Raw genomic sequence first — 72,089 nt, 5'->3', positions numbered from 1 at the left:
TTAAAAAAAGCAATGAAAGTAGTACACCATGCGAGTATGTCAAAAGCTGGGAATGATAAAGCCCTAGAGATGATGGACGAATTATTAGGGTTATTGATGCGTGTGGAGCCTGATATAGGTACTGGTGAGAGTTGTGGCACAAGTGTTTGCGATGACATCCAGGTACGCACCTCGTGATGTTATGAATTTTGCATAATTACTTGTCGAATATGATCCATGATTGTAATGATGATATAGGTCGAACCGTATGAAACAGAAGAAATGGCTATAGACAACTTACGCAAATTAGATGATGGGAACGAGGTATGGAACAAATCTTTATAATGTATTACATATACTGCACTATAAAATTTGTGTCTTCAATGGAGTTTGTTTTATTTCACATGAAATTTTAATGGGCTCTAATACAACTGAATGCAATACTAAGGATGGTCAATGTAATATGCAGATATTAACATTGGAACATAACACTGACATTCGACTGGTTGAGAGTAGTTCTATGGATGTGGAAGCTAGAAAGGTGAAAACATTGCTACAATATATGATGACATACGAGAATGTAAAATCTGACTTGATATCTTTGTTTTGTAGAAACTGGAATTTCATATGGAAGGTGTAAACTTAACAAGACCAGATAAGGCCAAGCCTAAGGGAAGAACAATCAAAAGTAGTGAGCAACAAGTTTTAAAATTGGGTGCGAAAGGAGCTAAGAAGATGAGCAGGAAATGCCAGAAATGTGGCATAGCTGATGGTCACAACAGCCGTACGTGTTTAACTGTCAAGGATAATAGGGTTCGATTGGCTAACCTATCTGGACGTAAGCGAGGACGGCCTCCTGGTTCAAGGAACAAACTCATAGCTGCAGCCCCGCAATGGAATGAGACATCAACGTCGAAAAAACGAACGGTGGTTGTCGGAGATGATGATTCATCTGGTAGAGAGTAGAAGACCATAAGATACAAATATTTCCTTGTGTAAATGTGATTCCTGTGTTCATTTGACAACTTCCAGAAAGAATCATAAATATACTTGCAAACTGGCATAAATGGATGTGTAATTTGTCATAAGCTTGAACAGTTATGCAGCAGTCTGACTGTACATATACTTAGCATACATGTATGTGAAAACCTGCGTAACTCTGCGTTGTGTAATGCATAAGAGCCTGTGAACCATGACTGTACAATAAATGACTCTGCGTTGTGTAATGCAAACTGGCATAAATGTCTGTGTAATTTGTCATAAGCTTTAACAGTTTTGCAGCAAACTGATTGTACATATACTCCGGTCAATAATTATATCGTAAACATGCATACTTCCAGATAGGTTATGCAGTTATGCAGCAATTTGACTGTACAGTTATGCAGCAATCTGACTGTACATATGCAGCAATCTGACTGTACAAACATGCATAATACTGGCAATAATTATATCGTAAACTCCAGTCAAGAAACATGCATACTTCGAGGTTATTGACATAACAATATTGTACAGGAACCTGGAAGAATCAAATGCAAGAAACACACATTACATTTCAAACACAGTTTGGAACAACATTCCAGTTTAGAAAAAAGCTGATCCCATAGTTGTCAATGACATAACTAAGAAACGTCTACGGACTTTGGCCATAATATACACACATGACTGATCTGAAGTTTAAGGAACCATTGTATACAAAATATATTACATGACCAAACTAAACTACATCCTTTAGACCTTGAATCTTTGGATGTCTTGGAGCAGCGATAATGCTTTGTTCTTCGGGTGGAATGTGATGTAATGCAGCGCAAGAGACCGTATCTCACTGGTGTTGCCCTGCAATACAAAAAACACTGAGTTAGTTATACCTCTGTTCCATGTGTTGTCATGGGCCAACTATAGAATTAAATGGTAAATTTGTACGTACTGCTTCTATGTCTGACCGCAAAGATCCTTCGTCGCATTGATAAAATAGAATGTAACCCATGACATAAAACCCACAGTCATTTGATCCAGCTGCCATGTTAGGACAATTTTGGCACAAGTCAATTGTGAAGTTACCAAACTTGGGAAAGCATGTACTGGGCCGCACATGTTGTATTGCTTTGTTTAATCTGCTCATAATAACCTTAGCCCATGGTAACTTTCTGCCACTTGAGCCCAAATGTGCAAAATGATAGTCCTTCCATGTAGTTCCACCAAGTGTTGGTCCATATGGGTTGGAATCTAAAATATGAATGCACTTCTTGACCTTGTTGACAACATACAATGTCCAATGCCCCCTGCTTACCATGGGGACCATGATCTGACCGTGTAAAAAAAGAATAAAATTAACAGGGTAACTTACAAAAGCATAACAATGTGATATGTTCCATTTAAAAGGAATTGTGTTTGGATTATGAAATACGATTGTTACCGCTTTGCATTGGTCCAACTCATCTGTCTCAGGCAATGAATTGTCTAGAAGTGTGTGGAGTACAGATTCATCAAAAGGTTGAGGGTTGCGACTGTGTCGTTCTTGTTCCTCAAAGTTGAGTATTGACTGCAATAAACGATATAAATGGAGTGAGTGTACTTGGGTTGATCTAATTTGTATATGAAAATGGTGTATGTAAGTTACAATAGTTTACCCCAACATTAACATCAAGAACCAAACTGTTCGAACTCATGGAAGTGTGCTGATTTTTTGCATCATCAATAACACATTGGATGAAACACTGCATGAATCCATTGTCGAGACACTTCCCATCGGCAAAAGATTCATATATGTCAGAACATGTCGCTGAATATTCACCATAATCTATTATGGTCCTGGTGAATTTTTTATATCAATTAGAGAGGTGGCGTAAATGTACAAGCATATAAACAAATTTAGATTAAGTATGAACTTCGTACCTGCCGGTGTCAGATTGCAGACCACACAAATATTCGCGTAGAGCTAACACAGTTTGCATCTCCGAATCAAGAGAAGCCTGGCCAACCTGTGGAGTGTTTGTAGCTGGATCGGTTTCAACATAAACCTAAAAATATATATGAAAATATACATAAGACTCTGTGAACAATTTTGACAACTATAAAGAAAATGAAAATTACTGAGCTGACATAAAGTGGAATATACGTATGTGGAATCAGTGTAATTTATCATAGGCAGCTAGCAGTTATGTAAACTGGCATAAACTAGCATAAAATTAATGAGCTGCCATTACTGATACATATCAAGAGAAAGAAATATTCTTGCAAACTGCATAAATGAATGTGTAATTTATCATAGGCAGCTAGCAGTTATGTAAAAACTGCATGCACATCTACTCAGCATATATGTATATGTAAATGGGCATAACACTGATTTGTAAGATGCATAACCTATTTAGACTGTGAAGCATGGCTGTACAAAATATGTGAACAGTTGAACACTACAAAAAAAATGTAAATTACTGAGCTGACATGTTCAGATGGAGTCTGATCAAAGCATGGACCACTGTCAGGCAAGTCTGTTTCTGCCACTTGTTGTACGCCGTCAGTAGACTAACAATGATGGTATAAATGGATTACAAATTTAGTAAACTGCTAATGAGAATATAGAAAAACCACGAGGGGGTTTAGACATACCTTGATTTGCGGAGTCGCATCAAATATCGGCGCGTCAGGATCCATGTGTGGTGTTGCTTTAGGAGTGACGTTTGTATTGGTCGGCATGTTCTTGCCACCGTCACCATTTTACCCTGAAAGAATTGTAATGGTTATATGCTATTTACATAAAACGATTAATACAACCCTAGAATGAAAAAATACAAATAATAATAAAAACATTACCACTGAGGTTGTAGGTGTTTTGTTCTGTTTCGTTATATTTGTATGAACCAGTGGATCAATATCAGCTTCATCGGGACAACTTTCTAATAGTACACGAATATGCTGTTGCCTTAACAGTAATTCATGTACCTGTGTGTCTGTAAACTGCGTATCCAGCTGAGAAACTGGAGTAGACATATCGGGTATAGTTGGGGGGGCCGGACACGTACATCCTTCTGTACGTGTCATGAAAACAAATAAAACATTGTTAAAAATAATGGCATCAAAACCATATCGATAAATGATTGCATAACTTTTTTATATTGACGTAAATACATTAAACAGACTAACCAGCTGTCTGGGGAAGAATATCATCTGATTTTGATGTGGTTTTCTGCACATCATAAGCATCTTCGTTGTCACCCGCCTCGGCACGGAGGACCTCATCAATTAACTCGCCAAAAACATCAGATAGATTGAATTGTTTCTCAACAATCTGCTGAAGAGTCTGTTTAATAACTGAACACGCCTTACCAACCTCCGCATCAAAATGTGACAGCTTCTCTATGAAACCCATGCGGTGGCGGGATGGAAGCTAATTCAGCTTGCTTGATATCAAATCCCTGATGAGCGGGAGTTCGATGTGAATTGAGTGCTGTCCAGATGGGTCAGGACGAGGAACATCAAAAGTGTTGGTCCTGGTCTTATGTTGTTGTAAATTGAAAATTATTAAGTAAATATATAGCATATCACTGAATATTATGTTGAAATTCTATGACAAACAAATATATAAATAGAATCATGCCTTGAATTGTGCATGAACGGGTGGTACATCTGTGTAGCAGGTCTCTGAGGAGCTTCGGAACTAAAAAAATGTGTGAAAGATGGAGTAAAACTTATACCAACATAATAAATTGATAAATGAGATTCATATGTTTAATGGAAAATGCAAAACATCATCACAAATATGCTTACATACGGGCATAAATGTATGTGAACGTTATCATATGCATGTAAATAAATGATTGACACATAAAAAAAATACCGAGCAATGTCCAAATGCTTCTTCTCCTTTGCGTATCTTGCCCTTGTCAGCTCTTGTCAGGGCTTGAATAATATTCCTATCAAAGTATTTGATTCGTGGTATTCCACATTTGTTCTGGGGTGCCGCTGAGTCATGCAAATGATCCAAATAATACAGGTGCAAAAGGCATAACATGAGTCATTATAAGACATAACAAAAGCATAAACTACGTGTATATGGATTTTGCATACAAGATTATGGGTACATGTAACAGACAAAAAAAGGATATGCTTACAAGAATAACGATGGAACATCCATAGATGGTTGTAGAAACGTTCGTAACGCTCCTATTATGCCACTTCTTGGCAGCTTGGCATAAATCATTGAAAATGAGCTGGCACCAGTCAATCTGGTGGAAACGATCCATCTGCTCGGTTAAAAGAACCTCATGGTTCGTTATTCCCCAGCTGGCAGTAGGGAACAACAACCTATTGAACAATATCAAGAAAAAGCATCTGATGCTTAAATCATCGTCAGAACCTTTCCTCAAACGATCTTGTAGAGCTGTAACCCCAAAATCTTCTTTCGATAGACCAAGTTCAGCTCTCAAATTGTTGGCAACAACAGCTTCATCGATGCCCAATGCAGTTCCTCCCCCAGCATTCGGTAAACCCAAAATTAGGTGCACCGTATCCTTTGTAATTTTCAGCTCCTTTCCAGGGCCAGCTCGAATTGTCATGTCATTGTGGTCGAGCTTTTCCATCAGCCAAGCTAAGTGTGATCTGCTGCCGAGTGCGTCCAGTCTCATATCAAGAATACTAGAAAATCCCCTACGTGCAATTGCTTGTTGCTGTCTGTCATTTAATATCTGTATGCTTACTAACACATCTTGGGGGTTGCATCTGACGTTCAGCCTCTGCTGGGAAAAATATATAAAATGAATATTGTAAACATTTACATGTGCATAATCGCAACACAATGTTTAACTCAGACATCAAGACAACATGATTTCACGCATAAAAATGATATATTGCCATAGACATAAATATCTAACCTGTCGGGGTGGGGGCACTGCTTTCCTCCTATTAGTGACTACCTTCTTCAAAACTTTCCCAGGGCTGTCGTCCAAGTTACGCTTCTTGGATAATGGCATAAAGTCATCATCCTCATCAGCAGCATGCCTTGTTTCGGGTCTAACAGTCCCCGCCGGAGCACGGGGTATGTCAACGCTGAAGCACTCCTGAGTAGACTGGATTATGATCCGTTTTGGATTGGAAGGTGGTCGGTCTACGTTCTTCATCACTGATGTTCCTACCAAATGAAACAACACATATACATAAAATACGTAAAGGATCAAAAAAAAAGATAAGAACAAAGTCAATTCAGATCAGTTCATGACCATACATTGCATAAATGTATCAACAAAGCAGCATAACACAATATTGTAAATTGCATAAACTTGTGAGACTAACTTGATAAAAAAATCTGCTCATATGGGACATCCAATTAATGTATAACCTGGTTATTTCATTTGAGCTGGCCCAATTTGAACAGCAATAGGTTTTATGGCATAATGTATTGATGTATGGATCATACTTCTGACAACAAAATCAGCATAACACAATATTGTAAATTGCATAAACTTGTGAGACTAACTTGATCAAAAAAATTCTGCTCATATGCGAAATCTAATTAAAGTATAACCTGGTTATTTCGTGTGAGCTGGACCAATTTTAACAGCAATAGGTTTTATGGCATAATGTATTGATGTATGGATCATACTTCTGTCAACAAATCAGCATAAACAAAATATTGTAAACTGCATAAAGGTGTGATAGATTGCATAGTATACATTTGTGTCTCCAATTAACTATAAATTTATAATGAATTGGTATTTGATAAATCAAGCAATTGGCAAAATAATAATGTGAACTCTATCTACGATTCAGATTGTAAGAGTTAAAGGTTGATGGCTTACCGGAATGTGGATGGGCCTGGAGGGCGGCTGAATCCGAGACACCTGTGCAGGGGACAACCCAACGCGACGCGGGGCTGTGTCAAATGCGTTGGGGACTCGACGTTGGGGACGGACCTCGCGACAGGGTAGGGGACTCGGCGTTCGGCCGCCGAGGTGGAGAAGATCGAGGTCTCGGTCTCTGACGATTAGGAGAACGCAGGGGCGGCACAACCGACTCCTCGATTCCGGGGCCCTTGCCGGAGATGAAGAACAAGGCCACGGCCTGTGTGCGGCGGAGAAGGCGAGGGCGTGCGGCGGAGAAGGCGAGGGCGGGTCTCTGCGGTGGTGAAGGAGAATGCGACGGCGGGGGAACTGCGGGGGAGAATCTTAATGCGACGGCGGCGGTTAGTCTAGGGTTCGCCGGGCGCGGAGGAGAAGCAGCATACGGCGGCGGATTTGGCTAGGGTTCGGCGGGAGCGATAGTTACGGGAGAGCTGAGCTGAGAAAACGAAAGCTTAGTTCCTTGATTCGTGGGCCCGGTATACGTAAACTGCCCAGATTGCGGGAACACGATCTTTTCGTGGGCCCGGATGCCGCGAGACGTGCGCACACCAAAAGAGTGTAAACGGTAACACAAAAGAGCATAACTCGTATTTATAATTGACGTAACAGTGTATTACATTAAACCAGTAAAGCGTGCGCGCCGGTCAGAGCACCTGGTCGGTTTCTGGTCGGGGCTTCCTGTAGTTAGAGAGAGCCCAGGGCTCTAAATACTATATCTATATATATATATTACACCTGGGTGCATTCAATATAGAGAATGCACCCAGGTCGAACCTACGCGCCAGGAGCACCTGGTCCGAGCCAACCGCCCCACCCAGACCGAACCAACGCTTCGTCTTCGTCCCTCCCGCACGCTCCCGACAGAACCTTTTCACTTCCCAGTGGTTGGTTTCTTTACTAGTCCTCTTTGTACTGACACTAAAACTAGCCAACTTTGCATAGTTAAGGTAAAAGAGGTAGGCTTCTTCCCTTGTATCAAATGTTTGCCGCACCCTAGGGACAAACACATCAAGTATGTTTGCATCCTGCAGAACAACACACAATCATGAGTTTGCAATTAGCGGATACCCATAGTTGCAATTGAGAGCACCTAGAGGGGGGGTGAATAGGTGATCCTGTGAAAACTTAAACTTATAGCCACAAAAACCTTGTTAAGTGTTAGCACAATAATTGCCAAGTGGCTAGAGAGGAGTCTCAACAAAACACAATACCACAAGAGATCAAACACAGAGATGACACAGTGGTTTATCCCGTGGTTCGGCCAAGACCAACGCTTGCCTACTCCACGTTGTGGCGTCCCAACGGACGAGGGTTGCAATCAACCCCTCTCAAGCGGTCCAAAGACCCACTTGAATACCACGGTGTTTTGCTAGCTTTTTCTCAATCCCTTTTGCGAGGAATCTCCACAACTTGGAGCCTCTCGCCCTTACAATTGAAGTTCACCAAGAAACACAGAGCAAGGGGGAATGAGCAACGCACACAAGACTTCCAAAGATCAGAGCAACAACACGCACACAAGTCGCAACAAGAGCTCGCAACACAACTCAAAGAGTTCATAATTCCACAAGAGCTCTATATGCTATCACAATGAAACGAATGCGTGAGATCGATGTCTTGGTGCTTAGGAATGTTGTAGGAATGCTTGGTGTACTCCTCCATGTGCCTAGGGGTCCCTTTTATAGCCCCAAGGCAGCTAGGAGCCGTTGAGAACAAACCAGGAAGGCTGTCCTTGCCTTCTGTCGTCGGGCGCACCGGACAGTCCGGTGCACACCGGACACTGTCCGGTGCCCGATTTCCTTCCTTAAACAGCGCAGTCGACCGTTGCAGATCTGGGAGCCGTTGGCGCACCAGACATGTCCGGTGCACACCGGACAGTCCGGTGCCCCCTTCCGACCGTTGGCTCGGCCACGTGTCCCGCGCAGATCGCGCGGCCGACCGTTGGCCCGGCCGACCGTTGGCTCACCGGACAGTCCGGTGCACACTGGACAGTCCAGTGAATTTTAGCCGTACGCCGTCGGCAAATTCTCGAGAGCGGCCACTTCGCCCGAGGCAACCTGGCGCACCGGACACTGTCCGGTGCACCACCGGACAGTCCGGTGCCTCAGACCGAAACAGCCTCTTGGCTGTACACAGCCAACTCTTCTCTTCTCTTCTTCTTTCTGTTTCTGATACTCAGACAAGTATATTAGTACACAAAACCAATGTACTAAGACTTAGAAACATACCTTTGCTCTTGATTTGCACTTTGTCCATTCATGGGCATAGATTCACATTTAAGCACTTGTGTTGGCACTCAATCACCAAAATACTTAGAAATGGCCCAAGGGCACATTTCCCTTTCAATCTCCCCCTTTTTGGTGATTTATGCCAACACAACATAAAGCAACTCGAACAAGTGCAATATCACTTCAAAATAAAAACTCAAATTTATTTTGATTCATTTTGGCATATATGGATCATCCTTTGCCACCACTTGGTTTGTTTTTGCAAATCAACCTCAAAATCCTATCTCTAAGTCAAATCCCCTTGTAGAGACATAAAGAGAGGTTTTCCAAAGAAAATTTGATTCAAGAATCCAAAAACTCCCCCTTTTTCCCATAAACAACACTTCTCCCCACAAGAGGCCAACTTTTGACAAAAGAGACAATGCAAGAGTCTTGACAAACCAAAAGCTCTATTCTACTATTTTCAAAATCTCTCAAGTGGTAGCTGATCCATTTATCGCTTTGGCCTTTATTTTCTCCCCCTTTGGCATCAAGCACCAACACGGGATCAATCTTGGCCCTTTAACCCCATTGCCTCACCAAAATCTTCAATTAAGAGCAAATAGGCAATGAGAATTTAAAGATGAACTTGGAATAAGTTACCCTCTCATCGGAGTGCAGTGGAAGTCTTTCATGGTCCAAGTCCACCTTTTTCCCTTTCAATCCTCCTTCGAGACTAACTTATCAAACTCGAACACATGGTTAGTCTCAAAGGGTCAAGTTGTAACACATCTCCCCCTAAACATGTGCATCACTTTGCAACGGACTTGTGAGGTCCAGGGAGTGTTTGTACAACTTGAGCACCACAATTAGCAACAAAATGCAGAAAGGAACATGATCAAAAGCATAAATACATGTATGCTACAATTCAATCCAAGTTCCGCGAATCTAAGACATTTAGCTCACTACGCAGCCTACAAAAGGTCTTCTCATCTAGAGGCTTGGTAAAGATATCAGCTAGCTGGTTCTCGGTGCTAACATGAAACACTTCGATATCTCCCTTTTGCTGGTGGTCTCTCAAAAAGTGATGCCAGATGTCAATGTGCTTTGTGCGGCTGTGCTCAACAGGATTCTCCGCCATGCGGATAGCACTCTCATTATCACATAGGAGTGGGACTTTGCTCAGATTGTAGCCAAAGTCCCTGAGGGTTTGCCTCATCCAAAGTAGTTGCGCGCAACACTGTCCTGCGGCAACATACTCGGCCTCAGCGGTGGATAGGGCAACGGAGGTTTGTTTCTTAGAGTTCCACGACACCAGGGACCTTCCTAAGAATTGGCACGTCCCTGATGTACTCTTCCTATCGACCTTACATCCAGCATAGTCGGAGTCTGAGTATCTAACCAAGTCAAAGGTAGACCCCTTTGGATACCAGAGCCCGAAGCAAGGCGTAGCAACTAAATATCTCAGAATTCGCTTCACCGCCACTAAGTGACACTCCTTAGGATCGGATTGAAATCTAGCACACATGCATACACTAAGCATAATATCCGGTCTACTAGCACATAAGTAAAGCAAAGAACCTATCATGGACCGGTATGCTTTTTGATCAACGGACTTACCTTCTTTGTTGAGGTCGGTGTGTCCGTCGGTCCCCATCGGAGTCTTTGCGGGCTTGGCGTCCTTCATCCCAAACCGCTTCAGCAAGTCTTGCGTGTACTTTGTTTGGGAGATGAAGGTGCCGTCCTTGAGTTGCTTCACTTGGAACCCAAGGAAGTAGTTCAACTCGCCCATCATCGACATCTCGAATTTCTGCGTCATCACCCTGCTAAACTCTTCACAAGACTTTTGGTTAGTCGAACCAAATATTATGTCATCGACATAAATTTGGCACACAAACAAATCACCATCACATGTCTTAGTGAACAGAGTTGGATCGGCTTTCCCAACCTTGAAAGCATTAGCAAGTAAAAAGTCTCTAAGGCATTCATACCATGCTCTTGGGGCTTGCTTAAGTCCATAGAGCGCCTTAGAGAGCTTACACACATGGTCGGGATACCGTTCATCCTGGAAGCCAGGGGGTTGCTCCACGTACACCTCCTCCTTGATTGGCCCGTTGAGGAAAGCGCTCTTCACATCCATTTGGAACAACCTGAAGGAATGGTGAGCGGCATATGCTAGCAAGATACGAATTGATTCTAGCCTAGCCACAGGAGCAAAAGTCTCCTCAAAGTCCAAACCTGTGACTTGGGCATAACCTTTTGCCACAAGTCGAGCCTTGTTCCTCGTCACCACCCCGTGCTCGTCCTGTTTGTTGCGGAACACCCACTTGGTTCCCACAACATTTTGCTTTGGACGAGGCACCAGTGTCCAAACTTCATTGCGCTTGAAGTTGTTGAGCTCCTCCTGCATGGCCAACACCCAGTCCGGATATAGCAAGGCCTCCTCTACCCTGAAAGGCTCAATAGAAGAGACAAAGGAGTAATGCTCACAAAAATTAACTAATCGAGATCGAGTAGTTACTCCCTTGCTAATGTCACCCAGAATTTGGTCGACGGGATGATCCCTTTGAATCATCGCTCGAACTTGGGTTGGAGGTGCCGGTTGCGCCTCTTCCTCCAACACATGATTATCTTGTGCTCCCCCTTGATCACACGCCTCCTTTTGATGAACCTGTTCATCGCCTTGAGTTGGGGGATGCACCATTGTTGAGGAAGAAGGTTGATCTTGCTCCAATTGTTCCTGTGGTCGCACTTCACCAATCGCCATGGTTCGTATAGCGGCCGTCGGAACATCTTCTTCATCTACATCATCACAATCAACAATTTGCTCTCTTGGAGAGCCATTAGTCTCATCAAATACAACGTCGCTAGAGACTTCAACCAAACCCGATGATTTGTTGAAGACTCTATACGCCTTTGTATTTGAGTCATAACCTAACAAAAACCCTTCTACAGCTTTGGGAGCAAATTTAGAGTTTCTACCCTTCTTCACTAAGATGTAGCATTTACTCCCAAAAACACGAAAGTATGATACATTGGGTTTGTTACCGGTTAGTAGCTCATATGACGTCTTCTTGAGGAGGCGGTGAAGGTAGACCCTGTTGATGGCGTGGCAAGCCGTGTTCACGGCTTCCGACCAAAATCGCTCGGGGGTCTTGAACTCTCCAAGCATAGTCCTCGCCATATCGATTAGCGTCCTGTTCTTCCTCTCTACCACACCATTTTGCTGTGGTGTGTAGGGAGCGGAGAACTCGTGCTTGATCCCTTCCTCCTCAAGGAACTCCTCTACTTGAAGGTTCTTGAACTCGGACCTGTTGTCGCTCCTTATCTTCTTCACCTTGAGCTCAAACTCATTTTGAGCTCTCCTGAGGAAGCGCTTGAGGGTCCCTTGGGTTTCAGACTTATCCTGCAAAAAGAACACCCAAGTGAAGCGGGAAAAGTCATCAACAATAACTAGACCATACTTACTCCCTCCTATGCTCAGATAGGTGACGGGTCCGAAGAGGTCCATATGCAGCAGCTCCAGGGATCTTGAAGTGGTCATCACATTCTTGCTGTGATGCGCTCCTCCCACTTGTTTACCTGCTTGACAAGCTGCACAAGGTCTATCTTTTTCGAAATGCGCGTTAGTCAAACCTATCACGTGTTCTCCCTTTAGAAGCTTGTGAAGGTTCTTCATCCCTACATGTGCTAAGCGGCGATGCCACAGCCAGCCCATGCTAGTCTTAGCTATTAAGCATGCATCTAGACCGGCCTCTTCTTTTGCAAAATCAACTAAATAAAGTTTGCCGTCTAATACACCCTTAAAAGCTAGTGAACCATCACTTCTTCTAAAGACAGACACATCTACATTTGTAAATAGACAGTTATACCCCATGTTGCATAGTTGACTAACAGATAGCAAATTATATCCAAGAGACTCTACTAAAAACACATTAGAGATAGAGTGCTCATTAGAAATTGCAATTTTACCTAACCCTTTTACCTTGCCTTGATTCCCATCACCGAATATAATTGAATCTTGGGAATCCTTATTCTTGACGTAGGAGGTGAACATCTTCTTCTCCCCCGTCATATGGTTTGTGCATCCGCTGTCGATAATCCAGCTTGAACCCCCGGATGCATAAACCTGCAAGGCAAATTTAGGCTTGGGACTTAGGTACCCAACTCTTGTTGGGTCCTACAAGGTTAGTCACAATTTCCTTAGGGATCCAAATGCAAGTTTTATCACCCTTGCATTTTGCCCCTAACTTCCTAGCAATCACCTTTTTATCCTTTCTACAAATTGCAAAGGGAGCATTCAAAGCATGATATATTGTAGAAGGTTCATTTACTTTCCTAGGAATATTAACAACATTTCTTCTAGGCATATTATGAACAACATTCCTTCTACCAACATTTCTATCATGCACATATGAAGAACTAGAAGCAAACATAGCATGAGAAAAATCATCGTAAGCATTATAACTCCTATAAGCATTTCTAGTTTGTCTTCTATCATTATACAAAAAGGCATGGTTCTTTTTAGCACTAGTAGCCATAGGGGCCTTTCCTTTCTCCTTAGCGGGAATGGGAGCCTTATGGCTTGTCAAGTTCTTGGCTTCCCTTTTGTAGCCAAGTCCATCCTTAATTGAGGGGTGTCTACCAATCGTGTAGGCATCCCTTGCAAATTTTAGCTTATCGAACTCATTCTTGCTAGTCTTAAGTTGAGCATTAAGACTAGCCAATTCATCATTAAGCTTGGAAATTGAAACTAGGTGTTCACTACAAGCATCAATGTCAATATCTTTACACCTAGTACAAATTACAACATGTTCTACACAAGAATTAGATTTATTTGCTACTTCTAATTTAGCATTTAAATCATTGTTGACACCTTCTAAAGTAGAAATGGTTTTATGACAAGTAGATAATTCACCAGAGAGTATTTCATTCCTTTTAATTTCTAGAGCAAGAGAATTTTGTGCACTAACAAATTTATCATGCTCCTCATATAAAAGATCTTCTTGTTTTTCTAGTAATCTATTCTTGTCATTCAAAGCATCAATCAACTCATTAATCTTATCTATTTTAGATCTATCTAAGCCCTTGAATAAGCATGAATAGTCTATGTCATCATCATCACTAGACTCATTATCACTAGAAGAAGCATAAGTGGAGTCTCGAGTATTCACCTTCTTCTCCCTTGCCATAAGGCATGTGTGACGCTCGTTGGGGAAGAGGGATGACTTGTTGAAGGCAGTGGCGGCGAGTCCTTCATTGTCGGAGTCGGAAGAGGAGCAGTCCGAGTCCCACTCCTTGCCTAGATGCGCCTCGCCCTTTGTCTTCTTATAGTTCTTCTTCTTCTCCCTCTTGTTCACTTGATCCTGATCACTATCATTGTCGAGACAGTTAGCAATAAAGTGACCAAGCTTACCGCATTTGAAGCATGATCGCTTTCCCTTGGTCTTAGTCTTGCTTGGCTGTCCCTTTCGACCTTTTAGCGCCGTCTTGAATCTTTTGATGATGAGGGCCATCTCTTCATCATTAAGACCGGCAGCCTCAATTTGTGCCACCTTGCTGGGTAGCGCCTCCTTGCTCCTTGTTGCCTTGAGAGCAATGGGTTGAGCTTCGTTGATCGGACCATTCAAGGCGTCGTCGACGTATCTCGCCTCCTTGATCATCATCCGCCCGCTTACGAATTTCCCGAGTACCTCCTCGGGCGTCATCATCGTGTACCTGGGATTCTCACGAATATTGTTTACGAGATGAGGATCAAGAACAGTAAAGGACCTTAGCATTAGGCGGACGACGTCGTGGTCCGTCCATCGCGTGCTTCCGTAGCTCCTTATTTTGTTGATAAGGGTCTTGAGCCGGTTGTAAGTTTGGGTTGGCTCCTCTCCTCTTATCATTGCGAATCGTCCAAGCTCGCCCTCCACCAACTCCATTTTAGTGAGCATGGTGATGTCGTTCCCCTCGTGAGAGATCTTGAGGGTGTCCCATATCTGCTTGGCGTTGTCCAAGCCGCTCACCTTATTGTACTCTTCCCTGCACAAAGATTCTAATAGAACAGTAGTAGCTTGTGCATTTCTATGGATTTGTTCATTTATGAGCATAGGGCTATCCGAGCTATCAAATTTCATTCCATTCTCTACAATCTCCCATATGCTTGGATGGAGAGAGAATAAGTGACTACGCATTTTGTGACTCCAAAATCCGTAGTCTTCCCCATCGAAGTGTGGAGGTTTGCCAAGAGGAATGGAGAGCAAATGTGAATTCGAACTATGTGGAATACGAGAATAATCAAATGAAAAGTTCGAATTGACCGTCTTCCTGTAGTCGTTGTCGTCGTCCTTTTGGGAAGAAGTAGACTCATCGCTATCGTCGTAGTAGACGATTTCCTTGATGCGCCTTGTCTTCTTTTTCTTCCCATCTTTACGCTTGTGGCCCAAGCCCGAGTCAGTAGGCTTGTCATCCTTAGGCTCGTTGACGAAGGACTCCTTCTCCTTGTCGTTGATCACGATTCCCTTCCCTTTAGGATCCATCTCTTCGGGCGATTAGTCCCTTCTTGAAGAGAACAGCTCCGATACCAATTGAGAGCACCTAGAAGGGGGGGTGAATAGGTGATCCTGTGAAAACTTAAACTTATAGCCACAAAAACCTTGTTAAGTGTTAGCACAATAATTGCCAAGTGGCTAGAGAGGAGTCTCAACAAAACACAATACCACAAGAGATCAAACACAGAGATGACACAATGGTTTATCCCGTGGTTCGGCCAAGACCAACGCTTGCCTACTCCACGTTGTGGCGTCCCAACGGACGAGGGTTGCAATCAACCCCTCTCAAGCGGTCCAAAGACCCACTTGAATACCATGGTGTTTTGCTAGCTTTTTCTCAATCCCGTTTGCGAGGAATCTCCACAACTTGGAGCCTCTCGCCCTTACAATTGAAGTTCACCAAGAAACACAGAGCAAGGGGGAATGAGCAACGCACACAAGACTTCCAAAGATCAGAGCAACAACACGCACACAAGTCGCAACAAGAGCTCGCAACACAACTCAAAGAGTTCACAATTCCACAAGAGCTCTATATGCTATCACAATGAAACGAATGCGTGAGATCGATGTCTTGGTGCTTAGGAATGTTGTAGGAATGCTTGGTGTACTCCTCCATGTGCCTAGGGGTCCCTTTTATAGCCCCAAGGCAGCTAGGAGCCGTTGAGAACAAACCAAGAAGGCTGTCCTTGCCTTCTGTCGTCGGGCGCACCGGACAGTCCGGTGCACACCGGACACTGTCCGGTGCCCGATTTCCTTCCTTAAACAGCGCAGTCGACCGTTGCAGATCTGGGAGCCGTTGGCGCACCGGACATGTCCGGTGCACACCGGACAGTCCGGTGCCCCCTTCCGACCGTTGGCTCGGCCACGTGTCCCGCGCAGATCGCGCGGCCGACCGTTGGCCCGGCCGACCGTTGGCTCACCGGACAGTCCGGTGCACACCGGACAGTCCGGTGAATTTTAGCCGTACGCCGTCGGCAAATTCTCGAGAGCGGCCACTTCGCCCGAGGCAACCTGGCGCACCGGACACTGTCCGGTGCACCACCGGACAGTCCGGTGCCTCAGACCGAAACAGCCTCTTGGCTGTACACAGCCAACTCTTCTCTTCTCTTCTTCTTTCTGTTTCTGATACTCAGACAAGTATATTAGTACACAAAACCAATGTACTAAGACTTAGAAACATACCTTTGCTCTTGATTTGCACTTTGTCCATTCATGGGCATAGATTCACATTTAAGCACTTGTGTTGGCACTCAATCACCAAAATACTTAGAAATGGCCCAAGAGCACATTTCCCTTTCAGCAATCAACAAGAAACAAACGTTGCAACTGGAGCAACGACACACCATGCAATGGTAATCAAGGAGTAAAAACAGAGACTCAAGTTTGCAATTAGAGGACACCCCTACTTGCAATCAACAAGCAACAAACGTTGCAATTGGAGCAACAATAGAGACTCAAGTTTGCAATTAGCGGATACCCCTAGTTGCAATCAACAAGCAACAAACGTTGCAACTGGAATAACAACACACCATACAATGGTAATCAAAGAGTAAAAACAGAGACTCAAGTTTGCAATTAGAGGATACCCCTAGTTGCAATCAACAAGCAACAAACGTTGCAACTGGAGCAACAACAGAGACTCAAGTTTGCAATTAGCGGATAACCCTAGTTGCAATCAACAAGCAACAAACGTTGCAACTGGAATAACAACACACCATGCAATGGTAATCAAGGAGTAAAAGCAGAGACTCAAGTTTGCAATTAGAGGATACCTCTAGTTGCAATGAACAAGCAACAAATGTCGCAACAGAAAATCAATAAACCACGCATTTGCAACCAATATTGAACAAACGCCGGACAGGGAGAGGGTGGCGCGGGGACAGGGAGGCGCGCGGCGGCGGCGGGGGGCAGGGAGGCGCGCATACAGGAGGGCCGAGGGCGTGTTCTTATGGGGAGGCGTGCTCGGGGTGTTAGGTGCTCTGGTCGGACAGGGAGTCTTGGGGTCTGTGCATCCACAAACTAAAATACACATGGGTGCATTTTAGATATATATATAAGGTATTGGGAGCCATGTGCTTCAAACATATGGTGGAAGCTCCAGCTACCCTGCACCATCCGACCAGACCAGTCCTAGCCGCCCCACCCAACCAGACCAGCCTATCCCTGCATGCACGCCTTTTGTTTCTATTTGCATGCGCAACAAAATTGAAAGGCATGCGCACAAATTTAGGAGATTGATTGACATGCATAGAAACAAAAAATCTGATTTAAATGCTTTATTCTATCTATAAATATAGAATCTCTATAACAGTCATGTTGGACACTTGTTCCCAAATGCTACAAATCAAGAACAAGGCAACACAAATGTTAATGATTAAAGACCTTCATCCTTCGAAGCATTACCTCCCTTTGGGATATAATGATCTTCGGACGAAGGTCATGAAGGGCGTACCTTCATCATCTCAGTGAACAAATATAAATAAATATACACGAAACACAAAAGAATACAACCCTATGAATTATTAGATATTTATATTCTCATTTTATAAGTATGAATAAACACCAACAATATAAACATTACATAAATACCTTCGGCTTGGCAGAAGGTGAAATGCGAGAGTGACGCAAGAGTGATTACCATTCAGCGTGAATAGTACGGGGGTACTGTTCATCTATTTATAGGCACAGAACACAGCCCAGACAAAATTACATCCATGTCCTTGTTAACTAATTATAATCATAATGCAAACTATTAAGGACTATATAACATTTTCCTCTTTAAGTCGGTATCATCCTTCGCCTTTATCACAATACCAAGGCGAAGCTCTTTCAGCCATAGCTTCGACTTTTGTTCGCATCATCTTTGGCTTATATCTTCGTGTCTCACATGCTTTTGTACTGCCTTGCCGAAGGTGTTTTTGCCTTGAGTGCCTTCGGCGGAGGAGAAGACCCCAATAAGTCATGAAGCCAATCTCGTTAGAAATATTTTATAATATATACTGATATTAATTATACTACACATTGTAGTTATTTATGCAATATTGTAGGTTGCATAAATATTAGTTTTTCCTGTTGCATGTGCACAAATTTAGGATGACAATAACATGTGTTGAGAGAAAATGGATTGACATGCATGGAAACAAAAAATCTGATTTAAATGATTTATTTCTCCCATAAATATAGAATCTTTACAAACAGCCATGCAGCTAGGCTCGTTAGAACCAGTTTATGATATACACTGATACTAATTATATTACATGGTGTAGATATTTATGCAGTGTGGTACATCGCATAAAAAATCAGTTTCCTGTTGCATGCACACAAATTTAGGATGACAAAGAATGTGTGTTGAAAGGAAATAGATTGGTATGCATGGAAACCCAAAAAATTGATTGAAATGGTTAATTTCGTCCATAAAAATATGATCTCTGCAACAGCCATGCAGCTAGGCTCGTTGTTACCAGATTATGACATATACTAGTACTAATTATGCTATTCGGTGTAGATATTTATGTAGTGTGGTACACCGCGTAAAAAAATATGTTTCCTGCTGCATGTACACAAATTTAGGATAGTATGAATGTGCGTTGAAAGGAAATGATTTAGCATGCATAGAAACAAAAAATCTGATTTAAATGACTTATTTTGTCCATAAAAATAGGATCTCTACAAGAGTCATACAGCTAGACTCGTTACAAACAGTTTATGATATATTTGATACTAATTATGCTATACGGTGAAGGTATTTATGCATTACGGTATACTACTTAAAAATTGGCATGGGAGTCACTGTTTGGACGCATCTTCATGTTCGATCGTAAAAATCTTCAATTTTGAGAGAAACCCTCTCAGTTTTGATCTTAAATACTGAGCTAACGTACATGTTAGAAACCCCATATACACACTGTGTTAGGTAACGAGAAAATGCATACAAATTTATAAACGTTTACGTAAAATATGAATAAAATATCATAAACAGACAATAGATGGAAGAGTAGCCATTAACTAAAATATATGTCGTAAACACCTATTTGACATTGGCATAAATATGTATACAGAGTAGCATAAAAACCCGTCGTCGCTCACGCCCTAAGGGAGCTATCGCCTGCTACACGCGCCTCTGGGATCCTACGCTACTCGCGCCTAGGGGAGAACGTCGTCGCAACTCGCCCCTAGGGAAGTCCGCCGCCGTCGATCCCATCTCAACTGTGTTGCCTGTGACATCGCTGCGTCCGTCTGTCAGTCGCGAACTTGTCGTCCGCCATCCGTGGACCCCTTTTGTCCACGTCGGAACCGCCCGGCCGCGCATCAGCCAAAGCCACGCCATGTCCGCGCCAGATCCCACCAGACACGCGCGCTTGCATGTCAGGCATCGCCGTCGTGGTCCGCCCACGCACGTTGGTTCCGTCGTCGCGCAACCATTGCAGTCGCCGCAGCCCCATGGCATCCCGGGGAACCGCGAGATCGGGCGCGCGCAGATGGGACCAGCAGCGGCAGCAGGTTCCTGCATGGTCGCCACGCCAGCGGTAGCCGCCGCGCGCTCGGCCAGCGATGCCTGCGCTGGATCCGCCTGCCCGCAAGGCCGTCGTCACGCGTTCGGGCAGCGCCACTCGCGCTGGATCCACCCGCCCGCAACCGCTGCCACGCTGAAACCCTAATTCGTGGTGGTCTCAGATAGCTTTTATAGACGACTCGATACCTGATCTGTTTGAGGCGGTGTAGTGAACCGAACCGAAAGGTGATGTTAGGTCAGGACTTCCGGTCAACACAAACGAATACTCAGTCGTAATGTTCGGTTTCTGACCACAGGTTCACACGTCAGACACCGGCTGCCATAGCGTTCATGGACGTTACCAGACCACATCAGGTTCACACGTTAGACATCGGCTGCCGCCATATCTGTAGACGTTATAGGACCAGACCACTGCACAATCGTGGAAGAGGAAAACAAGGTCGGCCCGATCTGTCGAAGGCACTCAAGAGCCTTGTTACTAGCTTCATGTAGCTTTTTGGGCTTCTCGTATGTGTTGGCCCGATAGGCTGTATACTTTGTGGCCGCTAGCCCAGAGTCCAATATCCTAAAATCAGAATAATTTTTTTTTGGAAATGAAAATATAAAATTGTCTGTGGCTGGTATTTCTTCAATAGAGTGTTATGAACTTTTCTATCTGATTACTTCTACCCCTCTCTACTCGTTAAATTTTTCATTTTTACTATCTTTGGTGTTTTAGGTTGTCTCCTCTATTTTAAACTTTAATTTGTAAATAATATCACATAGCTTGCAAATCCCCTATTTTATACGATCTGTCGTGAACAACCTTACAATAACAATGTATTGCTTTTAATGTGTATGGAACCAATTCACGTGTGCTTGTTCATAGGGGTGTAAATGGTATAGATATTATATATCCGTATTCGAATTTGGTCCATCTAAGGTCTTGTTCTGTTGTGTCTAGATTGAAGAAGATTGGGGGATTAAATCTCCCTCAATATGCTTTGACCTAGACGTAACCGAACAAGTCTTTAGAGGACCGAGATCCGATCTGATTCGAGTCCGAGTACTGTATTCTCAAAGTTGGATATTTAAGGTGTCAATATCCATTAAAATTTTATATGACAAAACTTGATATAATATCCATATGAAGGTAAAATATGAAAATAAATATAGAATAAGGGCTCATTTGGTAGAGCTTCGTTCCATGATTCTCTAGCTCCGAGAGCTGATTACTCGATACAGTGATTCCGAATGATTATTTAGTAAAATTGAATCTATCTAGCGAAAATTGTTTGACAAATAGTGTGTGAAGTGATTCCTGATGGTTGAAGATTGGGTAGCAGGTTGTAAGCGGCGAGAAGCAGATTTTTTTTAGCTTTCACACTCCAGTACAAAATGGATACTAGACTCAATCCGCTTTCATTATAGAGCAATTCATGTTGATTTAATGCGGGTCTGGTCCATATTAATATTCAATAATAGTTCATGCTATAGGCCCACTTTAATGCTACAGTGTACTAGTACTTTAGTACCATACCGGAAGTTCAAGGGACAATTCACTCAACTTCAATAGGTGGACCGTTGGTGCATCTATTGAGAAGCTGAGAAAAGGGTGAAGGACTGCCACACGCGCGTGCCGCCGGCCGGGCCGGGTCGTGGCCGTGGTAGATCGGACCTTGGTCTGAATATTCCTTCCTAACGGTTGCACATTTTGCCTAGAGTGATGATCGTCCATTATTTTCGTACGTTACTTGTCGTTTCCTATGTTATGGCTTGTAATGGCTGTCAGCTAGTAACAGACGTCACTGATGGCGTCAGTTTCTGGCTGGCTGTAACGGCAGCTCTGATGGCAACAGTTACTGTCCGTTGGCCTTCCTCTGCGTATGTATATATACGAGGAGGGGAGGCTGCTTCTGGGTTGACAGCACAGTACGCTCGTACAGTCTCAGACGTGTTGCACACAGCCATTTCCGTCCCACCTTCTACGAGCACAGAGAGCGTGGGAGAGCAGGCCTCCGAGGGGCGATCAGGTTTTTGGGGAGCGTACTCGCGACTGCTCGCATCGTCCGCTCGACCAGCACTGATCAAGTTCCTCGTCGCCGGCACCATTCGAGGGATTGCATTGCATACATCTGTCTGCGTCGACTGCATACAACTACATCGAATATACACACGAGATGTCTCGTGTGAATGGAGCCACTGATGCCTTGAGCATCGGTCCCTCCATAGGGTACACTTTGTTCTTAGTATTTGTGCATATTTTACTGTTGTTTACTGCTTATGTGAGTAGTGACACATATATGCACATACATGTCGTCACATACATCACTATGATTTTCTGGATTAAATTAAAATTGAAAATGCCTATTTCTCCAACAATCCAAAAACTTGATATTAGGCATTTTTCTGTTAGTGGTTTTGCTACCGCGTTAAAACCAAGTGAACCTTTTAATGGGACATTTTACAAGAGGTGGCGTAGTAAGATGATACTATGGTTGACTACAATGAACGGCTATCACGTCGCACAGGGGAAATCCAAATAGTTCACTCCTGAGGAGGAGAGAATGTTCGACGTTGCCGATAACCTGTTTCGAGGCGCCGTGATTGGCGTTCTTGCCAACAAGTATGTTGATTCTTATGTAACGTGCACATCTGCAAAAGAGTTATGGAATGCATTAGATGAGAAGTTCAGTGTTTCTGATGCTGGTAGCGAGCTATACATGCACTGGCTAAGAAACTCGAACAATTCCCATGTGTCTTGCCTGACAAGTTCGTGGCTAGCGGTATTATCGCTAAGCTGCCACCTTCTTAGACAGATTTTGCAACCACTCTAAAACATAAGAGACAAGATTTTAGCATGGCTGAGCTTATTGGGTCTCTTGATGTTGAGGAGAGGGCGAGAGCAAAAGACACTCGTGGAAAAGGAGTTGAGACTTCTAGTGCCAATATAGTACAAAGGAAGAACTCCAATGCGTCACATAATAATAAAAGGAAGAACAAGCAACAAATTGCCACGAAGCCCAAGTAGGCAGTCTCGTTTAAAAACAAGAACAAAGTAGCTGGTTGCTTTGTTTGCGGGAGTACTGATCCCTGGGCAAGCGCGTGTCCAAACCGCAAATTTAAGCAAGAGAAAAAACCAGCTCAAAATAAGAAAACAACAAACATGGTTGTTAGCAAGACCGCAGAAGGAACATTGGGTATGGTAATCTTTTACCTACTGTTCTTTCAGTGTGTTAATCCCCTGAGTGGTGGGTTGACACTGGTGCTAACATTCATGTGTGTGCTGATATTTCTTTGTTTTCTTCTTATCAGCACAAAAGGGGCTAGATCCTTACTGATGTGGAACAAATCACATGCGCGTGTTCTTGGTGTTGGTACAATCATTCTGAAGTTTACTACGACAAAGACGATGCTATTGAAGAATGTGCAGCATGTCCCCTTCATCAAAAAGAATTTTGTTAGTGGCTCGTTCCTGTGTTGACATGGCTATAAACTTGTGTTCCAGTCAAATAAATGTATACTGTCAAAGTATGGGACATTTGTTGGAAAAGACTATACAGTGGATGCTTGTTCCGCTTATCTTTGCATGATGTTTGTAATAAGTGAGACACCTAGAGGGGGGTGAATAGGTGATCCTGTAAAATTCAACAACTAATAGCCACAAAACTTGGTTAAGTGTTAGTATGGCTAAGTAGCAAGCTCTTGCGAACACAAGTATCACAGAAAAACAATCACAAAAGACACGCGAGTTTATCCTGTGGTTCGGCAAGTATAACACTTGCCTACCTCCACGTTGTGGCGTCCCAATGGACGAGGGTTGCACTCAACCCCTTTCAAGTGATCCAATGATGAACTTGAATACCACGACTTTTCTTTGCTTATCTCTTTTCCCGTTTGCGAGGAATCTCCACAAGTTGGAGTCTCTCGCCCTTACAATAAAGATTACGGTGAAAGCACAAGAGTAAGGATGGGAAGTAACACACAAAAATCCGCAGCAATACACACACACACACAAGCCAAGACTTGAGCTCAAAATGAAGCATGACGAGTTCACTACAAGAACGAAGCTCAAATCACTAACACGGTCGATCAAGTGCGCGGAGACGGAGTGTGGAAGACTTAGAATGCTCAAAGTATGCTTGAGTTACTCCTCCATGCGCCTAGGGGTCCCTTTTATAGCCCCAAGGTAGCTAGGAGCCGTTGGAGGCATTCTTGGAAGGCAAATCTTGCCTTCTGTCGGGTGGCGCACCGGATAGTCCGGTGTGCCACCGGACAGTCCCTGTAGCTGTCCGGTGTGCGATCTCCTTCCTTTTCTGGTGCATACGACCGTTGCAGATTCGTGGCAGTTGGCGCACCGGACAGTCCGGTGCCCCCTGCCGACCGTTGGCGCGCCCACGCGTCGCGCGCGGATTGTGCGGCCGACCGTTAGCGCAGTCGACCGTTGGATCACCGGACAGTCCGGTGCACCACTGGACAGTCCGGTGAATTTTAGCCGTACGCCGTTGAACGTTTCCCGAGAGCGACGACTTGGCCGCGGACGACTCACCGGACAGTCCAGTGCACCACCGGACGGTCCGGTGATTTATAGCCGTACGCCGCCATCGAGTCCCGAGAGTGGCCTGTTCACCGAGACTGGTCTGGCGCACCGGACACTGTCCGGTGCACCACCGGACAGTCCGGTGCACCCAGACCGAGCAGGAGTTGGCTGTAACTCATTTCCAATCGCTTTTCTCCTGTTTTGAGCACTTAGACACAATACATTAGTACCCAAATCAATGTACTAAGTCTAAGACGTACCTTGTTGCATGATTTGCACTTCTTACATCTTTGGCACAGTTTAACACTTAGAGAATATGTGTTGGGCACTTAATCACCAAAACACTTTAGAAATGGCCCAAGGGCACATTTCCCTTTCAATCTCCCACTTTTTGGTGATTTATGCCAACACATCAAAAAGCAACCAAGAGAAGTGCAACATCAATGCATTTGAGAGCAAAAATTGTTTTTGATTCAAATTTGGCATATTTGGATCATACTTTGCCACCACTTGGTTTGTTTTTGCAAATCAAATTCATTTTCCTATCTCTAAGTCAAACTCACTTGTTTGGGCACAAAGAGAGATATTTCAAGAGTGAAAATGATCAAGATTCAAAAACTCCCCCTTTTCCCATAATCATAGATTCTCCCCACAAGAGACCAAATTTTGCAATAAGAGTGTTTTGAACAATTCAAAAAGTTCTAACTCTACTCTTTTCGAAATTTCACAAGTGGTAGCTGATCCATTTGCTTTGGCCTTAATTTCTCCCCCTTTGGCATTAAGCACCAAAACGGGATCATTTTTGGCCCTTTAAACCCCATTGCCTCACCAAAATTGTCAATGAAGAGAAAAAAGGCAATAAGAGCATTGATATGAACTTGGAGTTAATACCGGAGTGCAGTGGAAGTCTTTGCATGGTCCAAGTTCACCTTTCCCTTTCACTTCACTTTTGAGACTAAAACAAGTAAACTCAAACACAAAGGTTAGTCTCAAAGGGTCAAGTTGTAGCATGCCTCCCCCTAAATAAGTGCATCACTTGCAAATGGACTTGTGAGGTCCGGGGATCATGTGTACAACTTGAGCACCACAAATGAACAAAAATAGATTGAAATGCATAAATTACATGATCAAAGGCATAAAACACATGTATGTTATAGATCAATCCAAGTTACACGAATCTAAGACATTTAGCTCACTACGCAACCTGCAAAACCTTTTCTCATCTAAAGGATTGGTGAAGATATCGGCTAGCTGGTTCTCGGTGTTAATATGGTACACCTCGATATCCCCCTTTTGTTGGTGGTCTCTCAGGAAGTGATGCCGGATGTCTATGTGCTTAGTGCGGCTGTGTTCAACAGGATTATCCGCCATGCGGATTGCACTCTCATTGTCACATAGGAGTGGGACTTTGCTTAGATTGTAGCCAAAGTCCCGGAGGGTTTGCCTCATCCAAAGTAGTTGCGCGCAACACTGTCCTGCGGCAACATACTCGGCCTCAGCGGTGGATAGGGCAACGGAAGTTTGTTTCTTTGAACTCCAAGACACCAGGGACCTTCCGAGGAATTGGCACATCCCTTATGTACTCTTCCTATCAAACTTGCACCCGACATTAACTCCAAGTTCATATCTATGCTCTTATTGCCTTTTTTCTCTTCATTGACAATTTTGGTGAGGCAATGGGGTTAAAGGGCCAAAAATGATCCCGTTTTGGTGCTTAATGCCAAAGGGGGAGAAATTAAGGCCAAAGCAAATGGATCAGCTATCACTTGTGAAATTTCGAAACATACATTGGTTAGTCCTAACACATGCTCTCCCTTTAGAAGTTTGTGAAGGTTCTTCATCCCAACATGTGCTAGACGGTGATGCCACAGCCAGCCCATACTAGTCTTAGCGATTAAGCATGCATCTAGATCGGCCTCCTCTTTTGAAAAATCAACTAAGTAGAGTTTGCCATCTAGTACACCCTTAAATGCTAATGAACCATCACTCCTTCTAAAGACAGATACATCAACATTTGTAAACAAACAATTGTAGCCCATGTGGCACAATTGACTAACAGACAGGAGATTATAGCCTAGCGACTCTAGTAAAAATACATTAGAAATAGAGTGCTCATTTGTGATGGCTATCTTGCCCAAGCCTTTGACCTTGCCTTGGTTCCCATCTCCAAAGATAATCGTATCCTGGGAATCCTTGTTCTTGACGTAGGAGGTGAACGTCTTCTTCTCCCTCATCATGTGGTTTGTGCATCCGCTGTCGATAATCTAGCTTGAGCCCCCGGATGCATAAACCTGCAAGACAATTTACGCTTAGGTTTTAGGTACCCAACTCTTGTTGGGTCCTACAAGGTTAGTTACAATAGCTTTTGGTACCCAAATGCAAACCTTGTCTCCTTTGCATTTGGGTCCCAACTTTTTAGCAACCACTTTTTCATTTTTACATGAAAGTGCAAACTTAGTGTTGCAAGCATGAAAGACAGTAGTAGGTTTGTTACACATTTTCCTAGGAGCATGAGACACAAAATTTCTCCTAGGCCTACCATTAGAACTTGAAGCGAACATAGCGTGAGAATCATAAGCATCATAATCATATCTCCTATTATGACTAACAATTTTCCTATTATACATGAAAGCATGATTCTTTTGAACACTACTAGCCATAGGGGCCTTCCCTTTCTCCTTGTTGGAAATGGGAGCCCTTTGGCTTGTTAAGTTCTTGGCTTCCTTTCGAAAGCCAAGTCCATCCTTAATTGAGGGGTGTCTACCAATAGTGTAGGCATCCCTAGCAAATTTTAGCTTATCAAAATCAACCTTGCAAGTCTTAAGTTGAGCATTAAGACTTGCCACCTCATCATTTAATTTAGCAATAGAAGCAAGATGTTTATCACAAGCATTGATATCAAAATCCTTGCATCTATCGCAAATTACAACATGTTCTACACATGAGCTTGATTTATTAGCTACCTCTAGCTTAGCACTTAAATCATCATTCAAAGTTTTTAAACTAGAGATAGATTCATTGCAAGTAGATAACTCAGAAGATAGTAATTCATTCCTTTTAATCTCTAAGGCAAGAGGCTTTTAAACACTAACAAATTTGTCATGTTCCTCATACAAAATGTCCTCTTGCCTCTCTAGCAGTCTATCTTTTTCATTTAAGGCATCAATAAATTCATTAATCTTTTCTACTTTAGCTCTATCTAATCCTTTAAACAAGCTAGTATAATCTACTTCATCATCACTAGAATCATCATCACTTGAAGTAGTATACTTAGGGGTATCTCGAGCGCTTACCTTTTTCTCCTTTGCCATGAGGCAAGTATGGTGCTCGTTGAGGAAGAGAGACGACTTGTTGAAGGCCGAGGCGGCGAGTCCTTCATCGTCGGAGTCGGACGAAGAGCAATCTGAATCCCATTATTTGCCAAGGTGCGCCTCGCCCTTCGCCTTCTTGTAGGCCTTCTTCTTCTCCCTCTTCCCGCTCTTTTCTTGTTCCTAGTCATTAGCATTATCGGGACAATTCGCTATAAAATGACCAGTCTTACCGCATTTAAAACAGGAGCACTTTCCCTTTGCTTTGCTCTTGTTGGGATGCTCCTTGCGTCCTTTTAGCGCCGTCTTGAAGCGCTTGATGATGAGGGCCATCTCATCTTCGTTTAGCCCGGCAGCCTCAACTTGTGCCACCTTGCTAGGTAGCACCTCCCTGTTGCTGCTTGTTGCCTTGAGTGCAACGGGCTGGGGCTCATAGATGGGCATTGGGTCGTTCAATGCATCATCAACATATCTAGCTTCCTTGACCATCATACGCCCGCTTACAAACTTTTTGAGTATCTCTTCGGGCGACATCTTTGTGTACCTGGGATTTTCACGGATGAGGTTCACAAGATGAGGGTCAATGACAGTAAAAGACCTGAGCATAAGTCGGACGACGTCGTGGTCCGTCCATCTCGTGCTTCCATAGCCCCTGATCTTGTTGACAAGGGTCTTGAGCCTGTTGTACGTTTGCGTTGACTCCTCTCCCCTGATCATGGCAAACCTTCCTAGCTCACCTTCCACCAATTCCATTTTGGTGATCATGGTGGCGTCGTTCCCCTCATGTGAAATCTTGAGGGTGTCCCATATTTGCTTGGCGTTGTCCAAGCCGCTCACCTTGTTGTATTCATCCCTGCATAATGATGCTAACAAAACAGTGGTAGCTTGTGCATTCTTATGAATTTGTTCATTAATGAATACAGGATTATCCATACTATCAAATTGCATTCCATTCTCAACTATCTCCCAAATACTAGGGTGGAGAGAGAAAAGGTGACTACGCATTTTGTGACTCCAAAAGGCATAGTCCTCTCCATCAAAGTGTGGAGGTTTACCAAGAGGAATAGAAAGCAAATGGGCATTGGAATTATAAGGAATACGAGAATAATCAAATGAAAAATTTGAGTTAACCGGTTTCTTTTTCTCGTCGTAGTCGTCGTCTCTTGGGGAAGAAGAAGACTCGTCGCTGTCGTAGTAGACGATCTTCTTGATACGCCTCTTCTTCTTCCCGTCTTTCTTCTTATGACTTGAGCCAGAGTCAGTGGGCTTGTCATCTCTCAGCTCGTTGAGGAAGGACTCCTTGTCGTTGACCACCATCCCCTTTCCCTTAGGATCCATCTCTTCGGGCGATTAGTCCCTTTCTTGAAGAGAACGGCTCTGATACCAATTGAGAGCACCTAGAGGGGGTGAATAGGTGATCCTGTAAAATTCAACAACTAATAGCCACAAAACTTGGTTAAATGTTAGTATGGCTAAGTAGCAAGCTCTTGCGAACACAAGTATCACAGAAAAACAATCACAAAAGACACGCGAGTTTATCCCTTGGTTCGGCAAGTATAACACTTGCCTACCTCCACGTTGTGGCGTCCCAATGGACGAGGGTTGCACTCAACCCCTTTCAAGTGATCCAATGATCAACTTGAATACCACGACTTTTCTTTGCTTATCTCTTTTCCCGTTTTCGAGGAATCTCCACAAGTTGGAGTCTCTCGCCCTTACAATAAAGATTACGGTGAAAGCACAAGAGTAAGGATGGGAAGCAACACACACAAATCCGCAGCAATACACACTCACACAAGCCAAGACTTGAGCTCAAAATGAAGCACGACGAGTTCACTACAAGAACGGAGCTCAAATCACTAACACGGTCAATCAAGTGCGCGGAGACGGAGTGTGGAAGACTTAGAATGCTCAAAGTATGCTTGAGTTACTCCTCCATGCGCCTAGGGGTCCCTTTTATAGCCCTAAGGCAGCTAGGAGCCGTTGGAGGCATTCTTGGAAGGCAAATCTTGCCTTTTGTCGGGTGGCGCACCGGACAATCTGGTGCGCCACCGGACAGTCCCTGTAGCTGTCCGGTGTGCGATCTCCTTCCTTTTCTGGCGCATACGACCGTTGCAGATTCGTGGTAGTTGGCGCATCGAACAATGTCTGGTGCACACCGGACAGTCTAGTGCCCCCTACCGACCGTTGGCGCGCCCACGCGTCGCGCGAGGATTGCGCGGCCGACTGTTGGCGTAGTCGACCGTTGGATCACCGGACAGTCCGGTGCACCACCGGACAGTCCGGTGAATTTTAGCCCTACGCCATTGAACGTTTCCCGAGAGTGACAACTTGGTCATGGAAGACTCACCGGACAGTCCGGTGCACCACCGGACGGTCCGGTGATTATAGCCGTACGCCGCCGTCGAGTCCCGAGAGTGGCCTGTTCACCGAGACTGGTCTGGCGCACCGGACACTGTCTGGTGCACCACCAGATAGTCCGGTGCACCCAGACCGAGCAGGAGTTGGTTGTACCTACAGTTCCGAAGGGTGTGGCGCATGTCCTTGTGGTACGAGCACTGGGCGTTGAGGATGTCGTCCAGCGTGCATTCGCCTCCGCGAGGTCCTCCTCGGGCACGAGAGGCGGGTGGTCCGGCGGCATGGACTTCTTCATGAGGCCTCTTCTCCCAACGTTTGTCGGGTTGTTGGTTCGTGTCGCGTCTCGGTGCCGCCGGTGCAGGCTTTGCTCCTCCAATGAGGTCCTGAGCTCGTTCGTCGGTGGTGATGTAGAGGTCGACTTTCCGGAACAGCTGCTCGGAGGTAGTCGGCGCTTTCTGCAGTATGGCTCGGACGAAGGCCGATTCATTATATCCCCGGTAGAAGTCCTCGATCACTGCTGCTTCTACGACCTCGGGGATACGATTTCTCATGGTCTGAAATCTTTTGAGGTATGACCGGAGAGTCTCATCCCCTTGGCGCTTGATGGATTTGAGGTCCCATGGCTACGCCGGTTTGTCGGAGAGAGATTGGAAGTTGGCGGTGAAGCGCCGACTGAAATCGCTCCAGTCGTCGATGCAGTATCGGGGTAGGTGTCGCAGCCATTGTAGTGCATCCTGCCCGAGGATGATAGGCAAGTATGCGGTCATCACATCTTCGGTTGCCCCAGCGGCTCGGGCAGCGGTGGTATAGATGGCCAGCCAGCCTCCCGGATCCTGCTTAGGCTCGTACTTGTCGACGTTGGAGACTTTGAAGTTAGGGGGCCATTGAATGGCCCTGCGGCGTGGAGTGAGCGCCGATACTCCACACGTGTCCTCCTGTCGTCGATGATGATGTCTGTCCCGGGGAGGGGAGTTGTTGTCGTGGTGCCTCGGTCGTCCCCGGGTCGTGCCACCAGTTGAAGCCGTTGCCGACTCAGTTCTGGTGGCCTGACTTTGCGCAGGGATGCCGTGATCCTGGTCATATTCTTCTCGACATCGGATCTCATTCTCGTGCCGTCGTTCGCGCGAGGCGTTGATGGAGCTCCGTGCGTCTCGCCGACTGTTGATGGCATGTCATAGATCACTTGGTGGATGAGCGAGAGGTAGAAGGTGATTGGCTGCCCGGGTGAACAGCCGTCGATAGCCCTCGGCGTCTGGAGTTCGGGGGAGGCCATCGGCTATCCGAGCCAATACTCCACCGACCTCACTCGGTGTGTTCATGGCTCGGGTGAAGTTGGGGTTCAGGTTGCGTCCGAAAAGTGGATTCTCTCGGTGTTGCCTCGCTTCCTGCTCAGCCTGCTCTTGAGCTTGCCGACGGTCACATTGTCGGGAATTCCTCCTTTCCCTGAAGACCCGTTCTTCTGGAGTTTCTCCTATCTCCGAGATCTCGTCTCGTGATACGGGCTGCACCGGGTCCCGCTCTCCGGCCTCATGATGTCGCCAAATATTTTGGCGTTGGTTCCTTTGTTGGCGGGATTCCCGCTGAGGAGGTTCTTCCCCGGGCGCAGTTGGTTCATCGTCAAAGATGGGGGGCGACTCCACTCTCCCGATGAAGAGGACGTCGGGGTAGAATGGAACCGCCGCTGTGACGAGCTTCTTTCCGTTCTCCTTTGAGGACGGAGGCACCGAAAGAGCAGTTTGACAATCCTTTACCTCGTTTGCTTCCTTTTTCCTTGTGATCAGTGTCCATTTCTCCGTCGGAGAGGTGGACAGCGAAGTTCTCCGGGTAGACGGACCCTCAGCTCCTAGCTTGCTGAAGGTGGTCTTTGCTCGGAGCGCTGGAGGTTGCGCTTTTTCCTGCTTTGCTCCAATTTTCCCGGAGATTTTTGAGAAAGACTTTCTCTCCGGTGGATCCGCGATGCGATGTAGAGTTCCTTCTTCATCTGCTATGGACGAAATGGTTCTGAAGCAGAACACGGACCTGGGGCGGAGGACGATCTTGTGCTGGAAAGTGACGGCCATTGAGCTAGCTTGGGTCAATGACACACCCCCTACCTATCGCGCCAGCTGTCGGTGTTTTGGGTCCGACCGCGCACCCGGGGTTGTCCCTCGAGGTGCTTTTTGGAGTAGGACGGTGTTGCTGATTGTAGCTCGATGGTTCGCGCTAGAAGCACGAGAGACAGTGGACAATTTTGTACAGGTTCGGGTCGCTTTGAGATGCGTAACACCCTACGTCCTGGTGTGAATACTTTGTGTGGTAGGTTACAAGGAGGTTCTCTAGTACCGAGGATGTTAGAGAACTGGGTGGATGGCTGAAAGTCGCCTAGAGGGGGGGTGAATAAGGCGAAACTGAAATTCTCAAAAATAATCACAACTACAAGCCGGGTTAGCGTTAGAAATATAATCGAGTCCGCGAGAGAGGGTGCAAAACAAATCGCAAGCGAATAAGGAGTGAGGCACGTGGATTTGTTTTACCGAGGTTCGGTTCTCGCAAACCTACTCCCCGTTGAGGTGGTCACAAAGACCGAGTCTCTTTCAACCCTTTCCCTCTCTCAAACGGTCCCTCGGACCGAGTGAGCTTTCTCTTCTCAAATGCTTGGAACACAAAGTTCCCACAAGGACCACCACAAGATTGGTGTCTCTTGCCTCAATTACAAGTGTGTTTGATCGTAATGAAGAATCAAAGAAAGGAGAAAGCAATCCAAGCACAAGAGCTCGAAAGAACACAAGCAAATCTCTCTCACTAATCACTAGGGCGTTGTGTGGAGTTTGGAGAGGATTTGATCACTTGGGTGTGTCTAGAATTGAATGCTAGAGCTCTTGTAAGTAGTTGAAGTGGGAAAACTTGGATGTCTTGAATGTGGGGTGGTTGGGGGTATTTATAGCTCCAACCACCAAACTAGCCGTTTGGTGGGGCTGTCTGTCGCATGGTGCACCGGACAGTCCGGTGCACACCGGACAGTGTCCGGTGCGCCAGCCACGTCACCAGGCCGTTGGGTTCCGACCGTTGGAGCTCTGACTTCTGGGCCCGCCTGGATGTCCGGTGGCACACCGGACATGCACTGTAGAGTGTCCGGTGCGCCACTTCACGCGTGCCTGACTTCTGCGCGCTCTGGCGCGCATTTAATGCTTCTCCAGGTGACCGTTGGCGCGAAGTAGTCGTTGCTCCGCTGACTCACCGGACAGTCCGGTGCACACCGGACATGTCCAGTGAATTATAGCGGAGTGAATTCCTGAAGCTGGCGAGTTCCAGAGTCGCTCTCCCCTGGGGCACCGGACACTGTCCGGTGTACACCGGTAAGTCCGGTGAAATATAGCGGAGCGCCTCTGGATTTTCCCGAAGGTGAGGAGTTCAGCGTGAAGTCCCCTGGTGCACCGGACACTGTCCGGTGCGCCAGACTAGGGCTGCCTTCGGTTATCCCTTGCTCTCTTTGTTGAACCCATTTCTTGGTCTTTTTATTGGCTAAGTGTGAACCGTTTGCACCTGTATAACTTATGCACTAGAGCAAACTAGTTAGTCCAATTATTTGTGTTGGGCAATTCAACCACCAAAATAAATTAGGAAATAGGTGTAAGCCTAATTCCCTTTCAATGTCCCCCTTTTTAGTGATTGATGCCAACACAAACCAAAGCAAATGTAGAAGTGCATAATTGAACTAGTTTGCATAATGTAAGTGCAAAGGTTGCTTGGAATTGAGCCAATATAAATACTTATAAGATATGCATGGATTGTTTCTTCATTTTTAACATTTTGGACCACGCTTGCACCACATGTTTTGTTTTTGCAAATTCTTTTGTAAATCCTTTTCAAATAGTCAAAGGTAAATGAATAAGATTTTGCGAAGCATTTTCAAGATTTGAAATTTTCTCCCCTTGTTTCAAATGCTTTTCCTTTGACTAAACAAAACTCCTCCTAAATGAAATTCTCCTCTTAGTGTTTAAGAGGGTTTTGTCATATCAATTTTGAAATACTACTTTTCTCCCCCTTTTGAGCACAATAAGATACCAATTTGAAATTTATCAATTGAGAATCATACCAATTGAAAAACTCTGTTTAAAATTAGGTGGTGGTGCGGTCCTTTTGCTTTGGGCTAATACTTTCTCCCCCTTTGGCATGAATCGCCAAAAACGGAGTCATTAGATCCCTTAGAATTACTTTCTTCCCTTTTGGTCATAAATAAATGAGTTAAGATTATACCAAAGTAGAAGAGTGATCTCTCCCCAAAGATGGAGAGTTGCTCGGAGTGATGGCGAAGGATGAGTTGCGAAGTGGAAGCCTTTGTCTTCGCCGAAGACTCCAATTCCCTTTCAATACACCTATGACTTGGTTTGAAATAGACTTGAGAACACATTAGTCATAGTAAATGAAAGAGACATGATCAAAGGTATATAAATGAGCTAGGTGTGCAAATCAACAAAAGAAGTTTCTAGAATCAAGAATATTGAGCTCATGCCTAAGTTTGTTAAAAGTTTGTTCATCAAGAGGCTTGGTAAAGATATCGGCTAATTGATCTTTAGAATTAATGTATGAAATCTCGATATCTCCCTTTTGTTGGTGATCCCTTAAAAAGTGATACCGAATGGCTATGTGTTTAGTGCGGCTATGCTCAACGGGATTATCCGCCATGCGGATTGCACTCTCATTATCACATAGAAGAGGAACTTTGGTTAATTTGTAACCATAGTCCCTAAGAGTTTGCCTCATCCAAAGTAGTTGCGCGCAACAATGGCCTGCGACAATGTACTCGGCTTCGGCGGTAGAAAGAGCGACCGAATTTTGCTTCTTTGAAGCCCAAGACACCAAGGATCTTCCCAAGAACTGGCAAGTCCCCGATGTGCTCTTTCTGTTAATTTTACACCCTGCCCAATCGGCATCCCTAACCAATCAAATCAAATGTGGATCCCCTAGGATACCAAAGCCCAAACTTAGGAGTATAAACTAGATATCTCAAGATTCGTTTTACAGCCGTAAGGTGAGCTTCCTTAGGGTCGGCTTGGAATCTTGCACACATGCATACGGAAAGCATAATATTCGGTCGAGATGCACATAAATAGAGTAAAGATCCTATCATCGACCGGTATACCTTTTGATCGACGGATTTACCTCCTTCGTCGAGGTCGAGATGCCCATTGGTTCCCATGGGTGTCTTGATGGGTTTGGCATCCTTCATCCCAAACTTGCTTAGAATATCTTGAGTATACTTCGTTTGGCTTAGGAAGGTGCCCTCTTGGAGTTGCTTCACTTGAAATCCTAAGAAATACTTCAACTCCCCCATCATAGACATCTCGAATTTTTGTGTCATGATCCTACTAAATTCTTCACATGTAGACTCGTTAGTAGACCCAAATATAATATCATCAACATAAATTTGGCATACAAACAAGTCATTTTCAAGAGTTTTAGTGAAGAGTGTAGGATCGGCCTTTCCGACTTTGAATCCATTAGTGATAAGGAAATCTCTAAGGCATTCATACCATGCTCTTGGGGCTTGCTTGAGCCCATAAAGCGCCTTAGAGAGTTTATAAACATGGTTAGGGTACTCACTATCTTCAAAGCCGGGAGGTTGCTCAACATAGACCTCTTCCTTGATTGGTCCATTGAGGAAGGCGCTTTTCACGTCCATTTGATAGAGCTTGAAGCCATGGTAAGTAGCATAGGCCAATAATATACGAATTGACTCAAGCCTAGCTATGGGTGCATAGGTTTCACCGAAATCCAAACCTTCGACTTGGGAGTATCCTTTGGCCACAAGTCGAGATTTGTTCCTTGTCACCACACCATGCTCGTCTTGCTTGTTGCGGAAGACCCACTTGGTTCCTACAACATTTTGATTAGGACGTGGAACCAAATGCCATACCTCATTCCTAGTGAAGTTGTTGAGCTCCTCTTGCATCGCCACCACCCAATCCGAATCTTGAAGTGCTTCCTCTACCCTGTGTGGCTCAATAGAGGAAACAAAAGAGTAATGCTCACAAAAATGTGCAACACGAGATCTAGTGGTTACCCCCTTATGAATGTCGCCGAGGATGGTGTCGATGGGGTGATCTCGTTGGATTGCTTGGTGGACTCTTGGGTGTGGCGGTCTTTGTTCTTCATCCTTCTTGTCTTGATCATTTGCATCTCCCCCTTGATCATTGCCGTCATTTTGAGGTGGCTCATTTGCTTGATCTTCTTCTTCATCAATTTGAGCCTCATCCTCATTTTGAGTTGGTGGAGATGCTTGCGTGGAGGAGGATGGTTGATTTTGTGCATTTGGAGGCTCTTCGGATTCTTTAGGACACACATCCCTAATGGACATGTTCCTTAGAGCGATGCACGGAGCCTCTTCACCTATCTCATCAAGATCAACTTGCTCTACTTGAGAGCCGTTAGTCTCATCAAACACAACGTCACAAGAAATGTCAACTTGTCCAGTGGACTTGTTAAAGACTCTATATGCCCTTGTGTTTGAATCATATCCTAGTAAAAAGCCTTCTACAGTCTTAGGAGCAAATTTAGTTTTTCTACCTCTTTTAACAAGTATAAAGCATTTGCTACCAAAGACTCTAAAATATGAAATATTGGGCTTTTTACCAGTTAGGAGTTCGTAAGATGTCTTCTTGAGGATTCGGTGTAGATATAACCGGTTGATGGCGTAGCAGGCGGTGTTGACCGCCTCGGCCCAAAACCGATCCGAAGTCTTGTACTCATCAAGCATGGTTCTAGCCATGTCCAATAGAGTTCGATTCTTCCTCTCCACTACACCATTTTGTTGAGGCGTGTAGGGAGAAAAGAACTCATGCTTGATGCCCTCCTCCTCAAGGAAGCCTTCAATTTGTGAGTTCTTGAACTCCGTCCCGTTGTCGCTTCTAATTTTCTTAATCCTTAAGCCGAACTCATTTTGAGCCCGTCTTAAGAATCCCTTTAATGTTTCTTGGGTATGAGATTTTTCCTGCAAAAAGAACACCCAAGTGAAGCGAGAATAATCATCCACAATAACTAGACAGTACTTACTCCCGCCGATGCTTATGTAAGCAATCAGGCCGAATAGATCCATGTGTAGGAGCTCCAGTGGCCTGTCGGTCGTCATTATGTTCTTGTGTGGATGATGAGTGCCAACTTGCTTCCCTGCTTGGCAAGCGCTACAAATCCTGTCTTTCTCAAAATGAACATTTGTTAATCCTAAAATGTGTTCTCCCTTTAGAAGCTTATGAAGATTCTTCATCCCAACATGGGCTAGTCGGCGGTGCCAGAGCCAACCCATGTTAGTCTTAGCAATTAAGCAAGTGTCGAGTTTAGCTCTATCAAAATCTACCAAGTATAGCTGACCCTCTAACACTCCCTTAAATGCTATTGAATCATCACTTCTTCTAAAGACAGTGACACCTATATCAGTAAAAAGACAGTTGTAGCCCATTTGACATAATTGAGATACGGAAAGCAAATTGTAATCTAAAGAATCTACAAGAAAAACATTGGAAATAGAATGGTCAGGGGATATAGCAATTTTACCCAATCCTTTGACCAAACCTTGATTTCCATCCCCGAATGTGATAGCTCGTTGGGGATCTTGGTTTTTCTCGTAGGAGGAGAACATCTTCTTCTCCCCTGTCATGTGGTTTGTGCACCCGCTGTCGATAATCCAACTTGAGCCCCCCGGATGCATAAACCTACAAAACATGTTTAGTTCTTGACTTTAGGTACCCAAATGGTTTTGGGTCCTTTGGCATTAGAAACAAGAAATTTCGGTACCCAAACACAAGTTTTTGACCCCTTGTGCTTGCCCCCAACATATTTGGCAACTACCTTGCCGGATTTGTTAGTTAAAACATAAGATGCATCAAAGGTTTTAAATGAAAAGTTATGTTCATTTGATGCACTAGGAGTTTTCTTCTTAGGCAACTTAGAACGGGTTGGTTGCCTAGAGCTAGATGTCTCACCCTTATACATGAAAGCATGGTTAGGGCCAGAGTGAGACTTCCTAGAATGAATTCTCCTAATTTTGCTCTCAGGATAGTCGGCAGGGTACAAAATGTAACCCTCGTTATCATGAGGCATGGGAGCCTTGCCCTTAACAAAATTAGATAACTTCTTAGGAGGGGCATTAATTTTGACATTGTCTCCCTTTTGGAAGCCAATGCCATCCTTAATGCCAGGGCGTCTCCCTCTATAGAGCATGCTTCTAGCAAATTTAAATTTTTCATTTTCTAAGTCATGCTCGGCAATTTTAGCATCTAATTTTGCTATATGATCATTTTGTTGTTTAATTAAAGCCATGTGATCATGTATAGCATCAATGTTAACATCTCTACATCTAGTGCAAATGGTAGTGTGCTCAACGGTAGATGTAGATGGTTTGCAAGATTTTAGTTCAACAATCTTAGAACGCAATATATCATTTTTATCTCTAAGATCGGAAATAGTAGCATTGCAAATATCAAAATCTTTAGCCTTAGCAAGTAATTTTTCATTTTCATCTCTAAGGCTAGCAAGAGAAATGTTTAATTCTTCAATCTTAGCAAGCAAATCATCATTATCATTTCTAAGATTGGGAATTGAAACGTTACAAGCAATAGAATCAACCTTAGTTAACAAATTAGAATTCTCATTTCTAAGGTTTTTCTATAGTCTCATGGCAAGTGCTTAGCTCACTAGATAATTTTTCACATTTTTCTACTTCTAGAGCGTAAGCATTCTTAACCTTAACATGCTTTTTGTTTTCTTTAATAAGGAAGTCCTCTTGAGAGTCCAAGAGATCATCCTTTTCATGGATAGCACTAATTAATTCATTTAATTTTTCTTTTTGTTGCATGTTTAGGTTGGCAAAAAGAGTGCGCAAGTTATCTTCCTCATCACTAGCATTTTCATCACTAGAGGATTCATATCTAGTGGAGGATTTAGATTTAACCTTCTTATTTTTTTTGCCGTCCTTTGCCATGAGGCACTTGTGGCCGACGTTGGGGAAGAGAAGTCCCTTGGTGACGGCGATGTTGGCGGCGTCCTCGTCGTCGGAGGAGTCGCTAGAGCTTTCGTCGGAGTCCCACTCACGACAAACATGGGCATCGCCGTCCTTCTTCTTGTAGTACTTCTTCTTCTCCTTTCTTCTCCCCTTCTTGTCGTCGCCCCTGTCACTGTCACTAGAAATAGAACATTTTGCAATAAAGTGACCGGGCTTACCACACTTGTAGCAAACCTTCTTGGAGCGGGGCTTGTAATCTTTCCCCCTCCTTTGCTTGAGGATTTGGCGAAAGCTTTGATGACGAGCGCCATTTCCTCATTGTCGAGCTTGGAGTCGTTGATTGGTTGTCTACTTGGTGTAGATTCCTCCTTCTTCTCCTCCGTCGCCTTGAATGCAACCGGTTGAGCTTCGGACGTGGAGGGACCGTCAAGCTCGTTGATCTTCCGTGAGCCCTTGATCATAAATTCAAAGCTCACAAAATTCCCGATTACTTCCTCGGGGGTCATTAGTGTATATCTTGGGTTACCACGAATTAATTGTACTTGAGTAGGGTTAAGGAATATAAGTGATCTCAAAATAACCTTAACCACCTCGTGGTCATCCCATTTCTTGCTCCCGAGGTTGCGCACTTGATTCACTAAGGTCTTGAGCCGGTTGTACATATCTTGTGGTCCTCCCCTTGGCGAAGACGGAAGTGACTGAGCTCCCCCTCGATCGTTTCCCGCTTGATGATCTTGGTGAGTTCATCACCCTCGTGCGCCGTCTTGAGCACGTCCCAAACTTCCTTGGCGCTTTTTAGTCCTTGCACCTTGTTGTAATCCTCCCTACTTAGAGAGGCGAGGAGTATGGTTGTGGCTTGGGAGTTGAAGTGCTCGATTTGGGCCACCTCATCCTCATCATAATCCTCATCCCCTACGGATGGTACCTGTGCTCCAAACTCAACAACATTCCATATACTTTTGTGGAGTGAGGTTAGATGAAATTTCATTAAATCACTCCACCTAGCATAATCTTCACCGTCAAAGGTTGGCGGTTTGCCTAACAGAACGAAAAGTAATGGAGTATGTCTAGAAGTACGAGGATATTGTAGGGGGATCTTACTAAACTTCTTGCGCTCATGGCGCTTAGAAGTTATGGAGGGCGCGTCGGAGCCGGAGGTGGAAGGTGATGAAGTGTCGGTCTCGTAGTAGACCACCTTCCTCATTTTTTATCTTGTCGCCACTCCGATGCGACTTGTGGGAAGAAGTCTTCTTCTCCTTCTTCTTCTCCTTGTTGCGGGACTCTCCCGATAGAGCTTTCTCGTTGCTTGTAGTGGGCTTTTCGCCGGTCTCCATCTCCTTCTTGGCGTGATCTCCCGACATCACTTCGAGCGGTTAGGCTCTAATGAAGCACCAGGCTCTGATACCAATTGAAAGTCGCCTAGAGGGGGTGAATAGGGCGAAATTGAAATTCTCAAAAATAATCACAACTACAAGTCGGGTTAGCGTTAGAAATATAATCGAGTCCGCGAGAGAGGGTGCAAAACAAATCGCAAGCGAATAAGGAGTGAGGCACGTGGATTTGTTTTACCGAGGTTCGGTTCTCGCAAACCTACTCCCCGTTGAGGTGGTCACAAACACCGGGTCTCTTTCAACCCTTTCCCTCTCTCAAATAGTCCCTCGGACCGAGTGAGCTTTCTCTTCTCAAATGCTTGGAACACAAAGTTCCCACAAGGACCACCACAAGGTTGGTGTCTCTTGCCTCAATTACAAGTGTGTTTGATCGTAATGAAGAATCAAAGAAAGAAGAAAGCAATCCAAGCACAAGAGCTCGAAAGAACACAAGCAAATCTCTCTCACTAATCACTAGGGCGTTGTGTGGAGTTTGGAGAGGATTTGATCACTTGGGTGTGTCTAGAATTGAATGCTAGAGCTCTTGTAAGTAGTTGAAGTGGGAAAACTTGGATGTCTTGAATGTGGGGTGGTTGGGGGTATTTATAGCTCCAACCACCAAACTAGCCGTTTGGTGGGGCTGTCTGTCGCATGGTGCACCGGACAGTGTCCGGTGCGCCAGCCACGTCACCAGGTCATTGGGTTCCGACCGTTGGAGCTCTGACTTCTGGGCCCGCCTGGATGTCCGGTGGCACACTGGACATGCACTGTAGAGTGTCCGGTGCGCCACTTCGCGCGTGCCTGACTTCTGCGCGCTCTGGCGCGCATTTAATGCTTCTCCAGGTGACCGTTGGCGCGAAGTAGCTGTTGCTCCGCTGACTCACCGGACAGTCCGATGCACACCGGACATATCCGGTGAATTATAGCGGAGTGAATTCTCGAAGCTGGCGAGTTCCAGAGTCGCTCTCCCCTGGGGCACCGGACACTGTCCGGTGTACACCGGACAGTCCGGTGAATTATAGCGGAGCGCCTCTGGATTTTCCCGAAGGTGAGGAGTTCAGCGTGAAGTCCCCTGGTGCACCGGACACTGTCCGGTGGCACACCGGACAGTCCGGTGCGCCAGACTAGGGCTAGCTTCGGTTATCCCTTGCTCTCTTTGTTGAACCCATTTCTTGGTCTTTTTATTAGCTAAGTGTGAACCTTTTGCACCTGTATAACTTATGCACTAGAGCAAACTAGTTAGTCGAATTATTTGTGTTGGGCAATTCAACCACCAAAATAAATTAGGAAATAGGTGTAAGCATAATTCCCTTTCAATGGCTAAGTAGTGAGATGCTTTTGAGGGGGTGCCCCTAGGCCTTATATACTCGACTGTGGGGCGTTACATGTGGATATGATAACAACGTGTGCCTAAATAATAGTGAACCGACTGAGTCTATCTTCCTACAATTCTGTCGACCTATCCCCGTTCTGTTCCGATGTATGAGGCCCCTGCGCGGGAAGGTCGGGTCCCTGTTGCGGTTGCCATTCAAACTCATCGGGCCGTCTGGGCCTGTGTCAATCCAATCTTGTGTCAACCTACTTTAGCGGGTGCTCCTCCCTCGGCCCACAAAGTGGTGACCTTACGAATTATTGGGCCCACAGGCCTTTCATGAGGTCTTTTATCCTTCTAGTGGACTCGGGGGATATCCGTCCCCACACTATGTTAAATAAGTGAGCTAGCAAAAATGTGGTTGTCCCCTGGTTCTTACTTTAAACTCCCTTTTCTATTTTCTTTAACTTTGAGTCAAAATGAGTTTAAATGGTAAACCCTTCCCTAATCTGGTGTACTGAGGAGTTTATTATTTTTAAACAGGCTAGGTAGTGGTTAAGTACTTCTCTAATTTTTCTTAACCCTAGTCTAAAAGTGTAGCTATTTTTCCCTTCTTTATTTAGCTTTTGGTCAGTTTACTATTTAAACCAAAACTTTAAAATTTCCTGCAATACATAGGGTGTTTGGTATTTTTCCTAAGTAGTTCATATTATTTAGAACCTAGCAAAATTGGTTTGACCAAACTTGGTTGAATAAAACCGAAGTTATGAATTTTACAAGCTCTGTTTACATTTAAATGACTAATGTTTAAAAGGTTTTATAAAAACCAGTTTACACCGAGACCCCTAGGCTTTTCCTAAACCAATTCTTTAACTTATGCCCCTGCAGAAATATTCACCAGAGTCTCTGACTATTCAAACCCCCCGACTTCTTCTTCTTTCTCCCCGAGATCCCTCCCCTCTTTGAAACAGTAACCGCGGAAGTAAACAGGGCGGCGTGGCTTACCGGTGGCGAGGAAGGTCCGGCGAAGGGCGGGGTTAGCTCCGGGAAGTCCTGGCGGTCACATCGAGGTACGGCTCGTCGACGGTGATGGCTGGAATCGGTCAGGCCACGTGCACAGGCGGGCGGGCTCGTCGGCGGCGTGCGCTCCGGCCTACTCACGGCGGTAGAGTTCAATCCAAGGGCACAAGGAGCTTCATGGGGTGCAAAGGATGCTACCCGTGCAAGGAATCGAAGAAAGACTCACCGTGGAGCTCGGTCTACGTACGCTGGCGGTCGGGTGAAGTCTGGTGAGGTCGATCTGGTGTCTCCGGTGAGGTATAGTTCGATTCCTGGCTCTGGAAGCTTCACCGAGGCCCGCAGAGGCTATCCTGAGGGTCGGACGGGGCGGGGAAAGGCTAGGGTGGCCGGTCTACGGTGGTTGGGTCTCAGGCGGCTGCTGGCACGCCGTGCGCAGAGCGATCGCCGGTGAACTGGCGCTCCGACGGGGTTGAGAGCGAGCGGAGGTGTACGGTCAAGGCCTTGGTCAGCTTTATAGGCGCGGGCGCGGGCACAGGCACGGGGTCTCGCTTGGCGCGGCGCAGCACGCGCGGGGCCGAGCGCCGGGGTGTGCTCTGGCGTCGCTAGGACACGTCGAACACGTGGCCATTTCCTTCTGCCCGTGTTCTAGCCCTTGCTGAGCAGCCATACGTGCGAATCTCGCCATAAGACTGTGGTGAGATCTCTTCCCTGCACCTAGGGCTACCTAGTTCATGTGAGTTCCAAGGGAAGATATGCCCTGGCTTGGGAGATGTGGAGGCGCCAAGTCAGTGTTGTCGGCACTGTTCAACCCGAGATAAAACTTGTGTCAAACCATGTCAAAAGGTCTTGGCTTCGATTCAAACTTTTCCAGTGTGTTCCTTAGGTAATTTGGCTCCCTTTTGTCAATTAGACCCCATGGATTTGGCGCCAGCAACTAGGTGAACATCTATGATCTTTGGAAGAAGGCTGGTTTTTGACTTAGATAAAAATTGGTTGCCCTAGGGTGTTCTTCTCTTGGGGGCTGAATTTGAGCATTTTGTGGGACCTTTTTGGAATACCTTCTTTACTATTTCTTGTAGATATATTAATGTACTTCAACTTTGGTAAAGGGTTTAAGTCATGAAATGTTCATTTGCTTATCCTTTCCATTAATCCAGTGTTTGGGGGTCTAATGGCTCAAGAGGGGGGGTCTAGGGTTTGAGCCTCTTTTTCTCCAAGGTGAAGATGTATGAAAATCTTGGGTATTTCTGTTGTCATGATCATTCCTTAAACAATCTATGATTTCTAGGGTTTTGGTGCCCCTTCTCCCCCACTTAAACACATGTGATAATAGACCATAAGTGCATGTATTGAGCCAGGGCTCTGGGTAACACCTAGGGTGTTACAATGGGTGTTCAACAAAAAGCTTAGGCCTGATGGTACTATGGAAAGGTACAAGGCGAGACTTGTAATTAAAGGCTATTCACGGAAAGAAGGTGAGGATTTCTTTGATACTTATTCACCTGTGGCCTGATTGACCACAATTCGTGTGCTAGTTTCTCTGGCTGCCTCTCATGGTCTTCTCGTCCATCAAATGGATGTTAAGACAACATTTCTAAATGGAGAGCTAGATGAGGAAATCTACATGGAGCAGCCAGCTGGGTTTGTAGCAAACGGTCAAGAAGGCATGTAGTTTAAGTTATTGAAATCTTTATATGGCCTAAAACAAGCACCTAAGCAATGTCATGAAAAGTTCGATAGAACTTTGACATCTGTTGGCTTTGTTGTGAACGAAGCAGACAAATGTGTATACTATCGGTATGGTGGGGGCGAGGGAGTAATTTTATGCCTGTATGTTGATGACATTCTAATATTGGGGACGAGTCTTGATGTGATCAAAGACACAAAAGACTTTTTGTCCAATAATTTTGAAATGAAAGATTTTGGAGAAGCTAATGTTATTCTTAACATTAAGCTACTGAGAGAAGGCAATGGTGGGATCACACTGGTGCAATCCCATTATGTGGAAAATGTTTTGAGTCGCTTTGGTTATAGCGAATGTGAACCTGCTCCAACACCGTATGATCCTAGTAAGCTTTTGAAGAAAAATCGAAGGATATCTAGGGATCAATTGAGATATTCCCAAATAATTGGTTCACTCATGTACTTAGCTAGCGCTACAAGGCCTGACATCTCGTTTATTGTGAGCAAACTTAGCCGGTGTGTTTCAAATTCGGGAGATAATCACTGGCATGCTCTTGAGAGAGTTCTGCGCTATCTAAAAGGTACTATGAGTTTAGGCATCCATTATACCGGGTACCCAATAGTCCTGGAGGGTTATTGTGAGGCAAATTGGATATCTGATGCTGATGAGATATATGCCACAAGTGGATATGTGTTTTCACTTGGAGGTGGTGTTGTTTCATGGAAGTCTTGCAAGCAGATCATCTTATCAAGGTCGACTATGGAAGCAGAACTCACAACATTAGATACCGCTTCAGCTGAGGCTGAGTGGCTTCGTGAACTCCTTATGGATTTACCGGTGGTTGAAAAACCTGTGCCGACTATTTCTATGAAATGTGATAATCAGACTGTGATAATCAAGATAAACAGTTCTAAGGAAAATATGAAGTCGACAAGGCACATAAAGAGGTGTTTAAAATCTATCAGGAAATTGAGAAACTCCGGAGTAATAGCGTTGGACTATGTCCATACGTCTAAAAATCTGGCAGATCAATTTACTAAGGGGCTATCATGTAGTGTGATAGATAGTGCATCGAGTGAGATGTACCTGAGACCTACCTAAAGTTTATCATAGTAGTAACATGTTCTATGTGATCGGAGATCCCGTGAATTAGAATGGTGAAACAAGCTAGTGGTAGTCTGAGAGGAAAGACCCTTCATAAGGTTCATTTTAGATGCACATCTTTCTTTACTATAAGGTAGGATGGTGTTTACACCTTAATATGTTCCAAGTGGCTTTGTGAAGCAAAGATGTTGCCCTACAGAACATCTTTAGAGGAACATACCTATATGGATTAACTGCTAGTCACAGTTTATGAGATCTGGGTGGTCTCTAGATACCCATGAAAGGCTATGAAGTTTGACTTATATGCTCCAATCAGAAGGGATGCGCTCGGCAACCTAATACTGGTAAAGAGTTTAGATGAAACTTATTCCACGCAAAACTGCCAATTCAAGGCCTAGTCTATTGTGCAGTTATGGTCAAGTGTAGTCTAGATTCTAAGTAAATGTTCAACATAACAGTCTCCATCGAAACACCAGTATATCAAACGTTTGAGATGATGAGAGCATTTTAGTGTGACTTAGCATGTGGTGGGGATTGTTGATTTAATGTGGGCCTGACCCATATTAATATTCAATAATAGTCAATGTTATAGGCCCACTGTAATGCTATGGTGTACTAGTACTTAAGTACCATATCGGAAGTTTAAGGGACAATTCATTCCATTTAAATAGGTGGACCGTTGGTGCATCTATTGAGAAGCTGAGAAAAGGGTGAAGCACTGCCACACGTGCGCGCGCCGCCTGTCGGGCTGGGCCGTGGTAGATCGGACCTTGGTCCGAATAATCTTTCCTAACGATTGCACATTTTGTCTAGTGTGATGACCGTCCATACTGTCGTACGTTAAAGTAGCTCTGATGGCGACCATTACTGTCCGTTGGCCTCCGTCTGCGCGTGTATATATATACGAGGAAGGGAAGCTGCTTCTAGCTTGATAGCATAATACGCTTGTACAGTCTCAGACGTGTTGCACACATCCATTCTCATCTCACCTTCTACGAGCACAGAGAGTGTGGGAGAGCAGGCCTCCGAAACCGCCGTCCGCAGAGAGACACTTGCATGGTGTGCGAGCGATCAGGTTTTTGGAGAGCGTACTCGCGTCTGCTCGCTTCGTCCGCTCGACCAGCACTGATAAAGTTCCTCGTCGTCGGCGCCGTTCGAGGGACTGCACTGCGTACATATGTCTGTGTTGACTGCGTACGACTACATCGAACATACACACGAGATGTCTCATGTGAATAGAGCCACTAATGCCTTGAGCATCGGTCCCTCTGTAGGATACACTTTATTCTTAGCATTTATGTATATTTTACTGTTGATTACTACTTATGTGATGAGTAGTGATACACATATATAAATACATGTCGTCACATATATTATTCTAATTTTTTTATTAAATTAAAACTGAAAATGTAATTTTTTGATTAAATTAAAACTGAAAATGCTTACGGGGCGTTTGGATCCCTTCATTTTAGAGGAATTGGAATTCACTAAATAAAATAACTTATTTAGTTTGGAATTTGACATTCCACCGCTTTCCAAAGTTCAGATATTAGTCTATCTCAAATTCATGGGTTGGGAGATGGGAAATGATTTTATACAGTAGTAGAATTTGTTTCTACTCTATAACTTAAGTGACACTCTTTGTCTCACTCCTCTATAGTAAAAATATAGCACATAAATATCTCCGACATCTTGCTAATAATAGTATATAAATATATTTTGTATAAAAATAAATTAGCTTAATTGATATATGCATAAATTACTATTATTAGAATGAAATTCAATTCCAATAATTCAAACGGGGCGTTAGTGAAATTGATTCTCGTTGGAAGTGGTGTGGAGCACCCCGAGGGGCACGACCAGAATAAAAGTAACGTACGGATCCGGTTTTCCGAGATGCCTCCATGTCCGTGGCGCCCAAGTTTCCTGCTTTGACTATGACAGAACAAAAACAGCTTTTCTGAAACGAAAAACAAAAGTGGGAGTATGCGTCTGGCAGAATGAGAGTGTAGGCATACTCCCCATATTTTTAAATAATTCATATTTTACAATTTAAAGTTTGTTTTAAAATATTTAATCTTAATTTTAATTTTTTCTAATATTTTATATTCTCATTAGATCTTCATCTTTACTTCTCTCTTTCCACCCATTAGCGCTTTTGATTTCTTTTTAAATTTCGTGTTCAAACCTATATTATTAAATATTTAAGAAGGAACGAAGTGCAATATATATCTCCACACTTTTTGGTTTCTCTGTACGAATCGATTTTTTTTACAACACCTTTTTTTTTTCTTTTTTGAGTTTTAGTTGACAATTGACGATGTCCCGATCTATCGGTACCACAGCAACGCCGGAGGCCGGAGGCCGGGAGTAATACACACGTGGTGACGTCACCGCCGCAGAACTGAACCGACCCGATCGTATCGCACCATACACCTCGTCATCTCGAACCATCCGCGGACAGAACCAGGCCTCCTCTCTCCTTCCTCTTCCCCCATCCCCCTCGCCGGATCGCCGTCCTCTCCAAGGCTCCTCCCAATCAAATACCCTCCCACCCCTCCCGTTACTCACCACCACTATCCTCCTCCGCCGCTGTATCCATTCCCCCCACCCCCACCGCACTCCACCCCCTTCACCAACACTCTTCCATACCCCACCGCTAACCCAGACCCGACGGCGGGCGGCGCCGCAACCCTAGGGTTACTCCTCCCCTCCCGCCGCCGTATGCAGCCCTCCACCGATCGCCGCCGCGGAGGTGGACCCGTGGCCACCGCCTCCCGTGTGTGGCGAGCCCGCCCCGCCGCCTCTTCCCCCGGCTCCGCCGCGGGCCCCGCCGCCGCCGGCCCGATTTTGCCCCTCCCTAGCTCAGCCCCGGAGGCCCGCCCGCCCCGCCGCCGCTCGCGCCGTTCCAACCACGGCAACAACCAGAATCACCGCCCCGCCGCGCCTCAGGAGCAAAACGACAACGCAGGACACCGTCGCCGCGGTCCGCCGCCGGAGAGGCCGGCTCCCGCGCCGCCTGCCCCTGCCCGTGAGCACGCACCGGCGCCTGCGGCGGTGGAGACTCGGGGCGATGGGGCGGTGCCGCAGCTGGTGCAGGAGATCCAGGACAAGCTCGCCCGCGGCGCGGTGGAGTGCATGATCTGCTACGACATGGTGCGGCGGTCGGCGCCCATCTGGTCCTGCGGCAGCTGTTTCTCCATATTCCACCTCCCTTGCATCCGCAAGTGGGTGCGCTCCCCGGCCTCCGCCGCCGACGCATCCCCGGCAGCAGACCCCGCCTCCCTCTCCTGGCGCTGCCCGGGGTGTCAGTCCGTGTACGCCACCCTGGCCCGCGACCTCGCCTACACCTGCTTCTGCGGGCGCCAGAGAGATCCCCCCAACGACCATTTCCTCACACCCCACTCCTGCGGCGAGCCCTGCTCCAAGCCCCTCGAGAGGGCGGAACCCCTTTGCGCCAAGGGTGAGGATGTTGACGCCACCAGGTGCCCGCACGTCTGCGTCCTTCAGTGCCATCCGGGCCCGTGCCCGCCATGCAAAGCATTTGCTCCGAATCGACCTTGCCCCTGCGGGAAGGAGATCATCGGGCGGCGGTGTGCGGACCGGAGCACGCCTGTTACCTGTGGCCGCCCTTGTGAACAGCTGCTGCCTTGCAAAAGGCATCGCTGCGAGAAGGTTTGCCACACTGGTTCTTGCGGGGATTGCGCTGTTCCCATTTCTGCACGGTGCTTCTGCGGGAAGAAGAATGAGACACTGCAATGTGGAGATATGATGGTAAAGGGGAAGCTGTCTGAGGAGGACGGGGTGTTTTCTTGCAACGAGGTGTGTGGCCGCACGCTTGCCTGTGGGAACCATGCTTGCAAGGATATGTGCCACCCAGGGCCTTGTGGGGAGTGTGAGCTCATGCCAGGCAAGGTCCGTACATGCCATTGCGGCAAGACCAGGCTGCAGGAGAGGAGGGCGAGCTGCTTGGACGCAATTCCCACCTGCGACAAGATATGCGATAAGAAACTGCCATGTGGGGTGCATAGGTGCAAGGTCAATTGCCATGAGGGAGAATGCCCACCTTGTTTGGTGCTCGTTGAGCAGAAGTGTCGTTGTGGCTCATCAGGTCAGATGGTGGAGTGCTACAAGGTCTCAATGGAAGAGTTCCGCTGCAACAAGCCTTGTGGCCGCAAGAAGAAATGTGGGAGGCATCGGTGCAGTGAGCTCTGTTGTCCACTGTCTAGGAATGTTGCGCAGCTTGAAGGTGGCAACTGGGATCCTCATCTCTGCCAGATACCATGTGGCAAGAAGCTCCGGTGTGGGCAGCATTTATGCCAGCTACTCTGCCACAGTGGTCATTGCCCACCCTGCTTGGAGACTATATTCACTGATCTCACGTGTGCCTGTGGCAGAACTTCTCTCCCACCACCTCTGCCTTGTGGAACACCAACACCATCTTGTCCACATCAGTGCTCAGTTCCCCAGCCTTGTGGACATCTTGCCTCACATTCATGCCATTTTGGGGACTGTTCGCCTTGTATCGTGCCAGTAATGAGAGAATGCATTGGGGGACATGTGATGCTGAGGAATATCCCTTGCGGATCGAAGGATATCAGGTGCACCCAACCATGTGGGAAGAATCGCCAATGTGGAATCCATGCTTGCAACAGGCCTTGCCATCCTCCCCCTTGTGATCAGACACCTGCAAATGGCGATGCTAGCTCAAGCTCTGGTGGCAAGGCTTCTTGTGGACAGGTATGTGGCGCCGTGAGGAGAGAATGCAAGCATACATGCACTGCCTCATGCCACCCATCGTCCCCATGCCCAGATTTGAGATGTGAATTTTCTGTGCCTATTACCTGTTCTTGTGGCCGAATCACTGCAACTGTTCCCTGTGGTGCTGGTGGATCCTCCATGGGTGATAATATGTTTAAAGTCTCCATCATACAGAAGCTGCCGATGCCTCTTCAGTCAGTGGAATCAAATGGGAGGGTACCTCTTGGGCAGAGGAAGCTTTCTTGTGATGAGGAGTGTGCAAAGATGGAGAAAAAGAGGGTTCTTGCTGAAGCATTTGACATCACTCCACCCAATTTGGATGCATTACATTTTGGTGAGAATTCAAGTTCATCGGATTTGGTTTCTGACTTGTTCCGGCGTGAACCAAAGTGGGTGCTGGCCATAGAAGACAGGTGTAAGTTCCTTGTACTTGGCAAGGTGAGAGGCAGTTCTTCAAGCAATCTGAAACTGCATGTCTTTTGCCCCATGATGAAGGACAAGAGAGATGCTATCAGTCTAATTGCAGGCCGGTGGAAGCTTTCTGTTCAGTCGGCTTGTCGGGAGCCTAGGTGCTTTGTTACCATCCATGTCACATCCAAATCAAAACCGCCTGCTCGCATCCTGGGATCCAAGGCTGGTGTACCTGCTACAGCTGCCCATCCTTACTTTGATCCACTTGTTGACATGGATCCGAGGCTGGTCGTCGCCATGCTTGACCTGCCACGGGATGCTGATGTCAATGCTCTAGTCCTAAGGTTTGGTGGTGAATGTGAGTTGGTCTGGCTGAATGACAAGAATGCCATAGCTGTATTCAATGATCCAGCTAGAGCAGCAACAGCACTGAGGCGGCTGGATTATGGGTCTGCTTACCAGGGCGCTGCGATGTTTATGCCAAGCAGCGCTCAGGCATCTTCAGGCAATGTTTGGATTGGAGAGCAGAAGGATGGGGGGTTCGCCGCTAGGAACAATCCATGGAAGAAGCCTGCTTCTGCTGAGCCTGATCTGCCCTCCGGAGACTGGTCTGGTGTTGCTGGTCATGCTCCAGCACCAGGATGGAGAGGCGTCAACACTGCCTCTCAAGTCATGGGGACTACAAACCGATGGAATGTTCTGGAATCAGACGCTGCTGCAAGCTCTGGTTCAGGCAACGAGCGGAAGCCTGCTCCGGGCACAGATGTGCACAGCACAGTATCAAACACTGGGAATGCTGGGCCATCGGTGACCAAGCTGCAGCCGGATGTAGAGGTCGACGACTGGGAAGAAGCTTGTGAATGAGGTGGCATCGGGTAGTTGGGTCCAGATGTTTTTCATTGTTCTGGAATCTGGTTATAGTTTGCTCTGCTTCGTAGGTACTGATGCCATGTTGGTATCGAGCCTTTATGTTCTTGCACATTTTAAAGTAGTTTGGTGATTTACCGGTAGACTGTTGAGTCATAAGTGCTGATTTTGTTACAGAGGCGAATGTGCCGGCAAATGAATCTCTGCAAGACCGCTGCTTATTTTGGCAGGCCTTCTGTGGAATTCTGAAGAAATTATAGTATTACCATAAGGTTTCTATCTTTTATTATTGGTTATTAGGTTTCGATGGTTATCTTGTGTTACTCGCTTAAAATTAGTTGTGAGAGTATCTGGGTCACATGGGTTTGGGTCTTGTGTGCTGACCTGCGTGAGAAAAGCTGGAGAAATGATATGCATGTTTTGCGTCTGTTAGGCATCTGTCGTTGTGGCTGGTAGCAACGACAGCGGCTTCCTCCATTGCTGTATCTGGCGCTGCTTGTTCGTCCCAAATTGATTGCAGACTAGGCTACACCAGCGTCACCAGCCACGGCGGCTTCACCGGTGCCTCTTCCTCCACGGAGCCTTTCTATTAATTTTAAATATCAAGGAGATTTTAGCCTGTCCGATATCCTTGCTCCTACAATCTGATGACCGATTTGGTGACCAGGGATCACAGGAGGATTGATGAGGAAATTAGTTCATTTCTCCATCAATTTCAATCATCCTATGAGCCTTTGTTACAAATCAACCTGGTTTTCTATTCTCTCCGTCTCCATCTCCTGCTCGGTGAAAACCTGGCTGTGGTGGTAGTCCAACTTCTCCGTCTTGGGATTCAGCTTGGTAAATTCTTGTTTCAATAATGTTCAGGATTTGTTATTGCAATTGTATACGCATAAGATTGATTCGTATGTATTCCTCATGTGCAACCCTGACATAAAAGCAGGTGAGCTGAATTAGCACTTAAGCCAGGTTATTCAGATCTGAGAAAACACAAGTAAAAAATCTGCAACTTACTAGCTGAGAAAACATAAGCAAGCATCTAACTTAGTAGCTGAATTAGTTATGTCTTAGCATGGAGGGAGCATCGAGATGTTACATAAACATTTTGTATATGGAAATTACATATAGGGATGGCAACGCGTCGGGTTCGGATCGGGTAGAGTAAATACCCGCCCGCGATCATACCCGCTGGGGTTATCCATTTCCGCCCATGTCTATGCCCACGGGTAAAATTTTGTACCCGTGTCCGTACCCATCGGGTATCGGGTGGATATCGGGTACCCATCGGGTATAGCAGCTTGGTGCATTCTCTCTAAATGAAGTCTAGTGCAGTTCTGAGCGTCGCATATCACCATGATCACCGAAGGCACATAATGTTGTTGCACAATGCAGTCGTGCAAATATAGCCCTAGATGTGTGTTGCTACTTTTTTGGTAATAAACTTACAAATCGCCAGGATCAGAGAGTAGCTAGCACAGTCGTCTGGTGTATTAACACTCTCCTAGCTTGAGTACTTGTACTAGCTAGCACTAGTACTACGTACTGACACTTTACCAAACGTATTGGCATTAGTACTAGAACTAGATCAGAAGCATCAGGAGGCAGTAGGATGAGCTGTCGAGGATGGACGGTTAGCTAGTGTACTGGTAGGTCGAAAATCTAAAATCACTATTTTCGGATATCCGTCGGGTACCCGCGGGTAAGAAATCAAATCCATACCCGACCCGATTTAATTACGGGTCGAGTTCGGGTAAGACCCACGGGTTAAATTTCGTGCCTAAACCCGTACCCGACGGGTCGGATATCCGAACTCACGGATAAAATTGCCATCCCTAATTACATAAGAATAAGATTCACCTGCATTTTTGCCATGTCTGATATCCAACTGGCTTCATCAGAGATAAGAAAAGCTAGGACCCTTTGTGCTTAAGGATGTTTGGAAAATCTGCCGTGAAGAGCCGAAGTGGAAAATATACAACGAAGGGCTGAAGGAGGCACGTAAAAGGTAGGGGTATCACCTCAAAGAGAGGGAGGAAAATGACGATAATGTACAAGAAATGCCAAAGCGTCCACTGGTACAAAAGGCAGCTAAAAAGGGCTGCTCTTGCTGCAAAGGGCAAGTCAAAGGCAATGGATGATAAATATATGATGTATGGCTTGTCACTCTAGCTGTCAGAATGTTGGATTCGAAGGCTTTTGCAGACGATCCCGTATCCCGTGGGTTGTACATTGCCCTTGGTAGCGTTGGGTCATGTTGAGCTACATGAAGTTGAATGGATGGCAACATTATAGATCCTCTGGTGTTGCCAATGAGATCTGTTATAAGAATCTACGGCGGAGAAGTAGTAGGATAGGAATTGGATCACAAGGGTCTTAACACTCGTATGTATTAACTGATGGAGATTAACTGCTGGAGAGAAGTAGAGTACGCAGCAGCAGCGGCCGCTCGTTTCAAAGCTCCGCTCACTCGTGGTGGGTCATTTGTTTCGAGAAAATTGGAATTCTGCCATTATCAAACTACGGATTCGCTCGAATGCCATTATGAGAACACGCTTCGTTATTACGCCATTTTCAAACACTGGATTACAGATAAAATGCCATTTAGGGGGTTATTTGATAAAGTATCAACTAATTGGACTATTTTACCCCTAAAGTAAACTGCAGTCGCTCGTTCTCTGTCTCCAGTCGCGCAAAACACTTCATTCTCTCTGTTCTCCTCCTCTCGCTCCTTCTCTCTGTTCTGGAGCACGCACGCCTGGGCAAGAGCACGCAGCAGCGGCGAGGCCGCACGCCTGGGCTGCAGCACGCAGCAGCGGCGAGCTCCAGCACGCCGGCCGGGACCTCCTCTCTGCTCTCTGCATCGCACAGCACGCCGCCCGGGCTCCAGCGAGATCTCGGCTCCAGCACGCCGCCCACGGCGAGCTCCAGCACGCCGGCCGGGCTCCCCACGGCGAGCTCCAGCACGCCATCCGGACTCCCCACGGCGACCCTCGGCGGCCTGTTCCCCTCGGCGAGCTCCAGGTATGCATACGGGTTTTAGGCTTTAGGATTTAGGCTTTAGACTTTAGGGTTTGTTCTGATTTGAGTTAGCAGCAGCGGAGATCTCACATTATTGGTCACCAACAGTTGGCTAGATGGATTACAGCTGGAATGATTCTATGTACGGGTATGATTCTACATTTAATAAATTTTATAGAAATCGAATGAAGTAGTATGATTGTACATTTTTATTTTTTATTTTCAGTTTTGACGATGAGCTTCCGCCTAGCTTAGCATTGGTAGTACATCCTAGTGGTCATCCAAAGGTTGGTATTGACTGGGACGCACTTCAAATTGTTGAGAGGCAAGATGAGGAAGGTAGGATAGAAATTGTTGACGATGACAGAATGTATGAGTTGATTGGTTTGAGAGCTGAGGATGAAGCTGCTGAGAAGGCTGGTGAAGCTTTCAAGATGCAAGAGGGTGATGTCAATAGAAGTTATAGTGAGAATGAAACTATTGATGCAGCCATTCCTGTTGATGATGAAATTCCAGATGAGAGAGTGATGTTGCATGACCCAGACAAGCCTTGTATGGATATTGGAACAGTGTACCCCAGCATGCGTGACTTCAGGCTAGCTGTGAGACAGTTTGCGATCAATGAAGAGTTTGAGCTAGAAATATATAAAACTGATCCAAGTCGATTTATTGGTAATTGCAAAGGAGAAGGTTGCCCTTGGCATATTGTGGGACGTAGGCAACAATCTGGGAATAGTGTTATGGTATAGACTTGTTCTTACTAATCTATGTTGTGCCCTTGCCATCTTTGTTGTTACTAACTGAGGTTTATTATTGCAGGTCACTGTCTTAATTGAGGAACACACTTGTACTTCCAGTGCTAGAAGGAAAACCACGACCCCTACTAGCGCTTGGGTAGCGTCAAAGGTTATCCATCTCCTCAAGAAGGAGTCTAACATGGGTCCGAAGGAGCTGCGGAAAAGGTTGGAAGAAAAATATAAGTGTGAAATTCATTATGACACGGTTTGGAAGGGGAGGCAATTGGCGATAAAAGAGTTACATGGCAGTTGGGAAGAGAGTTTTCAAATGCTTTTCAATTGGAGGGCAGAGGTGTTGAGTCGTTCTCCGGGGAGTGTCATTGAGATTGACATTAAGGAGGTAGATGGCAAGATTTATTTCCACAGATTTTTTTGTGCATTAGCCCCTTGCATTCAAGGATTTTTAGAAGGTTGCAGACCATACCTCAGCATAGACTCAACTGCCCTCAATGGAAGATGGAATGGGCATATGGCTGCAGCCACGGCTATTGATGGTCATAACTGGATGTATCCACTTGCATTTGGATTCATAGATGGTGAAACTGATGATAATTGGGTATGGTTCATGAGCCAACTGAAAAAGGCAATAGGAGATCTTCCATTGCTTGCTGTATGTACAGATGCATGCAAAGGGTTAGAAAATGCAGTAAAACTTGTTTTCCCTCAGGCTGACCAAAGAGAATGCTTTAGGCATCTAATGCAGAATTTTGTTAAGAGGTTTGGAGGTGACATATTCTCTAAGATGTACCCTACAGCTAGGGCATATAGGCCAGAAGTTTCACAATTCTTTTACAATCAAGTTGTGGAAGCTTCCCCAGATGTAAAGAAATGGCTAGATACTTACCACAAGCTGAAATGGAGGAGGAGTCAGTTTAATCCTGCCATCAAGTGTGATTATGTCACCAACAATCTAGCTGAAGTCTTCAACAACTGGATTAAAGATTGGAAGGACCTTCCAGTTGTTGAGCTTGCAGACAAGTGTAGGGAGATGATAATGGTGTTGTGGGAGAAAAGGAGAAGAATTGGAGATAAACTTAATGGGAAGATCTTACCTGCTGTTTTACAACAATTGAAGGCAAGGACCAGAGGCCTAGGGCATCTATCAGTGACAAAGGCTGGTTTTTTCTCTGCACAGGTTGAGGACAGCACAAACACTCACAACAGACATGTAGTGAAGTCATATTTGCATGAGTGTACATGCCTAGAGTGGCAGCACACCGGCAAACCTTGTCCACATGCATTGGCTTTGATTACAGCACAGGAGAGTGTGGATGTCGAATTGGAAGATTTTGTGCATGAATTCTACTCTGTACAAAGGTTCAAAAATGCATATAAGAGAATAATTGAACCACTACCTGATAAGTCTCGATGGCAAACAGTGAATCTGCCATATGCGGTTGCTGCACCACTTGACAAGAGAGGTAAAGGAAGGTATAAGAAACTAAGAATTAAGAGTTGTTTGGAAGGTGGGAATAGCAAAGGGGAAAAAGTAGCTACAGAGAAAGGCAAGGAAGCTGACAAGAATGCAGTACTAGAAGCTGACATGGAGGGTTCAAACCAATCTGAGAAGGGGAAAAGGAAGATGATTAGAGGCAAAAGAAAGTGCAAAAGATGTGGAGAATTAGGTCACAGTGAAACTAGCTACAAGTGCCCATTGAACGGAACAAAGAAAAGGTAAGTGATGAAATGTCTAATTTGAACATGTGCACTGTTATATTTGTATCTAACTGTGCTGTCCAACTTGTAGGAAGAGAAAGCCTCGCATGAATAGAACAAAGTATGGGGATAATGCCAAAATCCCCAAAACTCGACTTCAACAAAGTGTCCAAGGTCAAGGTGCTGTCCAAGGTGAAGCTAATGTCGAACTTGAAACTGTTCAAGATCATGGTGCTGTCCAAACTGAAGCTGATGTCCAACTCGAAGTTTCTCTTCCGGTTACACCAACAAGGGAGTCTATTTTACAGGACAGCCCAATCAGAGTCACTAGGAGGTAAACATATCATTACGATTATGTTGCATCAAGTCGTTGTTGTCTCATTAAATTACTGGTCTTTATTTTTTTCAGTCGGCTTGCTATGCTACTGGGAGATGGACAGATTGATATCCAGTCACCTCCCAAGACTACAACTCCTAAGAAGATGCTAGTGAAGAAGCTCACACCAAGGAAGCTGAAGAAAATGTGACAAGATTGTAATAACCTGCTGATTTCTATGTTATCTAAGATTTTAGTAAGCTAGTGTTAGAAGTGAACCTTGTTATGCTATCAGATGAACTATATTTGGATGGATATCGTAGTTATTTTAAACCTTGTTATGCTATCAGATAAATTGTGTTCTTTCTGAAACTGTGTTCATTCAGTTAAGAATGGGAAACTGTGTTCTGAATTTCTTAAACTGTGTTCATTAAGTTAAGATCGACTACTTTTTCACTCTGATGTTTCCCTGCCCCTCGCTGTTCATTCAGTTTTGAATTTCTGGAGCTTGCCCTGGTGCGTGCGTGCTGGAGCTTGCGTGCTGGAGCTTGCCTGGTGCGTGCAGGACCTTGCCTTGTGCTTGCCGTGGGAGAGGATGAGAGGAGGAGATAAGGGCTGAGAGAACAGAGAGGAGATAAGGAGCTTGCCTTGCCTTGTGCGTGCTGCAGCCCAGGCGTGCGTGCGTCTTGCCCAGGCGTGCGTGCTCCAGAACAGAGAGAAGGAGCGAGAGGAGGAGAACAGAGAGAATGAAGTGTTTTGCGCGACTGGAGACAGAGAACGAGCGACTGCAGTTTACTTTAGGGGTAAAATAGTCCAATTAGTTGATACTTTATCAAATAACCCCCTAAATGGCATTTTATCTGTAATCCAGTGTTTGAAAATGGCGTAATAACGAAGCGTGTTCTCATAATGGCATTCGAGCGAATCCGTAGTTTGATAATGGCAGAATTCCAATTTTCTCCATTTGTTTCAAAGCTTCGCTCGCCGCTCACAATTGCCAATGAGCTAGCCTCCCTGGACCACTACAATTCAGCAGCTAGCGCCCCGCCCCCACAGCGGGGAAGGAATGGAAAAAGGGTCGATGTGGTTTCCTAGGCGAAAAGCAAGCCCGTGCAATTTTGTTTACGTTTGGTTCCGCCGAGCGGGAATCAACCACGGAGGAATCACATACCTCTTGTTTGGTTGCCCGAAGCAGGAGAATCAGGTTCCTCATATGCATTGACCATAACTCGGCTTGTGTTTGGTAGACTGCATCCTGAAAATTGAGCACGCATACACTGGTGCAAACTAGTGTTATTTACCTGCATATGTAGATACCCAGAAAACTTACGTATGCGGACGGTCAGGCTCACACGAGCCTCGCTGCGTGGAAGCAGGGATCCAATCACACGGATATAGTCCCGTGCAACGGCGTTACCGCTCGCCGGTTCGACGCCAAACAAATCGCTGCTTATCAGGTACACGGGTGGTAATGGTTCAATATTCAAATGTTTCGACCTTAATTTATTTTAGTTTACAAATAACTAGAAATAGAACCTGAACCTAATCTGATTCGATCATTAAGTTTTTATAATGTAAAATTTAAAGCACATTAACACCCCTATTCTCGTGGCTAAACCAAGCGACACTAATTCTATTTGGGCTCCGCTTGGGAGCACATGGGCTCGCTATTTTCGCAATTCCATAAATCTGTCATCACATTTGAAGATAAAAAGCAGACTATTTTTTTTTGCATCTACCGCAAATGTGCATCGGTCAGTGATAAGGCTATCTCCAATAGGCCGTACAAAGTATTGTTTTGTACTATAGATTACACTGTTTGCATATTAGAGTTTGAAATAGATAGTGAGATAGTGAGTCTGCTGGAGATAGTCTAAGGCTGGGTTCAACGAAACCCCTCGCGCCTTCCCCCTTACACATAAGGGGATGGGGAGGCTCCCCTAGCGCTACAACGATGCCCTTCGTGGGGTGAGCAAATATTTCCCCTTAATCTCTTCCTCTCCACTAATTAGTGATAATAATTATGAAAGTAATTATTTTCGAGTTTAATTAGCAGATAACAATGTGTATTACGATACTACAAATATGACAATACTTTTTAAAACTCAAAACATTGATGTATAAAAGTCAAATAGTCCGATTAAAGGGTACGGGGGAGCTGAATAGGGGGGATTGATTGGAGAGGAGGTGAAATATGGGGGAAAATAGCTGGGGGAGAGATATTTAAATATAAATAGAGAGTATGAATGAGGGATTTGGGAGGGGAAATGGTTGGAGAGGAGGTGAAATAGGGGGGAAGAATAGTTAAGGGGGAGATATTTAAATATGAATAGAAAGGACAAATGGAGATTTGGGAGGGGGAATGGTTGGAGATAGCCTAATATTGGCCCTGTCCCCTACACGGCACCTTACTTCATTGTGATGCAGTTACAGTATGACAAGTACAACCCATCAAGGCTGATCAGAACAATAATCCGCTACCAACTGCTCGTTTTGTGGTTTTCAACACTCGTGGGCTACCCTGAGGTTTCCAACTCGCCATCCGATCGAGTGAGATCTCGCAACCCACGGAACCACAGGTTAATGGTCTCGCGAACAGGACCGCATACCTGAAATCTGACGGATACTCAACAGGAATGGTATGGGTGATGATTTTGATCTGTGGGTGCAATCGTATGTGACCAAAAGTTTCATAGGTGCGTGTTTCTATTCCATCCCATAGGCGACCCGCATCTGATCCAAAATTTGATTGATTCTTTATTTTACAGAAAAAATTGACAAAGATACAATATGAATTATTTTGAATAAGTAACTTGACTAATAATTCATGAAATATTTTGTTGCTCCTCAATGTGAGAAGGCTTAAAATCCTAGATATAACTCAATTATTGATGATACTTAATTATTTATAGTTGAATTACTGTTTAAAAGTGTACAATGAGTAAAAATCGCGAGTGACACAAAACCCACCCGGACCCAAATAGGTTTGAGTGTGGGTGTAATGGCACCCACAGGTGCGATCGTGGGCGAGTTTAGGTAGACTTCACATGTGCGATCGCAGAGAGGTTTTTGCTCCACTAGACGCAGATCTAACCCATTACCATCCCTACTCTTAAAGCCACGGGATCGAGCCACGCAGGAGCGGTTTAGTAGATAGTCTAATTGGTGGGGTGATGACGAGGGATCCCTTTGGTCGCGAGCCCACGTATAGGTAGGTAAGCGAATCCAGTTGTGTTTGTCAGTGATATGTGGGTCTAGAACCAAACCGAACTTACATGTTAGTCTATGATCTATCTGTAGGACGTAACTGCAGAGGATCCACTCGCCAACGTACACGAAGGTGAAACCAAGGAAGATGGGCTCGCATTAGGCGTGGAAAAAGGTAGCACGCCGCAAGGCACCGATAGTCAATCCGATGATAATCCTGTTAGGCTATCGTGCATACAACCATACGAAACAATGTTTTTACATTGTAGACCATGTCGTTTATAGAGTGGAGTTTGAAATAGATAAAATTAGCAAGCGGATTTTGAAACGGAAGCAAAATTGAGAGCTTTGCTACTACAATCCTTAGATGCTAGTGTATCAGTTTCTTTCATCAACATATTTTAGCAAAAATATCTACTCCAATAAATCACTAGTTTCCCTAGTTTATATTTTCGTCCTTTTGCAAAAACATCCTTACACTTATTTCTAATCTAACATGCGGTCCAAACATCTTTATCTTTATATCTCTACTCCTTTCCTTTAAAGCACGAGCGTCGTGCATCACGCTCGAAGCCTGTAGATCTACTCCTCCCATGTCTCACCAACCACGAGCGCTTCAATCTCCTCATTCCTGTTGTCGTTATATATTAATATCGAACATTCCATCTCTTTTCTCGTCTCTGCCTCCCTTACCCAGATACTTCCCCATCGAGTAGGCCATCCTGCCGGTCTCTAATTCGCCCATTGTCATCATCGCGACATAGATCTATTTTCCCCCACGTATCGCCTAATAACTAGATAAGATAACCATGCAACCACCATGAGCGCTTCTTTCTCCTTCATATTTAACCTCTAAATTTCCATCTCTTTCCTTGTCTCTGCCTCCTTCACTCAGACTCTTCCACACCACTATAGCTAGCCTTCGACTCGCTAGTCGCCACTGATGTGAGTCTCCATTGCCATGCGATACGTGGCTGAACATCCGAAGGAGAAGAGGAGACACTGCCACAAGCGATACTGTTGGCATAGAATTTGTGAGATAATAAGGACAGTGATAACATATGTATTATTCATTTTGATGTGGTTGTTTATTTTATTGAATATTTATGTGACACACAAGCACTGTACTTGTTTCTATTTATTTCACAGCATTGGGGAGGATCACGACTATACAGGTCCAATGGGCCATGCCGAGTCGGCCTGGCCCGTGCACGGCTAGGCTCGGCAAGAGTGGTACTAGTCCAAGCCCAGTACGGTTCAGTGTCACGCTGGGCCGGGCCGACCGACGCGGTCCAGGTCCGACACGGTTATTCTTACACGGGTTGTGACGGGCTGGGCCCGGACCCATAAACAAAGAAAAACACTCCAAAATTCAGAATTCAAAGGCAATATTCAAATTTATTTCAGATTCAATTAATCTCAACTATCTATTAAGAACCTAATGTGGGCACCTGGTGCTACCACGGCTTCACCCTCCCTACGTCCAGCGCCCACAAAAAATAGTGCAAAACACCCACGCCCCTCTGCTATAGAAATTTGGGACTAACCACTAGACTATACGTACCTAAGTGTTTACAAATAAACAAAAAATATATTTGTAGCCTAGACGCCGCTCCCCACGCTCCCCCGTCCTAACTCGTGGCAACACACGGACACATACCTAATGTGGACACCTAATACTACCATGGATTCACCCTCCCCACGCCCAGAGTCCACAAAAAACACTGTAGAACGAGCATTCGAACACACAACCCTCTTCTCCAGAAATTTAGGGGTAACCACCAAACCACACGTATCTTATTGTTTACAAATAAAAAAATTATATTTGTAGCCTAAGCGCCGCTCCCTACGCTCCCCTGCCTCATGGCAACACACGGGTACATACCTAGTTATATTTATAATTTTAGATACATACTTAAACAAAGAATTTTAAGATACACATATTACAATTCAGAATACTCTCGTATAATAATAGAATCATCAGTCTTGTTGCTAAGAACAGACCAACCGTTACAAAACCAGTCTCTACTATCTATTATTTCAAATTCAATTAATCTCTATCTCTACTATCTATTAAAAAACTAATGTGGGCACGTGCCTTCCCTACGCCCAGCGCCTACAAAAAATAGTGCAAAACCAACACTCGAACCCACTATCTATTATTTCAGATTCAATTAATCTCTACTATCTATTAAGAACCTAATGTGGGCACGTGCCCTCCCTACGCCCAGCGCCCACAAAAAATAGTGCAAAACCAGCACTCTAACCCACACCCTTCTGCTATAGAAATTTGAGACTAACCACTAGGCCATACATACCTTAGTGTTTACAAATAAACAAAAGATATATTTGTAGTCTAGACGCCGCTCCCCACGCTCTCCCATCCCGTCTCGTGGCAACACACGAGCACATATTAATATGGACACCTGATACTACCATGGATTCACCCTCTCCATGCTGCTCCAGAAATTTAGGACTAACCACCAAACCACACGTATCTTATTATTTATAAATAAACAAAAATTATATTTGTAGCCTAAGCACCGCTCCCTACGCTCCCCTACCTTGTGGCAACGCACGTGTACATATCTAGTTATATTTATAATTTCAGATACATACTTAAACAAAGAATTTAAGATACACATATAAACACATATTACAATTCAGAATACTCTCGTATAATAATAATAGAATCATCAGTCTTGTTGCTAAGAACAGACTGACCGTTACCAAACCAGTCTCTTATGCGAGCCATTACCATGTCTATCCTTTAACTGGATCGAACCTATACCTGCATCGTGGGCCAGACGGTGACTCAAGCCCAGCACGATTACCAGGCTAGGCCGGGCCAGACACGTTTCTAGTCGAGCCGAACCATGCTGGTGCCGAATCACGGGCCCACTATCGGACCGATCCATTTGGACACGTGTAGTCACGGCCGCGGACGCAATTCTTGTCATTGGTTGGACAAAAACCAAAACACTACTAGAGACAAAATACTCAGAAAAAAGGCTCCTAACTGCATGTCGGCATGCCTGTTTGTCGAGTACTCGAGTGTTAGTCTGACTAGTGGCACGCTACACTACCTTCTCTCCCTCCCGGTATGGCGGCCGACGCCCACGCCAGCGCAGGCCACGGGCGCGGTGGTGCTGCCGCTGCACAAAGCAACGGCGCGCTGCTTCCCTCGGCCGCCGCCGACGGTAGCGCTGGCCACGGGCGCGGTGGTGGTGCCGCTGCATAACGCGTCGGCGCGCTGCTTCCTTCGGCCACCGCCAACGGGAGCGCTGGCCACGGGCGCGGCGGTGGTGCCGCTGCATATCAACGTGGCGCGGCGCCCTCTGCGGCCGGCGGGAGCGGCGGCCAGGGGCACGGTGCCGCTGCAGATCGCGACGGCGTGCCGCGCTAGCAGCGGCGCCCCGCGTCGGGCGCCCTTCTCGGGCCCCGGTGGCGTCAGCGACGACGGCGACGGACTGACTCTCTTGGCGCTCGTCGCCTTCTTTGCGCCGCTGCTCGCGCGATGCTGCTGGTGGTGGAGGTGGCTGTCGTCGCTGCGGCGGTGGCCGTGCGCAAGCGCTGCCGCGGCGGTGTCGCCCCCGGCGGCAGCGCTCTGGTTGTGCTTCAGGACGAGCCGCTGCAGCTCCCGGCGGATGCACTCCACCTCGTACGCGTCGAGGAGCGTCGTCGGCTTCTTCGTCGCAGCAGCGTCTTGCCGGGGAGGTGCAGCTGCCGATTGATCCATGGTGAAAGGAGCGAGACGGAGACCGGGTTGCCTCTGGTCTCTTGGCGTGGGTGTCTGCATACTGCCACCACTGACGGCGCCACCACCACGTATAAAAAGGAGGCGAGGCGCAGCGTAGGGAACACAGCATGACAGTGACAGGGTCGGCACGCGCAATCTTGGCACTACACTACTAGTCTACTACGCTATTAGTGGAGTGGTTCGTGACCAGCTCGATTAGTCCGGCGAAACAGCCTCCACGGCAGTAACAGGCTTATATGGGCGTGTGGCCGTTGATTGGCTGTTTTACCTAGGCTCCTTTGACACGTTCCGAGGTGAACATTCAGGATTCGATTACGTGCGCCAGACCAGTCTATTTAAATTTTAATGAATTTTACTCTAAAAATAATAACATTAACTAAAGACATATGGATCATGCCCGGGATCGGACCAGATGGGCCGTGGCTTGTATATGTCACTGTTTCAGGGTGCGTTTAACAATGAAAAGCGTTACAAATTCTTATAATCACTAGAATCGTCGCCAAGCACTATAATGATAGTGTTTCTCATTATTTTACTAGTCAGAAAGAAACACTTCAAACCTAGTTTCTTTGACTCTAGTTTTAGTTTTAACATTTATGAGAGCTAATAGAACGGTTCTATAAAATAATTCTAAATGGACATCGAATAAATATAAATCTCACCCTACATCTTTGTCACTAACCAGTTTAACCTAAAAGGCAGAAACAAATACGCAAACATAGAAATAAATAGTTATAGGCACAATATAAAGACTTTGCCAGGATTCGATCTCGAGACATCTGGATTTGGTACCATGATAGAGTGGACGCACTACCCGTTCAACCCAAAAAGTTAAACTAATGGGAGAAGATAGTCAATCCTTTTATACACTTCAATAATCTTGATATACTTATATTAAGGCCCGTTTAAGAGAGCTCCAACACAACAAAAGCAACTCTAGAGCATTAGCTCCACCGTGAATTTAGGCATTAACATAACTTTCACTATGAATCTGGATTCATATTCAATAGAAATTTTTTTTTGGAACTAAAATAAAAAAAGGAATTGTCCTCCATGGTCATATACGGGCTTGTCAGCTTGATACCAATAGCAAGGCTAGATGTAGCATCACAGTGATGTGGTGACGAGTGGAAATCTATCTCGATCTTTTCAGTTCATTTTTCTTGGATTCAAGTTTTAGCATAAGTTTTTTAGAATTTATCCAAGTGAACGACTCCAAGAGACATAGCAACGTACCAATCATATTTATGTTAACAAAAAAAAAAATTCAACCTATCTTATGCATGCTAGTTGTCAATCGCAACGGTGAATAAGATCTTCAAGTTTCATCCGTCAATAACCATGTTCACAGGTTATATAACAAGCTTAGCTCAACAAATATGTGCCAAATGAGCAAAGTGAAACCTAGCTTGCCGAAGCACCATCATGTACTCTATAGCACATGCCACTAACATCACAATCTCATTCTATGCAGTATACATATGGAAAACACAGAAATCCTCTATAATGCATGATGAGATGCAATGCATTCATTATTTTCTCAAGACAACCAAGGGACAACATGGATTGATGATCAAAATAATATATTAAAGGCGTTCATTATTTTCTCAAGATGACCGAGGGAAATAAGCAAAGAGGGTTTCATGTGTTGTCCATATAGTTATTATGCCACATTTTGAGGATTTGTTTTGTAACAAAGTGAAAGGGAAATGTGCCTTTGGGCCATTTCTAAGTATTTTGGTGATTGAATGCAAACACAAGTGCTTAAATGTGAAAATATGCCCAAGGATGAACAAAGTGCAAATCACAAGTTAAGGTATGTTTCTAAGCCTTAGTACATTGGTTTGTGTACTAATATTCTTGTCTAAGTGTTAGAAACAGGAAGAAGAAGAGGAGTGGAGGGCTGCTTCGGGCTGGGGCACCGGACTGTCCGGTGTGCACCGGACAGTGTCCGGTGCGCCAGACCAGCGCGGAGCAAAACAGCCGCTCTCGGGTTTTTCTCCGGCGACTTCGGCTAAAATTCACCGGACTGTCCGGTGTGCACCGGACTGTCCGGTGAGCCAACGGTCGGCCGGGCCAACGGTCGGCCGCACGATCGCCGCGCGACACGTGGCCGAGCCAACGGTCGGAAGGAAGCACCGGACTGTCCGGTGTGCACCGGACTGTCCGGTGCGCCAGATCTGCAGTGGTCGGCAACGGTCGGCTGCGCCTGTTAAGGAAAGAAATCGGGCACCGGACAGTGTCCGGTGTGCACCGGACTGTCCGGTGCGCCCGACGACAGAAGGCAAGGATGGCCTTCCAGAATTGTTCTCAACGGCTCCTAGCTGCCTTGGGGCTATAAAAGGGACCCCTTGGCGCATGGAGGAGAAAACCAAGCATTCCTTGAGCACTCTTGATCACTCACACATCAATCTCGCGCACTTGTTCGACATTCCAGTGATTTGAGCTCTGTTCTAGTGTGCTAGTCTTTTGAGCTCAAGTCTGGGTCTTGTGTGTGCGTATTCGCTGTGATCTTTGTGTAGTGTGTGAGTTGCTAATCCCTCCCTTGCTCTGTGATTCTCTGTGAACATCTTTTGTAAGGGCGAGAGGCTCCAAGTTGTGGAGATTCCTCGCAAACGGGATTGAGAAAAGAAAAGCAAGAACACCGTGGTATTCAAGTTGATCATTGGATCACTTGAGAGGAGTTGAGTGCAACTCTCGTCCGTTGGGACGCCACAACGTGGAGTAGGCAAGTTTTGTACTTGGCCGAACCACGGGATAACCACTGTGTCATCTCTGTGATTGGATTCTTGTGCTTATTGTGTTTTGACTCCTCTCTAGCCACTTGGCATAAACTGTGCTAACGCCTAATCAAGTTTTTGTGGCTATAAGTTTAAGTTTTTACAGGATCACCTATTCACCCCCCCTCTAGGTGCTCTCAATTAGTATCGGAGCCGTTCTCTTCAAGAAAGGGACTAACCGCCCGAAGAGATGGATCCTAAGGGGAAGGGAATTGTGATCAACGACAAGGAGAAGGAGTCCTTCGTCAACGAGCCAAGGGATGACAAGTCCAATGACTCGGGCTCGGGCCACAAGCGAAAAGATGGGAAGAAGAAGAAGACAAGACGCATCAAGGAGATCGTCTACTACGACAGCGATGAGTCCTCTTCTTCCCAAAAGGACGACGACCACGACAAACAAAAGACGGTTAACTCAAACTTTTCTTTTGATTATTCGCGCATTCCATATAGCTCAAATGCTCATTTGCTCCCCATTCCACTTGGCAAGCCTCCTCACTTTGATGGAGAGGACTACGGATTTTGGAGTCACAAAATGCGTACTCACCTATTTTCTCTCCATCCAAGCATTTGGGAGATTGTGGAAAGTGGAATGAAATTTGATAGCTCGGATAGCCCTTCATTCATTAATGAGCAAATCCATAAGAATGCACAAGCTACCACTGTTCTTCTAGCTTCATTGTGCAGGGATGAATATAACAAAGTGAGCGGCTTGGATAACGCCAAGCAGATCTGGGACACCCTCAAGATCTCTCATGAAGGGAATGACGTTACCTTGCTCACCAAAACGGAGTTGGTGGAAGGCGAGCTTGGACGGTTCGCGATGATAAGGGGCGAGGAGCCAACTCAGACATACAACCGGCTCAAGACCCTTATCAACAAAATAAGGAGCTACGGAAGCACGTGATGGACGGACCACGACGTCGTCCGACTAATGCTCAGGTCCTTTACCGTTCTTGATCCTCATTTGGTGAATAATATTCGTGAGAATCCCAGGTACACCAAAATGTCGCCCGAAGAAGTTCTAGGAAAATTCGTCAGCGGGCGAATGATGATCAAGGAGGCAAGGTATGTGGACGACGCCTTGAATGGACCGATCAACGAGCCGCAACCTTTTGCTCTCAAAGCCACAAGGAACAAGGAGGCGCTACCCAGCAAGGTGGCGCAAATTGAGGCGGCCGGTCTTAATGATGAAGAAATGGCCCTCATTATCAAGAGATTCAAGACGGTGCTAAAGGGTCGCAATGGACAGCCGAGCAAGACTAAGACCAAGGGGAAGCGATCATGCTTCAAATGCGGTAAGCTTGGTCATTTTATTGCTAACTGTCCTGATAATGAAAGTGACCAGGAAAAGGGGAACAAAAGGGAGAAGAAGAAGCACTATAAAAAGGCCAAGGGCGAGGCGCATATAGGCAAGGAGTGGGATTCGGATTGCTCCTCCTCCGACTCCGACAATGAGGGACTCGCCGCCACCGCCTTCAACAAATCGGCCCTCTTCCCCAACGAGCGTCACACGTGTCTCATGGCTAAGGAGAAGAAAGTAAGTACTCGAAACTCTACTTATGCTTCTTCTAGTGGTGATGATTCTAGTGACGATGATGAAATAGACTATTCTAGTTTATTTAAAGGTCTAGATAGAATCACGATTGGCAAAATTAATGAATTAATTGATGCATTGAATGAGAAGGATAAACTCTTAGAGAAACAAGAGGATTTATTGTATGAAGAGCATGATAAATTTTTAGAAGCTCAAAAATCTCATGCTCTAGAAGTTAAAAGAAATGAAATGCTTACTTGTGAATTATCTTCATGCCATGAGACAATTTCAAAACTAAAGAGCATTAACGATGAGTTGAATGCTAAGATAGAAATAGCTAGTAAATCAACAACTTGTGTAGAAAATGTTGTTATTTGCAATAGATGTAAAGACTTTGATATTGATGCTTGTAGTGAACACATAGCTTCTATTGCAAAGTTAAATAATGAAGTGGCTAGTCTTAATGCCCAACTTAAGACTAGCAAAAGTGAATTTGATAAGTTAAAATTTGCAAGGGATGCTTACACAATAGGAAGACATCCCTCAATTAAGGATGGGCTTGGCTTCAAGAGGGAAGCCAAGAACTTAACAACCCATAAGACTCCCATCTCCACCAAGGAGAAAGGGAAGGCTCCTATGGCTAATAGTGTTAAGAAGAATCATGCTTTCATGTACTATGATAGGAGATATTCTAGAAATGCTTTTAGAGGTCATGATGTTTTTGATTCACATGCTTATGACTCTTATGCTATGACTGCTTCTAGTTCTCATGTTATGCATGGTAGAAATGGGCTTAGAAGAAATGTTGTTCATCAAATACCTAGGAGAAATGTTGTTAGGAAAGTAGTGAATGAACCTTCTACAATTTATTGTGCTTTAAATGCTTCCTTTGCTATTTGTAGAAAGGATAGGAAAATAGTTGCTAGGAAGTTAGGGGCAAAATGCAAGGGAGACAAAACTTGCATTTGGGTCCCTAAAGATATTTGTGCTAACCTTGTAGGACCCAACATGAGTTGGGTACCTAAAACCCAAGCCTAAATTTGCCTTGCAGGTTTATGCATCCGGGGGTTCAAGCTGGATTATCGACAGCGGATGCACAAACCATATGACGGGGGAGAAGAAGATATTCACCTCCTACGTCAAAAATAAGGATTCCCAAGATTCAATTGTATTCGGTGATGGGAATCAAGGCAAGGTAAAAGGTTTAGGTAAAATTGCAATTTCTAATGAGCATTCTATCTCTAATGTATTTTTAGTAGAGAGTCTTGGATATAATTTGCTATCTGTTAGTCAATTATGTCATATGGGGTATAACTGTCTATTTACAAATGTAGATGTGTCTGTCTTTAGAAGAAGCGATGGTTCATTAGCTTTTAAGGGTGTATTAGACGGCAAACTTTATTTAGTTGATTTTGCAAAAGAAGAGGCCGGTCTAGATGCATGCTTAATAGCTAAGACTAGCATGGGCTGGCTGTGGCATCGCCGCTTAGCACATGTGGGGATGAAGAACCTTCACAAGCTTCTAAAGGGAGAACACGTGATAGGTTTGACTAACGTGCATTTCGAAAAAGATAGACCTTGTGCAGCTTGTCAAGCAGGTAAACAAGTGGGAGGAGCACATCACAGCAAGAATGTGATGACCACTTCAAGACCTCTGGAGCTGCTGCATATGGACCTCTTCGGACCCGTCGCCTATCTAAGCATAGGAGGGAGTAAGTATGGTCTAGTTATTGTTGATGACTTTTCCCGCTTCACTTGGGTGTTCTTTTTGCAGGATAAGTCTGAAACCCAAGGGACCCTCAAGCGCTTCCTCAGGAGAGCTCAAAATGAGTTTGAGCTCAAAGTGAAGAAGATAAGGAGCGACAACGGATCCGAGTTCAAGAACCTTCAAGTGGAGGAGTTCCTTGAAGAGGAAGGGATCAAGCACGAGTTCTCCGCTCCCTACACACCACAGCAAAATGGTGTGGTAGAGAGGAAGAACAGGACGCTCATCGATATGGCGAGGACGATGCTAGGAGAGTTCAAGACCCCCGAGTGCTTTTGGACGGAAGCCGTTAACACTGCTTGCCACGCCAACAACAGGGTCTACCTTCATCGCCTCCTCAAGAAGACGTCGTATGAGCTACTAACCGGTAACAAACCCAATGTATCGTACTTTCGTGTATTTGGGAGTAAATGCTACATTCTAGTGAAGAAGGGTAGAAATTCTAAGTTTGCTCCCAAAGCTGTAGAAGGGTTTTTATTAGGTTATGACTCAAATACAAAGGCGTATAGAGTCTTCAACAAATCATCGGGTTTGGTTGAAGTCTCTAGCGACGTTGCATTTGATGAGACTAATGGCTCTCCAAGAGAGCAAGTTGTTGATTGTGATGATGTAGATGAAGAAGATGTTCCGACGGCCGCTATACGCACCATGGCGATTGGAGAAGTGCGGCCACAGGAACGAGATGAACGAGATCAACCTTCTTCCTCAACTATGGTGCAACTCCCAACCGAAGATGACGAACAGGTACCTCAAGTGGAGGCGCTTGATCAAGGGGGAGCACAAGGTGATCAAGTGATGGAGGAAGAAGGGCTACCGGCACCTCCAACCCAAGTTCGAGCGATGATTCAAAGGGATCATCCCGTCGATCAAATTCTGGGTGACATTAGCAAGGGAGTAACTACTCGATCTCGACTAGTTAATTTTTGTGAGCATTACTCCTTTGTCTCTTCTATTGAGCCTTTCAGGGTAGAGGAGGCCTTGCTAGATCCGGATTGGGTTTTGGCCATGCAAGAGGAGCTCAACAACTTCAAGCGCAATGAAGTTTGGACGCTGGTGCCTCGTCCGAAGCAAAATGTTGTGGGAACCAAGTGGGTGTTCCGCAACAAACAGGACGAGCACGGGGTGGTGACGAGAAACAAGGCTCGACTTGTGGCAAAAGGTTATGCCCAAGTCGCAGGTTTGGATTTCGAGGAGACTTTTGCTCCTGTGGCTAGGCTAGAATCAATTCGTATCTTGCTAGCATATGCCGCTCACCATTCTTTCAGGTTGTACCAAATGGATGTGAAGAGCGCTTTCCTCAATGGGCCAATCAAGGAGGAGGTGTACGTAGAGCAACCCCCTGGCTTTGAGGATGAACGGTACCCCGACCATGTGTGTAAGCTCTCTAAGGCGCTCTATGGACTTAAGCAATCCCCAAGAGCATGGTATGAATGCCTTAGAGATTTCTTAATTGTTAATGCTTTCAAGGTTGGGAAAGCCGATCCAACTCTTTTTACAAAG

General features: G+C 45.3%; 3 protein-coding genes across 3 annotated transcripts; 2 read left to right on the top strand and 1 right to left on the bottom strand.

Moving 5' to 3' along the window:
- Positions 1 to 2,561: 2,561 nt before the first annotated feature.
- LOC103629097 (uncharacterized) lies at positions 2,562 to 3,683 on the bottom strand. Its single transcript, XM_020544121.1, has 3 exons — positions 3,586 to 3,683; positions 2,872 to 2,996; positions 2,562 to 2,787 (listed from the first exon to the last, which is right to left on the bottom strand). The coding sequence occupies exons 1-3, from the start codon at positions 3,670 to 3,672 to the stop codon at positions 2,562 to 2,564; spliced, it is 438 nt and encodes a 145-aa protein (XP_020399710.1). The 5' UTR covers positions 3,673 to 3,683.
- Positions 3,684 to 48,112: 44,429 nt separating this feature from the next.
- Positions 48,113 to 52,052, top strand: LOC103629098 (NF-X1-type zinc finger protein NFXL1). Its single transcript, XM_008650302.3, has one exon. It carries the CDS (start codon positions 48,442 to 48,444, stop codon positions 51,751 to 51,753), a length of 3,312 nt encoding a protein of 1,103 aa, XP_008648524.1. The 5' UTR covers positions 48,113 to 48,441; the 3' UTR covers positions 51,754 to 52,052.
- A 4,941-nt stretch (positions 52,053 to 56,993) lies between these two features.
- On the top strand, positions 56,994 to 57,856 carry LOC103639653 (uncharacterized). The gene is made up of 3 exons (XM_020544286.2): positions 56,994 to 57,245; positions 57,319 to 57,561; positions 57,637 to 57,856. The coding sequence occupies exons 1-3, from the start codon at positions 57,115 to 57,117 to the stop codon at positions 57,752 to 57,754; spliced, it is 492 nt and encodes a 163-aa protein (XP_020399875.1). The 5' UTR covers positions 56,994 to 57,114; the 3' UTR covers positions 57,755 to 57,856.
- Positions 57,857 to 72,089: the final 14,233 nt, after the last annotated feature.

This window comes from Zea mays, chromosome 9, assembly GCF_902167145.1.
Source record: "Zea mays cultivar B73 chromosome 9, Zm-B73-REFERENCE-NAM-5.0, whole genome shotgun sequence".
Classification (NCBI taxonomy): Eukaryota; Viridiplantae; Streptophyta; class Magnoliopsida; order Poales; family Poaceae; genus Zea; species Zea mays.
The sequence above is the reverse complement of the archived record's forward strand: the minus strand, read 5'-3'. Positions and strand labels throughout refer to the sequence as shown.

What these genes read in the sequence shown, in the direction of transcription:
- LOC103629097 (XM_020544121.1), bottom strand. Translation starts at nt 3,672, where the DNA reads ATGCCGACCAATACAAACGTCACTCCTAAAGCAACACCACACATGGAT. An exon ending in ATGCGACTCCGCAAATCAAG is followed by an intron (nt 2,997 to 3,585) that starts GTATGTCTAAAC and finishes ATATATTTTTAG; the next exon opens with GTTTATGTTGAAACCGATCC. An exon ending in CTGCAATCTGACACCGGCAG is followed by an intron (nt 2,788 to 2,871) that starts GTACGAAGTTCA and finishes AAAATTCACCAG; the next exon opens with GACCATAATAGATTATGGTG.
- LOC103639653 (XM_020544286.2), top strand. Translation starts at nt 57,115, where the DNA reads ATGGAGGGTTCAAACCAATCTGAGAAGGGGAAAAGGAAGATGATTAGA. An exon ending in TTGAACGGAACAAAGAAAAG is followed by an intron (nt 57,246 to 57,318) that starts GTAAGTGATGAA and finishes TCCAACTTGTAG; the next exon opens with GAAGAGAAAGCCTCGCATGA. An exon ending in CCAATCAGAGTCACTAGGAG is followed by an intron (nt 57,562 to 57,636) that starts GTAAACATATCA and finishes TATTTTTTTCAG; the next exon opens with TCGGCTTGCTATGCTACTGG.
- LOC103629098 (XM_008650302.3), top strand. Translation starts at nt 48,442, where the DNA reads ATGCAGCCCTCCACCGATCGCCGCCGCGGAGGTGGACCCGTGGCCACC.